This window comes from Paroedura picta, chromosome 2 (assembly GCF_049243985.1).
Source record: "Paroedura picta isolate Pp20150507F chromosome 2, Ppicta_v3.0, whole genome shotgun sequence".
NCBI lineage: Eukaryota > Metazoa > Chordata > Lepidosauria > Squamata > Gekkonidae > Paroedura > Paroedura picta.
The window spans coordinates 186,372,436-186,443,355 of NC_135370.1; the positions used below are offsets into that span (position 1 = coordinate 186,372,436).

Here is a 70,920-nt window from a genome sequence, read left to right on the forward strand (position 1 = left end):
GAACTCAAGCCATAAAATGCCAGCTAGAGAATTCAGTCTTGAGGTGTGAACCGGAGCAGGCAGGACAGGCAGCATCAGACATCAATCACAGAAATCAATTACAGACCATATTGTAGAATACCATGGATTCTGATCGGTTGTACCCTGATGTCAAAGCCTGCCCCACTCCCAATAATTTGAGAAGCTCTCTCCAGAATTTGGCAATGAACTGAGAGCCCCAATCTGAAATGGATAAACCATGTAATTTGTACACATGTTGAACAAACAGAGAAGCCAATTTTGGGGCTATAGGTATCGTGGGGCACAGAACAAAGTGTGCTTGCTTGGAAAATGCATCCACCACCACCCAGGTCACTGTCTTCCCTTGGCTGGGAGGCAGGTCTGTAATAAAGTCCATAGTAATTTCTTTCCAGGGACCCACAGACATTTTCAGAGGTTGCAGGAGGTCTTTCTGCCTGCCTCCTGGATTCTTAGTGGCTAAACAAACAGGACCCCCTTTTTCATAATTTTATACATCAGTTTGAAGGGTGGGCTACTAGTAATTCTTAACCCCTGGAGCAAGATGTGGTAACCCAGAAAGTCTACACACTCCTTATGGAAATTCACATTTGGACAGCTTGGCATACAAATGATTCTCTTTCAGCCACCTCAACACTTTCCACGTGCTGTCATCCAAAAAAATCAAGAACTCCATTATACAATAAATCATGTAACACCACATTAATTAGGTTCATGAACACCCCGGGTGTACTGGTCAACCCGAATGGCATCATAAGGTACTCAAACGATCCCAACAGGGTGTTAAAAGCAGTCAAATGTTCATGCCCTTTCTTGATGCGTAGTATGCTTCTATTAAATCCAACTTTGTGAACACTTTCCCCATTCCCATCTGCCCCAATAAATCCTGGAAGAGGGTACATCCAAATACATCCAAACCTATATAGTCTGTGAACAATCCTATAGAACCATCTGTCTTTTTTACGATACCAGGGCAACCAGGTGGGATGTAACAGGGTGGATGAAACCTCTCACCAAATTCTTATCTAGGAACACTCTCAAAGCAGTCATATCCTGGGGGCTCATGGAATAGATCTTTGCCTTAGGCAGCAGCTCCTCATGTTTCAGTTCAATGGTACAGTCCATTTTCTGGTGTGGGGGCAGCTGTTCACGCTAAATACCTCAGCTTCTGTACCCTACTGTTGTCCTTCCAGAGGAACTGGTTGGCCACTTTGTGAAATGGGATGCTAGACTATATGGATGCTAGATGGACTAGATATGAACCTTTCTTGTATACCCAGGGAAATGCTGATTGCCACTTTGGGTTCAGAAGGTGAATTTTTTCCAATGTTACCAGAAATGCACTCATAGGTTCATGTGTCCTGTGACATGTATGTTCAACAGTGGGGAATTTGTTTAGTGAGAGGTGGGAACATAGGGAAATGGATCATTTATCAATGTTTATGAGGTGATAACACCCTTAAGAACTCAAGTTATAGTAAAAATAGTAACAATCTTTATTAGTAAGAAAATTAAAAAATAGGCAAGAATATATCTAACACACCAGCCATCAGGTGGATAGAGAGTAACAGAGTGGGAAAAGATGTTTCAGTATAATTATAAGCATCGAGGAGTAAGGAGGCAAAGAAAGCAGCAACCAGACCATAGAATCATAGAATCATAGAATCATAGAGTTGGAAGGGGCCATACAGGCCATCTAGTCCAACCCCCTGCTCAACGCAGGATCAGCCCTAAGCATCCTAAAGCATCCAAGAAAAGTGTGTATCCAACCTTTGCTTGAACACTGCCAGTGAGGGGGAGCTCACCACCTCCTTAGGCAGCCTATTCCACTGCTGAACTACTCTGACTGTGAAAATTGTTTTCCTGATATCTAGCTGTCAGGGTCCGGGGTTTCTTGTTCCTTCTCCGCCACGATGTCGGGAGCTGAAGACCAGGCCAGGAAAGATAGTTCTCAGGATAGGCAGCGTCTCAGAACGGAGTCCTGTTGAATGACTTGCATTCACGACTCCCGGGTTCAGCATAGTTTCCTCACTATGCTGAACCCCGCCTCCTCACAGACGCCGACTGCCCCATTTAAATATCCTTCCTCTCCTCGTCCCCACCTCCCGAGCCCTCAATAACCTTCCACCAGTTCTTCCGGGTACACCTGTTCTGCATTATCTGTTCTGCCCTCACTTTGAGCCGGGCGCGACCAGTCTGTCGGCGTTCTTCGTTTCCTTTCTGTTCACTTTCCTCCTTCGTCTCTCCCCCGTATGGGTCTGTGGCCGCTGCCCCCTGTTCCCGAGAGACTGCTACTCTGCCTGTGGGGAGAGGATCTTTGGCTGCAAGTCGGGCCATTCCCGACACTAGCCTATATCGTTGTACTTGTAGTTTAAACCCATTACTGTGTGTCCTTTCCTCTGCAGCCAGCAGAAACAGCATCCTGCCCTCCTCCAAGTGACAACCTTTCAAATACTTAAAGAGGGTTATCATGTCCCCTCTCAACCTCCTTTTCTCCAGGTTGAACATTCCCAAGTCCCTCAACCTATCTTCATAGGGCTTGGTCCCTTGTCCCCAGATCATCTTCGTCGCTCTCCTCTGTACCTTTTCAATTTTATCTATGTCCTTCTTGAAGTGAGGCATCCCGAACTGCACACAGTACTCCAGGTGTTGTCTAAGCAGTGCCGTATACAATAGGACTATGACATCTTGTGATTTTGATGTGATGCCCCTCTTGATACAGCCCAAAATGACATTTCCCTTTTTACCTCTGCATCACACTGCCTGCTCATGTTTAGTTTACAATCCACAAGTACCCCAAGGTCTCATTCATACACAGTGTTACCTAGAAGCGTATCCCACATCCAGTAGGCATGCTTTTCATTTTTCTGACCAGATGCAGAACTTTACACTTATCTTTATTAAATTGCATCTTGTTCTCATTTGCCCATTTTTCCATTGTGTTCAGATCTCGTTGAACTCTGTCTCTATCTTCCGGAGTATTTGCCAATCCTCCCAATTTAGTGTCATCTGCAAACTTGATGAGTAGTCCCTCCACCCCCTCATCCAGATCATTAATAAATATGTTAAAAAGTACCGGACCGAGCACCGAGCCCTGAGGTACCCCGCTACTCACCTCTCTTCAGTCTGATGAAACACCATTGACAACAACTCTTTGAGTGCGGTTCTCTAACCAATTCCCTATCCACCTGACTATCTGAAAATCCAGATTGCACTCCTTCAATTTATCCATCAGAACATCATGGGGAACCTTATCAAAAACTTTATTAAAATCCAAGTAAACGACATAAACTGATTTTCCACGATTCAGCAAACCTGTTACTTGGTCAAAAAAGGAAACCAGGTTGGTCTGACAGGACCTGTTGGAGACAAATCCATGCTGACTTCCTTGGATAACCAAATTATCTTCCACATGTTTGCAGATCGCTCCCTTTAATATCTTTTCCATTATCTTACCCACAACAGAGGTCAGACTCACTGGTCTGTAGTATCATGTCTCAATAGTTCTAAATGCTGAGGTTGGTGAAGAGATGACCCCCCCCCCCGTTTTTAGCCCTCCAGAAGACTGGTTGGCCCCTGTGTGAGATTGGAGGATGGACTGGATGGACCCCTGGTCTGATCCAGCCGGTCTTTTATGGAGTTCTTAGGAAGGCCTTGGCCTCTCTGCCCTGTTGCTGGCACTCCAGAGGAACTGGCTGGCCCCTGTGTGAGACAGGAGGCTGGACTGGATGGACCCCTGGTCTGACCCAGCAGGGCTCTCCTGATGTCCTTAGGAAGGCCTTGGCCTCTCTGCCCTGTTGCTGGCCCTCCAGAGGAACTGGCTGGCCCCAGAGTGAGACAGGAGGCTGGACTGGAGGGATCCCTGGTCTGACCCAGCAGGGCTCTTCTGATGTCCTTAGGAAGGCCTCGGCCTCTCTGCCCTGTTGCTGGCCCTCCAGAGGAACTGGCTGGCCCCTGTGTGAGACAGGAGGCTGGACTGGATGGACCCCTGGTCTGACCCAGCAGGGGTCTCCTGATGTCCTTAGGAAGACCTCAGCCTCTCTGCCCTGTTGCTGGCCCTCCAGAGGAACTGGCTGGCCCCTGTGTGAGACAGGAGGCTGGACTGGATGGACCCCTGGTCTGACCCAGCAGGGCTCTCCTGATGTCCTTAGGAAGGCCTCGGCCTCTCTGCCCTGTGGCTGGCCCTCCAGAGGAACTGGCTGGCCCCAGAGTGAGACAGGAGGCTGGACTGAAGGGACCCCTGGTCTGACCCAGCAGGGCTCTTCTGATGTCCTTAGGAAGGCCTCGGCCTCTCTGCCCTGTTGCTGGCCCTCCAGAGGAACTGGCTGGCCCCTGTGTGAGACAGGAGGCTGGACTGGATGGACCCCTGGTCTGACCCAGCAGGGCTCTCCTGATGTCATTAGGAAGGCCTTGGCCTCTCTGCCCTGTTGCTTGCCCTCCAGAGGAACTGGCTGGCCCCTGTGTGAGACAGGAGGCTGGACTGGATGGACCCCTGGTCTGACCCAGCAGGGCTCTCCTGATGTCCTTAGGAAGGCCTCGGCCTCTCTGCCCTGTTGCTTGCCCTCCAGAGGAAGTGGCTGGCCCCTGTGTGAGACAGGAGGCTGGACTGGATGGACCCCTGGTCTGACCCAGCAGGGCTCTCCTGATGTCCTTAGGAAGGCCTCGGCCTCTCTGCCCTGTTGCTTGCCCTCCAGAGGAACTGGCTGGCCCCTGTGTGAGGCAGGAGGCTGGACTGGAGGGACCCCTGGTCTGACCCAGCAGGGCTCTCCTGATGTCCTTAGGAAGGCCTCGGCCTCTCTGCCCTGTTGCTTGCCCTCCAGAGGAACTGGCTGGCCCCTGTGTGAGGCAGGAGGCTGGACTGGAGGGACCCCTGGTCTGACCCAGCAGGGCTCTCCTGATGTCCTTAGGAAGGCCTCGGCCTCTCTGCCCTGTTGCTGGCCCTGCAGAGGAAATGGATGGCCCCTGTGTGAGACAGGAGGCTGGACTGGATGGACCCTGGTCTGACCCAGCAGGGCTCTCCTGGTGTCCTTAGGAAGGCCTCGGCCTCTCTGCCCTGTTGCTGGCTCTCCAGAGGAACTGGCTGGCCCCTGTGTGAGACAGGAGGCTGGACTGGATGGACCCCTGGTCTGACCCAGCAGGGCTCTCCTGATGTCCTTAGGAAGGCCTCGGCCTCTCTGCCCTGTTGCTGGCCCTCCAGAGGAACTGGCTGGCCCCTGTGTGAGACAGGAGGCTGGACTGGAGGGACCCCTGGTCTGACCCAGCAGGGCTCTCCTGATGCTCTTAATATGGTGAATGAGTAAATGCAGAGGGTTGGGGGGGGGGATGACTTGCTGAATGGCCTTGCTCAGGTTCTGATGCTGGCAGATCAACTGCTAAGAGAAGCAGGAATCAATGATGCCCGAGGAAAACGCCAACCTTGGCTGCCTCCAGAGGAGTTGCTTTCCTGCCAAGAGACCCTGGCCCAGGCAGGGTTAGCTACCACAACATCTGCACAAGTCTGAGCTCCATGGCGAGAGGAGGAGTGTGGGGAGAGAGAAAGAGACACTCACACTGAAACAGGATTCCGTGTTCGAATGCCGCTCTCTCGCTCCCTCAGAACGGGGGAAGCCGCAATTTGCTGCTCAGCGTAAAGGTTAAGGATTATTTATGAGTTCTCCTGGGGCTGTGGAGCTGCCTCTTTGATTGGTTCTAATCATCTCTCTGTTCCTTTCCTGATGCAATTAGACTTGTTATTTGCTTTATTATGTTTACTTTAGGATAGCACAACAAAACATTAATAGTGATTTGCCAGGGATGCTGAGGAAAGGGAGAAATAAACAGCCAGAGGATGTGGTGCTGCTGACTGCGGAGCTCCTGCTTGCTGCTGGGGCGGGCGGCTCATGAAGGGCCCGCTGACTCTTTCCCTTTGCCTCCCTGTGAAGTAGGTGGGGTTGAGAGAGCCCCAAGAGAACTGCTCTGCTAGAAGAGCTCTAGGAGAACTGTGATTAGCCCAAGGTCACCCAGCTGGCTGCATGTGTAGGGGGAGGAGTGGGGAATCTTGCCTAGGAATGACTATGCCACACTGGTGACCCCAGGCATTCGTGTCAGCTTCCACAGCAGCCTGAATTTCCCGGCGGAAGTCCTGCAGTTTCCCCCCCCCTTGGGGCAGAAGTGCTGCCCTCTTCCAGACTGGCAGGCCCAGCTCAGGGATGCCGGAACGCTCTGCAGGCGGCTTGAGGCTGACCAGGGCAGTGGGCTTTGAGAGCCCTTCCTTTCCAGTCAGAGACCGCCATGTCCTGATGTGCCCCCAGCCCAACGGGAGGACGGCGGATGGCTGCAGATGCTTCTGCTGCTGCTGATTTATTCAGGACATCTAGAGGCTGCCTTTCCAGAGACCAATTCCAAGTGCCACAAAACATAAAATCAATGCAAGGAAATCAGACGCAGGGTAGTGCTGAGAAATTATGAATAAAACAAGACTTATGAACCAGGCATCAGCCCCGAGGAGCAGCCAGCAGGCCCCGAATGCGAGTCACAGCACAGTCCTTGGGCGCGAGGCAGACCTCCAAGCCGCCAGCAAAGATGGGGTCTCCCACCTGAGGCCCTCAGGGGAGGCCGGTTCGCACCTGGCGCTGATCCAACCCAAGGCGGAGAGAGAGCCAGGAGGTTTCCCGGCACCTGGACCTCCAACGGTGAAGACGGAGGCCGTCTCAAGCTGGGGGGGGGGGGGAAGTGGGGGCGGCACGCTACTTTCTCACCTGCCTGTAACCAGGGCAGAGAACATGAAAGTTGGACCATGAAGAAAGGGGACAGGAGGAGAGCTGATTGTTTTGTCCTCTGGTGTTCCAGGGACAGCTGACATTACAAACGAGGGAATACTAGATCAGGCATAAAGCCTGATCCATCACTGGGAGGCAAAATCACAAAACTCCGGCTCACTTACTTTGGCCGCATCATGCGATCCAAGTGAATGGAGAGAGCCAACAGGCTAGGATTGGTCGGGCTAGGAGAAAGGAAACCAGGCTGACAGAGGGCATGGTGGTTTGGACGCGATCAGGGTGGACACCGGCCACAATGCTGCACAACTAAAAGGTTTGGTGCAAGATCGGGAAACGGGGCAACCGTTGAGCTATAGGATGGCCAAGAGTCAGATATGGCTGAATGGCTAACATCACCTGTCCCCAAAGAGCCAAACTGGACCACCCAGGGATATGGCTGAGGGTGAGATAAAGCAGCCACCCCCTGGATATGGTCTGGGAGGGGACAGAAGAGCTGGGTTCAAGGCCAGCAGCTTCGTAGGGACAGACCTGTTTCTCTCTCTGGGCATGAGGTGGAGTCTGGCAAAGGGAACACTGACACACAAGAGCATCTGACCAGGGATTCTGGGTTTTTTTTGGGTGGGGGCATCATCTGGGCATGGGATTGGGGTGACTGTGGGTGGGCAGGTAGTTGTGAGTGTCCTGCATAGTGCAGGGGGTTGGACTAGATGACCCTGGAGGTCCCTTCCGACTCTAGGATTCTGTGATTCAAATGCTTGTCCTCCAGCCATCTGTAGAGCTGGCCTCCCCCACCCCACCACGCCCTGCCCTCTGTTGGGAGGGCCCAGCCTCCGGCCATCCACTGAAGGTGGCAAAATGTTTCTCTTTGCCTAAACAAACCCTTTGAATCCCAGACATAACGCAGAGCTCGGAAGACGTGAGTCCCAGCGCACTTTTGCTCTCTGCTGGAAGTTTTTGCTTCCTGCTGCCCAGCTGGGCTGTCAACGGCAGCCCCTGGGCCTCTCGAGGTGCACAGCCAGCCTGAGGGGCTGGACCCCTTTCCTCGTGGGCAGAGGCAGCGGCTTGGATCTCCTGGCTGAGCTCAGCAAAAACACAAACGCTGCCATTCGACTGCACAAGCCCTTCCAAACGGCGTACAATTTTATCTCGTACACTTCAGGGAGTCTTTTAAATGTCTTTCAGGACTTAAGGGGAACGGGAAAAATCATATCGTGCCTTTTGAAGAGTTGTGGCAGAAATGCTTGACAGGCAGCACAGAAGTGAACCGCTTAACCGTGGGAAAGACACCGGAGGCAGCATCTTCGCACAGAGGGATATTTTGACTCTGGCTTAAAGGTGTCCCGAGGACCGACTACCCAGAAGGTACAACTGGATGGGCTCTCCTGGGTCCCAGCCAGGCCCCCGGCAGTGGGGCCCTGGACTACGCTGGGGTGCAGCTTAACATCTCGGCCTCTGCCAGGGATCTGGGAGTGATCCTTGACGCCTCCCTTACTAGGTAGGCCACAAGAGCAGCATTTCCCCATCTTTGCCAGGTGAAGCTACTGGTACCCTATCTGTCCCCAGAGCACTTGGCCACAGTGGCCCGTGCAACTCTGTAACTCACTCTACGTGGACCTACCGGTGTCCTTGACCTGGAAACTGCAGCTGGTGCAAAATGAGGCTTCTTGCGTCCTCACAGGAACACCCTGGAGGCCCGTAGGATGCTTTAGGATGCTTTGGGCTGATCCTGCGTTGAGCAGGGGGTTGGACTAGATGGCCTGTATGGCCCCTTCCAACTCTATGATTCTATGATTCTATGATCCTGGATGCTGGAGGCTGATCTTGCACTGAGCAGGGGGTGGGACTACAAGGCCTGTATGGCCCCCTCCAACTCTATGATTCTATGATTCATATCTAGCTGGTGCTGAGTTGGCTGTGTTGGTGGCCAGTTGTGGTCCGGATTTCGGTCATGGCCTTTAAAACCCTTCACGGTCTGGGACCCACATACCTGAGGGTCTGCCTATCACCTTATGCTCTCTGCTGGGCTTTACTAATTTGTTGGTGGGTCTCAACCAGGGCCAAGGCCTTTTCGGTCCTGGCCCCAACCTGCTGGAATGGACTCCCAGAAGATCTGAGCGCCCTGACAGAGCTTTCACGGTTCTGCAGGGCCTGTAAAATGGAGCTCTTCCGCCAGGCCTTTGGTTGAGGCTGGAGCCCAGAAGATCCCCTGGGACCCTTCCTCGGATTAGAACGATCCGGCACCCCTAGAAATCTGTTTCCCGAGGCGTTGGGAGAGTAGAGGCTTGCATGATCTGCTCATGAAGACTGGTGGATCCTGATTCCAGAATGTCCTCAGGACCCAAAATATGAATCTTTTAAAGGATGTGCAATGAAACCCTTTGCAAAGAAATAATTAGGAATGGACCAAAGACTGCCCACCCCTCAGCAGTTATGCTTCTCCAAGGAAATGCAGGTCAGAATAATTTTTGAGGCATTCACTTCACCAAAATAACCACAGGTAAATATGAGTCAAAAGACTTTAAATAAAATCCCCATTAAAATCAAAGTTGAATTACATTAAAAATGATTACAAAGCTGCTGACGTGTCTGAGCTTAAAAGTCAGTCCAATTGTTATGGGTAATTTGGGGGGGGCGGGAGTGAATCTTATTTTTCATTTCACTGACATGCTAAAAAAGTATGGTTTGGGGCACAAACATTTGGTTTTTCTTTGCAGGGTTCGGCGTCAATATCGCTTCCACTTCCATCATTCAAGCAGTGACGTTAATTTAAATTTTAATAGAAATTTAGATTGTTAAATTTATTGTTACAGGCTCCAGGCTCTGGCGGTGGAAACAGCCCTGTCTGTGGAAGCCATGAATATTCAGAGATGCCAGTCAGGTGTTGGGCCAGGAGCTGCTTCCGGGCTTGGTGCTCAGCCCGGCCCGCCCATCTCTGAGCTGCGAAGGAACCGCAGGCCCTGCAAAGAGGGATGGGGCGGCTGCGTCAGACCTCATGGCTCTGCAAGCCAGGCAGGCAGGATCTGGCAGGGATCCCTCAGGCTCTCGTTCCACCACACCTGTTCCCGGCCCCTGGGTCTGGGGCAGACATTATGCCTGGTTCCCTCCCTTGGTATCTCTCCTGCATCTCCAGACCTCCTGCCTCAAGAATCTTTGGGCTTTGGAGAGCCCCCTCATCCAGGTTCTAAGCCACCATCAAGCCTCTGTGTGGTTTTCCACCTGCTTTTCATTCTGTATAGCTGAATGTTGCTGGTTTAGGGTAGGAATTTGGGCTGAGATGCTTTGAGGTATGAGAAGATGTTACCTCTCCCCCCAACCGTGGGGCAGGAGGTGCTGGATGTGTCTGTCTGGCCTGGCATCTGGAGAGCTTCATACCAAAGTGGGCAGGCAGAGAGAATCAGGGGGTTGGAGGGAACTACAGAGCAATGGCCCCTTGGCGTTTAATCTTAGCAAGGATTGAGAGATGTTAGCATTGTTTCATCTCCAATAAATGGATTTTCTTTTTTTTTAATCTGCTTATTGGGAGCAACTGGCTGGACTCCACAGCCACAGAGGACACCCCTGGCGAGGACCCACACGGTCATGTAGGTCTTCTGCACAGCTTATCCTGGCTACCAGAAAGGGAACTGGGGCCAAACCAGGGGCTGCAGATATTTTGGTCCAGCAAGTGTACAGTTTGCATTCTTCAATGATACCCCTTCTCCACACAGGTGCAGAAGTAAAGGCCTTCTTTCAGTTTTAGCTCCCAGCTACAAGGCTGGACCAGTTCTCTCCCCCCCCCCCTGCTTAAAGAAATGGTTCTGTAATTGCTGAGCATTGCCCAGGCCCTCAGGGGCTCCCAGTACACCGAGGAAGGAGGGAGGGCAGCCCACCTGCAGCACTGAGCAGGAATGCCTTGCCCGGCAAAACTGGGGCACTTCACTGCCACTCAAAGTGGACGATGCAGTATAACTCAGTAACAATAATCATAAAGATAGATTCAAGTGGGTCTCCGTGTTGGTCTCAAGGAGCACAATAAAATCAGAGTCCAGGAGCACCTTTAAGACCAACAAAGATTTATTCAGGGTGGGAGCTTCTGAGTGCAAGGACTCTTCCTCAGATTATGAACTTGACAGTGGGAATAGAATCATAGAATCCTAGAGTTGGAAGGGGCCATACAGGCCATCTAGTCCCACCCCCTGCTCAGTGCAGGATCAGCCTCAAGCATAGAATCATAGAATCCTAGAGTTGGAAGGGGTCATACAGGCCATCTAGTCCAACCCCCTGCTCAACGCAGGATCAGCCCTAAGCATCCTAAAGCATCCAAGAAAAGTGTGTATCCAACCTTTGCTTGAAGACTGCCAGTGAGGGGGAGCTCACCACCCCCTTAGGCAGCCTTAGGAATCATGGCAGTGGGGATATTTGAAAGCTCATGCCTTGATTGAATCTTTGTTGGTCTTAAAGGTGCTCCTGGACTCTGATTTTGTAGTAATTATCAATCGATAGTTGTCTGTACAAAGATCTAATAAGCACAGTGTAGGTGAATAAAGACAGCCCACACAAGGAGGGCAAGTAATCTTGCCGCCTACCCCTAACTGCACTTCCCTGAGAGACTGGGCAGTTTCTTTTAGGCTACTTGGGCCTGTTGCATCCCTTGGGCTCACGGGGCAATGGTTGCCCACTGGTAAGGGGACAATTGGGATTGGGGTGGGGGGAGGGGGGAGGGAGGGTTTTCTAGAAGCTATTCTGTTTATTGCGTTTTCTATTTGTTGTGAGCTGCTGCAGGCCAGCTGGCCCTGGGAGCAGGAGCATAAAAGTTGAACAAATTATATTCTTTTTATATGGGGCTTTTAAATCTTATATAAACCTTCATGAGCCAGCTGGGTCCGAGAGAGGCAGTTAACAAATACAGTTAACAAATACAGTTAACAAATACAATTATAAATAAATAAATCATAAATAAAGCTAAAATAATCTGGATGATTTGGCATAAAGTATGGGCATAAGGACAAAAAATTAGTCCAACAGTAGAAAACAATGAAATGACAACACGGTCAGATAGCAGCACACTGATAATATATCCTATAGCCAAGCGAGGAGAAGAAGAGCTGTTTCTTTCTACTCTGCTGTTACTACCAGACAGAGCCCCAAAGCGGCTTATAATCACCTTCCCTTCCGCTCCCCAGAACAGACACCCTGGGAGGCAGGTGGTGCTGAGAGAGCTGGGAGAGCACTGGGACTAGCCCAAGGCCCCCCAGTTGGCTGCGTGTGGAGGAGGAGCGGAGAACCAAGCCCAGTTCTCCAGATTAGTGGCCACCCCAAGCCGGCTCTGCACATGTGTCCAGCACATGACCTTTATAGATTCAAGTGGGTGGCCGTGTTGGTCTGAAGCAGCACAACAAAACAAAATCAGAGTCCAGTGGCACCTTTAAGCCCAACCAACCAACCAACCAACAAATAAATCATTGTTGGTCTGGACTCTGCCAAATGTATAGAAAAGCTGTCCTGACCCAGCCCACTTTACATAGAGGACGGAAGGAGAGCTGCATGTGGCCCCTCCTGAGCTGCTCAGACCAGCCGCTCCACGAGGGAGGGGGGCCCTTGCTGGTCTTGCCTCCTTGCTGAGCGGCCCCTGCAGAAGTCTCCGATCACACGAGCAGAGAGGCCGTCCTGCCCACCCTCCAGAGACACGCAAGGCCCTGGGCATCCCGTAATCGGCCGGAAGGAGCCCTCGTGATCCTGCAGGCCCTCTCAACAGAAGAGGGGGTGGGAATCCACTCTTCCTGTTTGCGGATCTCTCTTTCAAAGCTTGAGTTTTGTGAGACGGCTCCCGAAGGCAACCGCCTCAGTCCAGGAGCCCCTCCAAGGCCCACGAGGCAGCAGGGCAGGCGCTTTGGAGAGTCGCAGTCCCCTTCCTCAAACAGCTGAAGAAGGGAATTTGTCTCTCCCACGCTTACACCCCTCAAGACCTTGTTGGGCTGTTCAGGTGCTGCAGGAATCAGAAGTTTTTGCTTTTCATTCAGCATGGCTCTTTAGTGGTCAGGCAAGGGATTTGTGTTTTCTCTGAACAGACTGAAGCAGACTGCAAAAACATACCTTTTATTTTGTCTTTTGCATTTTACAAGCTGCCTCTGTGCACTGTCTTCGACCCCCCAGTCTTGGAACTGGCTCGGCCAGAAGGGGAAGTCAGATCCCCCATCCGCAGAAGAAGGTGCCTTCTCCCAAATCTGAGGCTGACCCTCCTAGCTGGAGGTGCTGGGATGTGCACCCGGGACCTTCTGCAGGCAAAACAGCGTCTGGGCCACTGAGCCACGCCCCCTCCCACACAGCAGCACCCTGTTCACAATATAATACGTCTAATGTATTTATGAGCGCGGCAACTCCAAGGGTGACAAAACATGGCTTAGGAAACATAGGGCAAAAAGAGATGGTCCTATCTGGATTTTCAGATAGTCAGGTGGATAGGGAATTGGTTAGAGAACCGCACTCAAAGAGTTGTTGTCAATGGTGTTTCATCAGACTGGAGAGAGGTGAGTAGCGGGGTACCTCAGGGTTCGGTGCTCGGCCCGGTACTTTTTAACATATTTATTAATGATCTAGATGAGGGGGTGGAGGGACTACTCATCAAGTTTGCAGATGACACCAAATTGGGAGGATTGGCTATTACTCCGGAAGATAGAGACAGAGTTCAACGAGATCTGAACACAATGGAAAAATGGGCAAATGAGAACAAGATGCAATTTAGTAAAGATAAGTGTAAAGTTCTGCATCTGGGTCAGAAAAATGAAAAGCATGCCTACTGGATGGGGGATACGCTTCTAGGTAGCACTGTGTGTGAACGAGACCTTGGGGTACTTGTGGATTGTAAACTAAACATGAGCAGGCAGTGTGATGCAGCGGTAAAAAAGGCAAATGCCATTTTGGGCTGTATCAACAGGGGCATCACATCAAAATCACAAGATGTCATAGTCCCATTGTATACGGCACTGGTCAGACCACACCTGGAGTACTGTGTGCAGTTCTGGAGGCCTCACTTCAAAAAGGACGTAGATAAAATTGAAAGGGTACAGAGGAGAGCGACGAAGATGATCTGGGGCCAAGGGACCAAGCCCTATGAAGATAGGTTGAGGGACTTGGGAATGTTCAGCCTGGAGAAAAGGAGGCGACCGTGTGGCACAGACAGCTGGGCGGGATGGGCCATTGGCCTGATCCAACATGGCTTCTCTTAGGTTCTCATGCCTCGTGCAATGATATTCTGTATCCTCGGTGCTTGGGGGACAACCGTGTGGTGGCTTTGGGAGTTCTGGCCTCACTGGGGGACCTCCTGGAGGTCACTGGCTTGATCCATCATGGCTCCTCTTATGTTTACTCCCGAAGGAATCTGCCACCCACATGCCCCAGACAGCCAACTATGCAGAGGGGCTGCTTCTGCCTAGATCACTTGCCGGCCACGTCTGATCTGGGGCGGGGCCCTGTGGGCACGCTTTACACTGGAGATGAAACTGCCTTGGGCTAAATGGCCCTGTGGGTGTCCCCATTACTGGATTATCCCATGAGCCAAGGATACCCAATCAAGATATTATTGAACCAGGCAGGAAGAGAGCTTTGTGCCACAGCAGGGATAATCCCTGCAAAATAAGCAGAAGATTATTCTGAGTGGCCTGGCCTGTGCTTGGCTTGCTCCATATGAGTCCATCCTTAGAAGGCAGCAGATACAGAAAAGAGACAAGGATGGAGAGAGCACTCCCAGGCTGCTTCAAAAGAGGCCAAGGGCATCTTCCTTCCTTCCTTCCTTCCTTCCTTCCTTCCTTCCTTCCTTCCTTCCTTCCTTCCTTCCTTCCTTCCTTCCTTCCTTCCTTCCTTCCTCCCTCCCTCCCTCTCCCTTCCTTCCTCCCTCGCTCCCCTCCCCTCCGCTCCCCTCCCCTCTCCTCCTTCCCTTCTTCCTCCCTCCCTCCCTCCTCCTCCTTCCTTCCTTCCTTCCTTCCTTCCTTCCCTCCTTCCTTCCTTTCTCCCTCCCCCTCCCTCCCTCTCCCTTCCTTCCTCCCTCCCCTCCGCTCCCCTCCCCTCTCCTCCTTCCTTCCTTCCTTCCTCTCTCCCTCCCCTCCTCCCTCCCTTCCCTTCTTCCTTCCTTCCTCCCTCCCTCTTTCTCTGTCTCCTTCCTTCCTTCCTTCCTTCCTTCCTTCCTTCCTTCCTTCCTTCCTTCCTTCCTTCCTTCCTTCCTTCCTTCCCAGGTGCCTCCATGTGCAGCAGACTCAGAAGGCCCCTTTTCTCCTGCAGCCCTTTGCATGGTCCTTTCACACGTTGCTCCTTTCAGAGCGGCCTCTGGATCCCTGCAATCCGAGCTCAAGCCCGCCTCCCTGCCTCTGGATCCAGAAGTGGGATTCTGGGCTGTATCAAATGGAGTATCACGGAACATGATGGTACCTCTGTACTGGTTAGCTGTTGGACTAGATGACCCAGGAGGTCCCTTCCAACTCTATTATTCTGTGATTCTATGAAGTGCTTTGGTCCCAGGGAGAGAGTGTGGACAGCTCCTGCAGTCCCAAGCCATTCGGTAGACCCTTCCAGGGCCCTCAGGAAACGCTGGTTGAGAAAGCCTGGTCCTGTTATCCCCCCCCCCTGCAAACAATGGAGGATGGGAGCACTTTCTTTGGGTGGCCATTAAATTGGACCTCTTGGTCCAGCACTTTTTGAAACTTTGAGTTCCTTTGAGGACAGGCTCTAGCAGCTACATGGCAAATTTGGTGCCTATATCTCAAACCTTCCCCCACTAGACCGCTGAACACATTTAGGTTACTTGTTAGGTGTGAAGTCGTGTCTGACCCATCGCGACCCCATGGACAATGATCCTCCTTCCTGTCCTCTACCGTTCCCTGGAGTCCATTTAAGTTTGCACCTACTGCTTCAGTGACTCCATCCAGCCACCTCATTCTCTGTCGTCCCCTTCTTCTTTTGCCCTCGATCGCTCCCAGCATTAGGCTCTTCTCCAGGGAGCCCTTCCTTCTCATGAGGTGGCCAAAGTATTTCAGTTTCATCTTCAGGATCTGGCCTTCTAAGGAGCAGGCAGGGCTGATCTCCTCTAGGACTGACCGGTTTGTTCACCTTGCAGTCCAAGGGACTCGCAAGAGTCTTCTCCAGCACCAGAGTTCAAAAGCCTCAATTCTTTGTCGCTCGGCCTTCCTTATGGTCCAACTTTCGCAGCCATACATTGCAACTTGACTAGACGCACTTTTGTTGGCAGGGTGATGTCTCTGCTTTTTAGGATGCTGTCTAGATTTGCCATAGCTTTCCTCCCCAGGAGCAAGCGTCTTTTAATTTCTTTGCTGCAGTCCCCATCTGCAGTGATCTTGGAGCCCAGGAAAATAAAATCTGTCACTACCTCCATTTCTTTCCCATCTATTTGCCAGGAGAGGATGCCATGATGCCATGATCTTCGTTTTCTTGATGTTGAGTTTCAAGCCAACTTTTGCACTCTCCTCCTTCACCCGCATCAACAGGCTCTTTAGTTCCTCTTCACTTTCTGCCATTAGAGTGGTATCATCTGCATATCTGAGGTTGTTGATATTTCTCCCTGCAATCTTGATCCCAATTTGGGACTCCTCTAATCCCGCCTTTCTCATGATGTGCTCCGCATACAAGTTAAATAGGCAAGGCGACAGTATACAGCCTTGCCGAACTCCTTTCTCAATTTTGAACCAATCAGTGATTCCATGCCCGGTTCTCACTGTTGCTTCGTGACCTGCATATAAGTTTCTCAAGAGACAAGATACAAAGATACAAAGTAGCCAGTTAGGCTACGTGACCACTGACTTTAACGGCCCTATGGAATATAATGGAGACAAAAATATTCAATAGTTCTGAGTACTGCCTAATCAAAATGCCAAAATTAGGACTGGCATTTAGGAATATTGGCAGATGCTGATATTTATTAGGTCCAATGCCCCCTTCCCCGCCCCGTACATGCCTGGCTGCAGCCTATTTCCCACCCACTGCAGGACCGAGAGAGATCCAGCACTTGGCCTGAGAGGACGGAGTCCTTAGCTAGGAGCATTTAGGAGGGGTGATGGGCTCTGCACAGCCATTGTCTCTACTTGGCCACATATTTCGTATTATTACACGCTTCAGTTTTTTTCAGTTATGTGAGGAGAAAATGTAAAGTAAAGGAGGCAATAGGCCCACTGTTGGGTGCGGATGGACAAACTCTAATGGAAGATGCAGAGAAAGCAGAAGGGCTTAGTGCCTATTTTACATCTGTTTTTTCCCCACAGAAAGTGTTTAGGCACATCTAGAGATGGTCATAGCCAAAGGACAGTGTCTGGGTGGCAGGTTAACATGGATAGAGAGGTTGTCGAGAGGCATTTAGCTGCACTGGATGAGTTCAAATCCCCTGGTCCGGATGAAATGCACCCGAGAGTACTCAAAGAACTTTCCAGAGAACTTGCACAGCCCTTGTCCATCATCTTCGGAACCTCTTTAAGGACTGGAGATGTCCCGGAGGACTGGAAGAGAGCAAATGTTATTCCGATCTTCAAAAAAGGGAGGATGGATGACCCGGGAAACTACAGACCAGTGAGTCTGACCTCTGTTGTGGGGAAGATAATGGAGCAGATATTAAAGGGAGCGATCTGCAAACATCTGGAGGACAATTTGGTGATCCAAGGAAGTCAGCATGGATTTGTCTCCAACAGGTCCTGCCAGACCAACCTGGTTTCCTTTTTTGACCAAGTAACAGGTTTGCTGGATCATAGAAATTCAGATGATGTCGTTCACTTGGATTTTAGTAAAGCTTTTGACAAGGTTCCCCATGATGTTCTGATGGATAAATTGAAGGACTGCAATCTGGATTTTCAGATAGTCAGGTGGATAGGGCATTGGTTAGAGAACCGCACTCAAAGAGTTGTTGTCAATGGTGTTTCATCAGACTGGAGAGAGGTGAGTAGCGGGGTACCTCAGGGCTCGGTGCTCGGCCCGGTACTTTTTAACATATTTATTAATGATCTAGATGAGGGGGCAGAGGGACTACTCATCAAGTTTGCAGATGACACCAAATTGGGAGGACTGGCAAATACTCCGGAAGATAGAGACAGAGTTCAACGAGATCTGAACACAATGGAAAAATGGGCAAATGAGAACAAGATGCAATTTAATAAAGATAAGTGTAAAGTTCTGCATCTGGGTCAGAAAAATGAAAAGCATGCCTACTGGATGGGGGATACGCTTCTAGGTAGCACTGTGTGTGAACGAGACCTTGGGGTACTTGTGGATTGTAAACTAAACATGAGCAGGCAGTGTGATGCAGCGGTAAAAAAGGCAAATGCCATTTTGGGCTGTATCAACAGAGGCATCACATCAAAATCACAAGATGTCATAGTCCCATTGTATACGGCACTGGTCAGACCACACCTGGAGTACTGTGTGCAGTTCTGGAGGCCTCACTTCAAGAAGGACGTAGATAAAATTGAAAGGGTACAGAGGAGAGCGACAAAGATGATCTGGGGCCAAGGGACGAAGATAGGTTGAGGGACTTGGGACTGTTCAGCCTGGAGAAAAGGAGGTTGAGAGGGGACATGATAGCCCTCTTTAAGTATTTGAAAGGTTGTCACTTGGAGGAGGGCAGGATGCTGTTTCTGCTGGCTGCAGAGGAGAGGACACGCAGTAATGGGTTTAAACTTCAAGTACAACGATATAGGCTAGATATCAGGAAAAAGTTTTTCACAGTCAGAGTAGTTCAGCAGTGGAATAGGCTGCCTAAGGAGGTGGTGAGCTCCCCCTCACTGGAAGTCTTCAAGCAAAGGTTGGATACACACTTTTCTTGGATGCTTTAGGATGCTTAGGGCTAATCCTGCGTTGAGCAGGGGGTTGGACTAGATGGCCTGTATGGCCCCTTCTAGCTCTATGATTCTATGATTCTATGAAACTTCAAGTACAACGATATAGGCTAGATATCAGGAAAGAAATTTTCAGCAGTGGAATAGGCTGCCTAAGGAGGTGGTGAGCTCCCCCTAACTGGCAGTCTTCAAGCAAAGGTTGGATACACACTTTTCTTGGATGCTTTAGGATGCTTTGGGCTGATCCTGCGTTGAGCAGGGGGTTGGACTAGATGGCCTGTATGGCCCCTTCCAACTCTAGGATTCTATGATTCTATGATTCCTGTGTGTCACTCTGCCATACAATAAACATATTCGCTCACCAGCCCTGCTCCCCCCCCCATGGTGTCACAAGGGTGGTGATGGAGTGTGTGCGTGGGGGGGAGGGGGGTCATCTCTGGCATGCCACAAGGCCCCTCCACACCCCATTAATTCCCTCGCCCTGGCCTCCTTGTGCCGCTCTCTTTCATGGCTGCTGCATAATCATCTCCCGAGGAAAACATCTGTGCTTTTTACTGGTCTTATTCTGTTTCCTCGAGGGACATTTTTGCTCTGTGCTGCCGTATAATTTCCCCCTTTGATCCCCAGGTGCTGTTTCTGAGTCTTTGTTGTTGGGAAGGGGGCAGGGGGGTGGCAGCAAGGAAGAGAAAACTCTTGGCCCCACCAGCTCCCCTTCTCTGCAAGGGGCAGAATCCTGGGGCTGCTGACCCCCCTTCAGCCCACAAAGGCCCCGGCCAGAGTGAAAAGGGTCCTCTTTCCCCTCTCCAAGGCAAGAGTGACCCCCCCCCCAGTGATTAGATGCTCCTCCCCTCCCTGCTAAATGGGTCTCCCTGGGAATTCCCGGCTTTCTTATGGAAATTCTCTGGCTCTCATTGTTTGCAAAAAATGCATACGCAGCCAATGTGGCTAGATTCTCCTCAGATGACCCCACAAGGAGCTGACAAGCTCTGTACCCCCCAGCAGAAACATGATGGTGGGGGGAGAGAAGGACAATTTCAGACACCAGATTGTGCCCCTCCCCTGAGCACAGGAGACACATTTTGCCCCTTCTGGGTGCCTCCTTGTGTGTGTGGGGGGGGGGGGCACACACCTACTTGAGCCAGCGATGAGCTGAAGGCTTCTAATCATTCATCCTCCACATGCAGGCTGCTGGGTGACCTTGGGCCGGCCAGTTTTCCTAGAGCTGTCCTCATAGAGCAGTTCTCTCAGGACTCACTCAGTCCCACCTACTGCACTGGGTGTCTGTTGTGGGGAGAGGAAGGGAAGGCGACTGTAAGCCGCTTTGAGACTCCTTCGGGTAGGGAAAAGCGGCATATAAGAACCAACTCTTCTTCTTCAGAAATCTCAGGGCTCTCTCAGCCTCACCCACTTCACAGGGTATCTGTTGTGGGGAGAGGAAAGGGAAGGTGATTGGATAGGGCCCCCTCAGCCCCTGCCTCTTCCTATAGCTTCCTGCTTCATGTAGTTTTAAGCCAAGGGGCAGCCATCTTAGGTGATCACAGGGAAACAAGGGAAAAGTTTGGGGTGGGGGGGGGGTGCCTGGAAAGGGAACATTGTTTTTTCCCCAAGATGAGCTTTCTTGGGGAGCTGCTGAAGCTCTTTTGGAAAGAAGCACTTTCTGCCTTCCGGGTGCCCCTGGACTCCTGTTCTAAGCAGCCTCTAAAGATTTTTCTTTGGGTTGGTTTAGTTTGTCACGTTAAATAAAAAGGCTTGTTTTGTTCTCTGGCTCCAGGGCTTAATTTCTTCCTTGAGAGGGGCTGGATTGCAGTTCAGGAGCCCTTTCGGGAACTGCTGGATATTCTGGGGCTAAGCCGAGGATCAAAGTTCCTGCCTCCGAAAAAACCTGGCCAAGATTTCCAGCACTTGGGCTTCCTGAGTCTTCCTCCTCCAGGCAAGGAAGGTGCAACGGGGCTAGAATCCGATGGTCTCCTGAAGACCAGACCGGCCCCCTCCTGAAACAGCAGTCGGGGTGAGGATGGAGTTCATGGGCTGTTATATTGGGGGGGCGGGACATGCAGCTGCGTTTGATGGCTGCCCTTTCAGTGAGGTCTTGATCCAGCATGGCTTTCTCCCTGGCTGTTTGCATTGGCAGCTACCTGGGGAGCCATCTGCTGCCTGGCTGATGGAAGCAGATATCAAAATATTGCCCAGGAGTCCAGGAGCAGATGCCAGCTCCCCCCTCCCCCCTTTCCCTGCAGGGCTTTCGGTATCCCACGCATGGGGAGGAAGCAACAGGGGGCTGATGAAGAAGAAGAAGAAGAAGAAGAAGAAGAAGAAGAAGAAGAAGAAGAAGAAGAAGAAGAAGAAGAAGAAGAAGAAGAGTTGGTTCTTATATGCCCGCTTTTCTCTACCCAAAGGGAGGGAGGCTTCAAGTTTCCAAGCAGGTCACATGCATGAGATGGTTTTAACCCTGCAACAACCCTGTAGAGTAGTCTAGTGTTGTTGTTCCATATGGCCAGCAGGGGGTGTGGCAGCGGAAGCGGACCTGGAGGGTTTGGTTGCAGATAACATTGGCCCTGGACCTGCCAATCCCGATCTGTAAAAGCCCCCCCCCCAGAGACTCCCAGGGTGGGGGTCTGAGCTGCTAGCATGTGTTCTCTCACTCAGCAGGGCTTCGACAGCCAGGCAAGATGCAAATTATAACTTGAGCTGCGCCTTTTCTGCAGCACTCACTGGGGATTTTTACTTTATTTATTTATTTGAATTTACAGCCAACCCTCTCCGCCATTGGCAGACTCAGGATGGTGGACAACATAGATGCTGAGAAAGAGTTAATTGCTATCAAACCATGATAAAATGTATTTTTAAAAAACCCACAGTCTAAAGACAGCAGCTGCAAGTAAGAGGTGGGCAATCTGACCAGGTTCCCCCGTGGCCGCCCCTGCCCTAAAAGAGGTCTTTGGTTCCTTTCTCGGTGACAGCTGCGGCTGCTCTCTTCCAGCATGGCCGGCAGGCTGGTGTGTCTCTCATTTTCCAGGCCCACAGAGGGGGCTGAATTCCCCACCCCTGCCCCCCAGCATGGCACCGAGGAGGGGAAGGGGATCCTCCCGGGCAGCCAGCCTCTTCCAGGCCCTCCTGCTCTGCCAGTTTTATCACCCTGACGCACTGATGCGCTTGCACTCTTAAATGTACCAGCTGTCTCCCAAGGGGCAGTGCGGCTCAATAACGTTTTAAAAAGCCACAGAACAAGAACAAACAGGAAAACATTAAGCCCTGGCAAGAAAGCGGGGGGGGGGGGGCGGACTGAGCAGGGAGGAAATGCAGGGGGGGGGTGGATGGTCCACGGGGAGATACCTAGGAAATATTTGCAAACGTTCAGGGAAGGAAGGAACCCCCCCCCATCAGGCATGCCATGACACCCCACAATAACTTTGGCATGTCCCATATTATGTATGCCAGTGCCCCCACCCATAACTACTTCTTCCCATGCAGACTCCATGTCTCAACCTCCAGGGACCCTCGAAAGATCCTGGAGATTAGGAAGTGCAGCCTCTGGACGGACGGCAGAGCAGAAGGGAGAGAAGGGGAGGGTGGCCACTGGGAGGACGACAGGGAACGCTTCCTTTGGACAGCAGAGGAGGGAACATGCAGCAATGGCTTTAGGTCCCGGCTAAATGTCAAAACATTTGGATGTGCCGTCTCCAAAACAAAAGCTTCACATGGAACCGTCCCACCCGGATCTCCCCAGTGGGACATGTTCATGCACAATGGAAGGAGCCTTCAATGTGCTCAGAGTCCCTGGGCATTGGAGAGGGAGGTCCCAGGGGGCTTGGAAGGGAAGGGTCTGAGGGGCTTGGGGCCTCTCGGGATTGTGGTCTGGATGCCTGAGGAGAGATTGGGGCTCCTGCTGACCCGGCCTCCCTTTGTCACCCGCCTGGCTCTGCCCGTGGAGCCTCATTTGTTTGGAAAGGGAGTTTCCGAGGGACCCTTTCCTGGGAGGAAGCCCCCCTGGTGAAGTGCTTTTGAGCCCCCGCCAATAACCTGGAGCGGAGGCCTGTCAGTGGCTTTGAGCCACAAGGTAGAGACGGGATGAGGTATGCGCAAGGAGAGGGGCCGTTTTCGATTGGGCCTGAGCATCGATGCTCTGCATTCTTGGTGCCTGCAAGGGGGGGGGACAGCAGGAGGGCTTCTAGAGTCCATGGTGGACCTTCTGATGGCCATTGAATTTTGGCCACCGTGTGACACAGTGTTGGCCTGGAGGGGCCACCGGCCTGTTGCAACATGGCTGCCCCCGTGTTCTTATGAGTCCCCTCTGGGGACTGGAGGCCGGTGGTTCAGCAGAGGTGGGCTGCCCCTGCCTTCCTCTGCTGAGTCTTCCTCGGAGGCCTCTGCTTGGGCCTCCCTTCCAAACACGCCTGCTTCACAATCCTCTCCAAAATAGGGAGAACAAGACAAATAAGTTGGCTCTGCCAGCTCAGAAGGACGTTGTGGTTACCGCTGACCCACGAGCTGCATCCGTGGCCTGGGCTTAATGCAGGCGGAACGCAAGGGGCCGAGATCTCTCTTGCCCACGGAGATCCTGCTCCCTCCCGAGACAGCGCAGGCTGGCGGAGAGGAGGCAGAGAGCCCCGTCTCCTTCCGAGGGTGCATCACAGGGACTCTCTCTTCCTAAACCGTCTTTGCCGATATGCTTTCATCAAAATAGGCCCTTTTATTAAACAAAATGGGGCTAAACGCCATTCAAAGCGGCCACCGAAGAGGCAAAATCTCCCAATCACTTCATTAAATCTGAATAAACACTTGAAAATTAATATTCAACTTTCATTCTTATATAGCCCAATTAGAAGGCAGCAAAGAGGAGAAAGAGTGTAATCTAATTAAAGTAATGAGAACGGTGCCACTAAATTGCCCTCCATTAATCCGCTATTGCTGGAGCGGCGAGCTCTCCTGGCCGTCTGCGGCCCTACCTGCCCCTGTCCCCGCGGGCTCTGTTGGGCCGCACCGATTCTCCCCGGGCCCTCGGGCCCTCCTGGTGGGGGAGCCCTGCTGACCGACGCAGAAGCCGATGGCGCTTGGCCGTGGAAAGGGCACAGGCGTCCTGCTTGCGGGCTCCCTTCCCGCCCTGAGAGATGGGGCTTGGCTTCTGAGAGCCACTTCCTGCCTGGGGCTCCGACAGCCCCCACCCTCTGGGCTATGGGGCACCACGAGGCCTCTCCCCAGACTCCGGCAGCCCTAACTGAGCAGGCCTTCCCCTGCACGGGCGGCTCTCAGGCTCTGGCCGCTGCCTTGGGTGGGGAAAGGCAGGAGGCAGCAGTGCCAGGTCCTTCCCAGGTACGCGGCCCTCCTGCCTGTGTTCTGGGCCCCCCAGAGCACCTGGATGGCCCCTGGTGGGATGGGAGGCCTGTGCAGGTGGGCCCCTGGCTCCGTCCACCCAGGCTCTGTGGAGGCTCACCTGGAGGGAGGGAGGGCGGGTCCTGCTCTCTTTCCTGCTCGAGGGAAGTCGCTGGCCGGGCCCCCAACCTTTGGCATCCCCTCCCTTTCGCTCACAAGGCCCCTGCTGTCTTGTCGTGTGAGGGGCCCACGTGAAGGTCTGCTGTCCTAAGGATGACGGCTGTCAGCCACACCAGGCGACTGTCCTGAGGATGCCAACTTTGGGGGCAAAGAGGGTGTCGAAAGGAAGAAGCGCGAAGCTGGAATGCAAGAGGGCCACCATCCCTCCCGCCCCCTCCTTCCCTCAGCACCCCAGAGGGAGGCAAAACCCATCCTGGATCCTATCCCAGCCCCAAAGTGGAGTTCAGCGCTGCCCTAGAAGGGCCCCCCCCCGCTTGCCTTGCTCTGGTTCTGAATTGCCCCCGGTCTTGCTTTCCTGGCACCGTCCCCAGGTGTCCCCATGAGGTGGGAAGCCTCCTTCCCTATCTCTCCCCCACCTGAAGCGTGAAGGCAGGACTGGCCACCCACGGGCCACTGCCCCTCTCCCTGACCCCCCCCCGCCTCTGCTCCTGCCCACCCCTTCATGGACCAGGACTCGGGGCTGCAAGGCCCACCCAGCGTGAACCAGCGGGAGCAGGAGGGAAAGGCTCTCTGGAGCCTGCAAGGAGAGCCCGCTGGATCTGGCCCGAGGCCCCTCAAGTCCAGCCTTCTGCTCACGGGCGGGGGGGGGGGGCAGCTGCCTCCGGGAAGCCCCCGGGGAGGGTGAGCAGAGCAGCCAGCAGCTGACCCCAAGCAGCCAATGGCCCCTGATTACTGAAGGGAGTCACTCATGACCAGTAGCCATTGAGGACCCCACCCTCTCTGAAAGCCTCCGAAGGCTAGGCCCACCTCCCCCCCCCCTTGGGCAGTGAATTCCACAGTTCCGCTGCATGCTGGGTGAAGAAGTGCTTCCTGGAGTCTGTCTGAATCTGCCACCGACCACCTCGGAGACGGCCTCAACTGCCTTGGCCACCCCCCCCCCCTTCTCAAAGAAAAGCCCTCCTCTTCCGGCCGTGGCCATTGGGTGGCTGCATCGGCCCCTCTGTGTCGCCCCAGGGGTCTGCGGGCTCCAAAGGGCTTGGGGGCTTCTGGCATGGAGAGAAACATCCCCCTCCTGCTGTGGGTAAGGCCCGGGGGGAGGGCAGGAGCCGCTCTGTCTTGCACCCAACTGTGATGCTGCTTGGCATGGAACGGGGAAGGGTGCCCTTGTGTCGGGGACTCTCTGGGGTCCTCAAGCACGGAGTGAAGGGCCGGGAGAGGTTTCTGGCCCTCATTGAAGACCCCAGGCCGCCCCCACGGACCTCCTCGGAGCCAGGTCTGCAAGACGGCCCCTTGCTTCTGCCCCTTCCTCAGAGCCTGCTCGGGCTCCTCCTGTTCTCCCCCCCCCCCTCCGCCCAAGCCCTTGTGGTCCGGTCTCACCTTTGTGAGGCTCAACGTGTCACCATGGAAATCTTTCCAGGCTCAGGCGGCAGCCTCAGCCAGCACCCCGAAGAGCCTCTCCCATTTGCTCTTGCAGCTCACTGATAATCAAAGTCCCCTTTGAAAACCGGGGCCCAGGGCTACTCCTGGGGGGCTGGGCAGCACGATGGAAACAGTGCGGCTCTCTGTGTGTGTGTGAGGAGGTGTGTTCACGTCCAAGCCAGGGGGCAGGGAGCGCTGGGCTTTTGCTAGCTTCAAGAGACTGGAAGGAGCCCGTTCATGACAGCAGGGCCCGTTCCAGATTCCGCTCTCTCTCTCTCTCTCGACCTCTCGGCTGAACACCCAGCTCCCTTCCTCACCCTTCACAGCTTGCCAGAAGAGCCATCAGCGGCCGTCATGCAGCCCGGCTGGTGGGATCCAGAAGAGCAGCAGATTGTACAGACCCTTCGGGCATATAACGTACGTGCCCTGGGGCCTACATTAAAGACCCCCTCACTGGCCGTCTTCAAGCCAAGGTTGGAGACACACTTTTCTTGGATGCTTTAGGATGCTTTGGGCTGATCCTGCACTGAGCAGGGGGTTGGACTAGATGGCCTGTTTGGCCCCTGTGATTCTATGAGTCTAGAAAGACAGTCGGCCCTTCCTTCTGCAGCTTGCAGGTGTTGTAAACGTAAGAGAGAAGAGAGGGAGAGAGATGGTTTTGGGAGGGTTTGGGGGGGGTGAGGGAGCTGTTTTTTTAAGCACTCAAAACTATGCTGCAGAGTTGCAAAACCCCCAAGTTGCACAGTTGATCATTCATGGTCTGAATGATCTGATTGGAGATCCAAGGATGGTCCGGCATCGAAGCAAGAGAGATTTGCGGTGGTTTGTCACGGCCTCACTTGCACAAGGGCCATCAGCAGGGTCATTTCAGCCGCAGAGAAGCAGCTCCTGGGCTTCAGGGGTGAGTCAGCTAACCAGGCTGATAAAGGGAACATGCTGAGCAGAGCTCATTGTGGAAGCAACTAGGTGACCCAGGAGGTCCCTTCCAACTCTGTCGTTCTATGATTCCTCTTCTTTCAGCCCACTCTGCTGACCCACTTTGCAAAGGTAAGCTGGGGGGGGGGGAGAGCTGGGCCACTTGCCAGTGCTGCTGCTGCCCCTCAAGCCTCCTGTCCCAGACCCCCCGCAGGGAGCAGTGGAAGGAGGGTCAGGCCCACTTCAGGACATCGCAGGAGATGGCCCTCCTCACTGGCAGGGCTGCCCCATAGCTGCCACCCCTGTCCATTGCATTCCTGCATGCAACGGGCTTTGCCTCTCGTGTACGTGGAGGAGGGCAGGATGCTGTTTCTGCTGGCTGCAGAGGAGAGGACACGCAGTAATGGGTTTAAACTTCAAGTACAACGATACAGGCTAGATATCAGGAAAAAGTTTTTCACAGTCAGAGTAGTTCAGCAGTGGAATAGGCTGCCTAAGGAGGTGGTGAGCTCCCCCTCACTGGCCGTCTTCAAGCAAAGGTTGGATACACACTTTTCTTGGATGCTTTAGGATGTTTTGGGCTGATCCTGCGTTGAGCAGGGGGTTGGACTAGATGGCCTGTATGGCCCCTTCCTGCTCTATGATTCTATGATTCTATGATACATCATAAAATGCAAAGATGGAAAAAATAGAGCCAGGCAGCTATTCAAAAACGAAAAAGGGGGTGAAAACAGAGGCGGAGGAACAGAGCAGCCCGTGTTTTAAAAAAATGCCAGGCTCTGGTCTGATGTCTCCATGCACAGCACATGGGGAGGTCTCATGACGCCTCTTGCCCAGTTCTTGCTCCCTGTAGCCCCCCCCCCCCATGGACCTTGGTTGGAGAGAGCCCTTTCGCAGGGGGGCAGCGTGGAGGGATACACTGTGGCAGACCCCCCAGTGGCAGACCCTGGAGAAAAGGAGGTTGAGAGGGGACATGATAGCCCTCTTTAAGTATTTGAAAGGTTGTCACTTGGAGGAGGGCAGGATGCTGTTTCTGCTGGCTGCAGAGGAGAGGACACGCAGTAATGGGTTTAAACTTCAAGTACAGCGATAGAGGCTAGATCTCAGGAAAAAGTTTTTCACAGTCAGAGTAATTCAGCAGTGGAATAGGCTGCCTAAGGAGGTGGTGAGCTCCCCCTCACTGGCAGTCTTCAAGCAAAGGTTGGATACACACTTTTCTTGGATGCTTTAGGATGCTCTAGGCTGATCCTGCATTGAGCAGGGGGTTGGACTAGATGGCCTGTATGGCCCCTTCCAACTCTAGGATTCTATGATTCTATGATTCTATAAAAACTAACATAAGGAAAGACTGTAGGATTTTTCCACACTGACTAACCTTCACTATTGTTACAACCATCTTATATTGGGGGACTCAACCACTGAAGAAATTGAAAATGGAAATTATCTAGAATACTGTTATGGTTGATTCTTTTTGTATATATAAAAATTGTATTAAAATGGAATATATATTGTTAGTTCAAGAACATTGCCTTGGACGGGTCCTTGTTTTCCTGCTGGGATTCTATGGTGAGCCTTCCTTTTCCTGTGTTATCTGCGTGGAGGGCTGAGGCACATCTGGCAGCTCAGTTGTTTAAGCGGCCAATTTTATTGGGGGCTAGGGGGGTGGGGGGTGGGAGGGGGCTCTCTTTGAAATTCTGATCTGTGTCTCCCGCTCCCCTCCAGCCCGCCCGTAATGGGTGGCTTTGGCATTTGGAGCTCTTTCTGCAGTTGGAATGACCGAAATGTCCAGGGAAAGGCATTTATTCCGATTAGTCTGCCTCATTACCCAAACATAAATGTTATTTAAGCAAATGAAACCAAGCTGCCTCCTCGCTGCTCCAAGGAGGCCGGCCGTGGCCCCGCCGACAGACTCCGCCGGCGGAACTGCGTGCTCAGCCCTTTGTCCCCCTTTGGTTCCCGCCCAGCCTCAGCCGGAGGCAGCATCCATCACGGCTGAGCACAAAGGCCTGCAGACCAGGAAGGAGCCGCCCAGGGTGGAAGGGGGCTCCCTGCTGCCGGAGATAAGGCAGGGGATTAGCTGCCCTCGTCAGGCAGGGGTTGGCCAGGCATTCAGGGAAGGACACGATGCCTCGCCCACCATGTGAGGCAGGCTGGGCTGTTTGCTCGAGGCCCAGAGGGTGCAGGGAGCACATTGCAGGCAGCGCCAAGGTTCCCTTTGGGATGGTGGGACTTGCCTTCTGCATGGCCAAACGGGGTGGGGACGGCTCCTTTCGGGCCTGCTAAAGAGAGGCACCAAGCGCCAGCTTTCAGCCTGACAGCCACAGCAGGAGAGGTGCAAAGGGACCAAGCCCTATGAAGATAGGTTGAGGGACTTGGGAATGTTCAGCCTGGAGAAAAGGAGGTCGAGAGGGGACATGATAGCCCTCTTTAAGTATTTGAAAGGTTGTCACTTGGAGGAGGGCAGGATGCTGTTTCTGCTGGCTGCAGAGGAGAGGACACGCAGTAATGGGTTTAAACTACAAGTACAACAATATAGGCTAGATATCAGGAAAAAGTTTTTACAGTCAGAGTAGTTCAGCAGTGGAATAGGCTGCCTAAGGAGGTGGTGAGCTCCCCCTCACTGGCCGTCTTCGAGCAAAGGTTGGATACACACTTTTCTTGGATGCTTTAGGATGCTTTGGGCTGAGCCTGCGTTGAGCAGGGGGTTGGACTAGATGGCCTTCATGGCCCCTACCAACTCTATGGTTCTATGATTCGATGATTCTATGATTCTATAAAGCACACATCTGTCAAGTGAGTGAGTTGTTGTCAGAGGTCCCTCCTGTGTGCCCAGAACTGCCATCCCAGTGTGGCTGTGGAGTGAAATTTCCAAAAGTCATCAGGGTGCCCTTGTACCACAAGCCCCTCCTCCTCCCTCCCCAAGCAGCAATGGCAGCCTGGATGTACCGGGGGGAGGGGGGAGAATTGACTCGATTGGGTAGCTCTGCTTCCACCCCTGCTGCCTGGGCTGCCTGCCTGCCCCAGGGCTGGCCACCTTGGAGGTGCTTTTTGCATGGAGGCCGGACTCACTCCGGATTCTGCAGATCCTCATCCTTATAAGGAAGAAAGCTGGCTAGGGCTTTGGCCACAGGCTCCCCACCTCCCCGGTCGGGGCAGCCCAGCACCTAAACTCTTGTGCCCCCCCCCCACCCCCAGCCACTTCCCCCAGTCTGCCATTCGCCCTTTGTCCAGCCTTTCCTGCCTGCCGAAACCAACTCATCGGCCGGGATGAACCTTCTGGCTAACAATAACATATTGCTGCTTTTATCGATGCTTTAACTTGCCCATTGGTTTCCATTGTTAATGCACTGTGAACTGCGTGGATCATTATGCAGGTACACAACCCTGGGCCAGTCTCAGAAGGGAATAGAACAAGAACAAGAACAGCAGATGAATAAGCTAAAGAAGGTTCTGCCATGACAAACTACAGACGAGAGCAAAGCAGAAGGAGAAGGAGCACGTAAAGTAAGACCTCCTCGTTCGTCCAGCGAAATCTTCATGTCGGCCTCCGAGCCACCGAGCCTCCGCCCAATGAGCCATTTCACTGGGCATCCCGTTCCAGGTTGCTCGGGACGTCCCCAAGGGGGACTCAGAGGCAAAACCTCCCTCTCCTGAGGTCCCCCGGAAATGGTACTCCATGCACAACTGCTTTTGAACATGGAGGTTCTACTCCATTATCCTAGCCTCTGAGAGATCTCATCCCTATTGTAAAGCCATCTGCACCATGGCAAACTTCAACCTCATATAGTGGCGAATTTGGCAAGTTAATTCTGTCTTGTGTGAAAAGTGCTGACCTTTGCCCTCCTCGAGACAACTGTCTGTCCGTTTTCTTCTCTGCCCCGAAGTCCTGGTGTGATGGGAGAGGCAGGGAAAGTTTCTGCCCCCCCCCCCAGGCACAACTGAAATTCCTTTGTTGTTGTTGTTGTCATTTCTAAGCAGAAATGCCCCAGATTCTGTTGGCTTTCCATTCAGGGGAGGTCTGGCAACCCCCTGCTCATTCTTGTGGCTCTGATCAGGCAGATCTTCCTCGACTACAGTATCCCTTTCAAGACACAGAGATCAAACCCAAACAACAAATACCGTTCCCCATTGATCTCCGAGGGTGTTATAATGCTGGCCATTTTAGCAATTCCTCACATGCAAATCTCCTTTTTCATCCCTCCTGCACAACTGATTCCCTGTTGATTCATGCATTACGGAACACACACCATCAGTTAAGTTTATTTATTTAGGTATTTATGAAATGCCTATTCCCAAGTGGGGACCCAAAGCAGCTTCTATCGTCCCTCTCCCCTGCTTCATGCTAAGCTCACAACGCCAGCCCAGTGAGGAAGGCACTGCTGAGAGCAAGGGTCGCCTTGAAAACTTCCATGGCAGCGAGGAGATTTGAACCTGGGTCTCGGAGGCCAGTCTGACCTTTCAACCATCCCACCACGGTGCTGTCTCTGCCAGGGAGCCTGGGGGTGGGGCAAGGACCCTCCCTGTGGGTGCTGCTCTCACACATGAGCAGCAGGTTCCCCCAGCTCCAGTGTGTGTGGGGCCCGATGTGGACAGCCACAGGGGCACCTGTGGGGAGGGGGCTCCAGATTCCACCCCTCCCCATTTCCCGGAGCTCTTTCCAGGTCCAGCAATTGCTGCAGGAGTCTCTCCCGCCAGCCCTTCAATTGCTACCCGAGCGGTGTGGTGCGCACAGGAGAGGAGCATGATGCTAGGCCAAGCCACCCCGGGTGCTGTTTTTGCAGCCAGCTATGAGATGGGAGAAATCAAGGGCCCAAGCACAACGGGAGGGTGGTGGTGGTGCAGTTTGGGATTGGGACTGGGGGCACGGGAAGAGGACGGGCATCACCCTTTCCCTTTGGCAATGTTTCCCTGGGCCAAATCAGCCTTGGGGAGACCCTCTTTGCCCCACTGTGGGGTTGCCGGTGCTGGACCCAGTGCGTGCAGATCTGGCTGGATGGGACCCCCATATTCAGAAGCAGGGTGTGTCCGAATTCCAGCTCTGGCAGGCAGCACGTGACTTCCAGTTACCTACTGCACATGGGAGATCTCCCATCCTCCACTCCCCTGCCTACCACTCCTCTGAGGGCCAGCAAAACTCCCCCCCCCCAAAAAAATGCACTTGATTCATTGTTGTGATGTCACTTTTGTGGAAAACCAGGAAGTGATTTCACTCCTCCCAAAAAGTCACTGGGAACTCTATGGAAAACCAGCAGTTCCGAGAGAGCAGTGGTGGCACTCCCTGGTTTTCTCTGGAAGTTACGTTGTGCCCTGAGGTGACCACTCGCGAGGGCCTGGTATGAAGACCTCTAGAGGAGCAACCAAACAGTTACCCCCGTGCCCCCTCCCTCCCCTCAGCTGCTACGGAAGGGCGGCTGTCCCTCCAAGCCCTGCCAATGGGGCTTCTGGTCAGCCACAGTAACAACCAGGAGGCTGGACCACATGGATCTTGGTCTGATCCAGTGGGGCTGGGGTTTCTGTGTCCTCTACCTTTTCCCCCCAAGGGGGACACAAAGCAGCTGACCTCATTTTCTCCTCACAGCCACCCTGAGAGGTAGGTTAGGCTAAGAGAGTGGGTCAGCCAGCAAGCATCTGTGGCACAAGGAGGGATTCGAACTCGTGTCTCCTGGATGCGAGTCTGACACTAACCAGATCTCAGACTCTTGGACATCCGTCTTCTGTGCAGCCCCTAATACTGCTTCTCCTTTGGATCCCAGCCACTGCCCATGCATGCGACATCGCTCCAGCTGCACCTTAAGGCCGGGGGAGGGGCCGATGCAGCAGCCCCCTCCCCTCCTTCTGCTCCACAAATAAGTGTTGATGCTTTACTATTTCAATAATGTCAGATAAATAGAAAGATAAAACGAAATTAAGGACTGGCTGTTTAAACAAAGGAGAGCCCCCGCACTAAATATTTATGAAACCTGGCATTATCCAAAAAGGATAAAAAAAGAAAGGTTATTTAAATTTAATTTGCATTTAGGTTTTCGAGTCGTCAGGTTATTATATTGCAGAAACATGCTAAAATTAAACCCGTAATGTGCATTACAGCAGCTCCCGCAAATTGTACCTGGGAGCGATTTCTATTCTGCATGCCGGTTGCCTCCCTCTTTTCTCCCCCATCACGGGTAAGTAAATTTGCAAATCATTTCCTCCGCTCTTTTATGATCCCGATTAGTGAATCAGTGGAGGGCCTGCGACAGGGAAGGTGCAGCGCCTGCCTGGGTGGATCAGGCCCTCTCTGAAGCAGGAGGCTTTGACGAGCCCCACAAAAGGCCTCCTGTCTTCGGGGCTGGGACGGAAGCTCCGCCATGACACCCCCCACCCCCCATCCGAGGGCCTGTTTCCTTTTGAGTCTTCTTGAATGGCTGATTTGTTCCGACGAGGAGCTAAGATGAGGAGGCCTTTATTTTTCTCTCTCTCCGGCCCTTCCGAATCCCTGAAATATTTGGCACAGGCCAGGAATAGCCAGAGCAGCATTTTAAGACGCCTGGGACTCCCCCCCCCTCATGAATTTTGCTGTATCTCAGTTTAGCATCACATTAATTTGTCTTAGATCCTGGGATCTGAACTTCACTCTTGCAGTGGTGTGCTCTTTGTCCAAGTTGGTTCTCTGTTTGGACATTGCCTTAGGTTCCTGGGCTATGCAGTGGCTTGAGTTCTTGGGCTGTTCATGAATTCTGTTAGGCTGGCCATGGTGTTCTTTGCTTCTCTATGATGTAGTGCAGGGGTAGTCAAACCAGATGTCCATGGACTACAATTCCCATGAGCCCCTGTTAGCATTTGCTGGCAGAGGCTCATGGGAATTGTAGTCCATGGACATCTGGAGGGCCGCAGTTTGACTACCCCTGGTGTAGTGGTTAAGAGCGGCAGCTTCCAATCTGGAGAGATGGGTTTCAGTCCCCACTCCTCCACATGCAGCCAGCTGGGTGACCCTGGGCCAGTCCTGTTAGAGCTGTTCTGACCGAGCAGAAATCTCAGGGCTCTCTCAGCCTCCCCCCCCCTCCCAGGGGGCCTGTTGTGGGGAGAGGGAAGGGAAGGCGACTGGAAGCTGCATGGGGACTCCTTTGGGTAACGAAAAGTGGAGTATAAAAAACAGCTCTTCTTCTTCTTCTGTTGGTTTCCCCCTGGTTTTTGGGCTTGTTGGCTTTGTTTGCTTTGCGAGGCTTCTGGTCAGTGATTGTGGGTGGGCACTTGTGTCTTTGGCTACCCTTTTCCTTCACAAACCCAAACACACTCCCTATGAAACAATGGAGGGTGGGTCGGGACACTTTGTTCAGGGGCCCATAGCTTTAGACCTCTAGGCCCAACTCAGTTGAAAGTTGGGGGCCCTTTAGGAGACAGACGCCAGCAGTGGCACAGCCATTTCGGTGCCTTTGGGCGGCTCCTCCATCCCTCTGGAACTCCTCCCCATAGGGAATAATGACTTCAAATAATATCAGAGTCCTGGGTGGGGGGGGGGAGGGGGGAGCAAAAAAACATCTGAATTTGAAACAGCTACTTGCAAAATGGGAAACGAGGAGTGCTGTTGTGCCTGTTCCCTGGTGTCCAATGGAGAGGACAGGCAAGGTCTTGTAACACACGTCCTTATTTGATGAAAGCAGAGAGACGGATGCAGTTGAACTGCAAAATGGTACCATAATCAAGAGACCCCACCTTGGGTCCATTCCACCGCTCCCTGCAGCCACACATTTTCATAATAATACACTAATTTCTTTTGGGACAATCCTCCAGTGACATAGAATCATAGAATAACTAGTAAATAAGCCCGCTGTCACCTAAATACAGCGGGCGCTAGCAAGGCTGGGGAGTCGTGTGGCACAGCTCTCTGGGGGCAGGCCCCGGACCCATGGCCGGGCGCGGGGCAACCTGTGAGGCGGCCTGAGTGGGCGACGGGGGCCTGCGATTTGCGGCCTACCTGGACCTTCCGACATGGATCCTCGTTGTGGCGGCTGCCAGTGCCAGAGCTTCGCACCTGCCAATTGGGCCCTCCAATTGTCAGTACGGGGGAAGGGGCCTATTGGCACCCTTCCTCATCCCAGACAGGGCCCGCCTACGGAGCCCTTATTGCTTTATTTAATCGGCTCCGCTAGGAGCGGTTAAAGATAGCATAATAGAGTTGGAAGGTGGATCAGGGGTCATCTAGTCCAACCCCCTGCACTATATCCAGAGCCTTCTAATTTTTTAAGCACAACACAGAGACCCCCCAGGGGCACAATTGTTAGCATAGCAAAGTTATTTCATTGATATGCAGACGCTGTTTAGCTTAGAAAGGAAAGTTTTATTTAAGGAAGGACATTCCGGATAGGAAAGGTGAGGCGGAGGATAGAGCTCCTACATCTAGCTGGCTCAAGAGAAGAAGGCAGACTGGAAGCATCCGGGAAGAAAGAGGAAATTGCCCTAAGAGTAGCAATCTAGGGACAGACAAAAGGCACACTTAAAAGATAGAAAGGTCCTGAACTCTCTGATCTATCTAACAGCCTTCTTGCTGCCCCCGTCAGGGTCTTCCTCTTCCTGGTTAACTTTGTACACCAGACATTGCTTACTCCAACACCCCTTCTCAAAGTCTAGTGTACAAAGTCCACAAGGTTCATCTTCTTGCGTAGACTTTGAAACTTCTCTCTGGCGAGTGGCTTGGTGAGCACATCTGCAATCATTTCATTCGTAGGACAGTAGTCCAGCTCAACAAGCCCCTCTTCTTTCATGTTTCTCACGAGGTGATGCTTCACATCAATGTGCTTTGTTCTGGAGTTGATTTTCTCTGATAGTGCAAGCTTTATGCAGCTTTGGTTGTCTTCATAAAGTTGCACTGGCTTGGGTTCTTCTACCCCAAAGTCTTGCATCAGTTGCAGTATCCATTTCAGTTGTTTGCACGCTTCCGCTGCAGATACATATTCAGCTTCTGTTGTGGAGACAGCTACACTTTCTTGCTTCCTGCTGCTCCAGCTGATTACACCGCCACCATAGTAGAACAGGTGTCCACTTGTTGACTTTCTGTCAGTAGTGTCTCCTGCCCAATCGGCATCCATGTATCCCACTAGTCTGGGATTGTCACATGTTGGTAGCTTTAGTTTCAGGTGTGCAGTTCCAGTCAGGTACTTTGTAAGTTCTTTGACTGCATTCCAGTCTCTTTTGGTTGGTGATTCCACCTTCCTGCACAGTAAGCCAACAGCTGCTGCAATATCTGGACGTGTCAATGTGCTGATGTACAGGAGCTTCCCAATTGCTTCCCTGTACTGCTTGTTGTCGAGGAAAGGCTCACTGATTCCTCTTTGTTCCAAGAAGTTCGTCTTCATTGGAGTTGGCGCTGGCTTAAGTTCCTTCATATTCATGAAGTTGAGAAATTCTTGAATTTTCTGCTTTTGGTTGAGAAGATAGCTCCCATCTTCTCTGCGTTCTATTTGTATTCCAAGATAGTACTGGATGTCTCCAAGTTGCTTTACTTCCACTTCTCGATTTAAGTTCTGGACTATTTCATCACAGTCTTTCTTGGCCTCATAACATAAAAGCAGATCATCTACATAAATCAGAACATAAGTCCATCTGTTGTCCTTATATCTCGAGTAGAGACAGCGTTCTGCTTTGCCTTGCATAAACCCTTCCTTGGTTAGGAGCTGATGCAGTTTCTCATTCCAGCATCTTGCAGCCTGTTTCAGTCCATAGATGCTCTTTTTTCAGCTTGCACACAAGATTCTTGTCTGTGTGTCTTTCAAATCCTGGTGGCTGTTCCATGTACACTTCTTCCTTTATTTCTCCATGAAGAAATGCAGTCTTTACATCCAGATGCTCCACATGCATTTTTCTTGCTGCAGCTATGCTCAAGAGCATTCTTATTGAAGTGTGTCCCACCACAGGTGCGAAGGTTTCATCATAATCTTCTCCATATTTCTGGGAGTATCCTTTGGCAACCAATCTGGCTTTATGCCTTTGTACTTCCCCTTCTGCTCCGAGTTTGGTTTTGAAGATCCACTTGCATCCAACTGTCCTCTTCCCTGGAGGCAGTTCTGTTAGTGTCCATGTTTGGTTCTTGTTCAGAGATTCAATTTCCTCTTCTGCAGCTTTTCTCCATTTAGCTGCTTCCTTGGCAGGCATCCTTTCAATGTCTTTCCATGTGGAAGGCTCAGGTGCTGCTTCTGCCTTTACCAGATAAGTGAATCTTTCTGGTGGTACTCCTTTGTTTGTTCTTGAAGATTGTCTGACACTTGGCTCTGCAACCCCTTCTGGTTCCTGAGGTTCTGCAGTGGAGTCTTGTTCTGCGTTGTCCTCTATGCTGAGAAACGTTGTTTCTAGTTGCGGGGAAGTTTGCTTCGCGTTGCCCATAGGCCTGAGGAACACTGTTTCTAGTTGCGAGGATTCACCCCCTTCTGCTGGTGCAGGCTCACTGATGTCCACAGCTTTCACGCCTCTAGGATTCTCATCAATGTACACCGCATTGCAGATCTTCACTCTCTCTGTCTGGGGGTTAAGGATCCTGTAACCTTTACATCCCACTGCATAGCCAACAAAAATGCCTTCTTCAGCACGAAGATCCAGCTTGGCTCGCTTCTCTTTGGGAATGTAGGCATAAGCTTTAGATCCAAACACCCTTAAATGATTCACACTGGGCTTGTGCCCATACCAAAGTTCATAGGGTGTTGCAGTAGCACCTTTGGTAGGTAGTCTATTTTGCAGGTAGGTAGCAGTGTTAATTGCCTCTCCCCAGTACTTCTCAGGTAAGCCTGCTTCTAGGAGCATGCATCTACACATCTCTGTGAGAGAGCGGTTCTTTCTTTCTGCCACACCATTTTGCTCTGGGGTATATGGGACAGTGAAATTATGTTCTATGCCATTTTCTGCCAGATAATTTTTCATTTCATGTCCAATATATTCTCCCCCATTATCAGAAAATAATACTAGTGGCTGATCTGTAGTGAACCTGTTCCTGGCCATTGCAAGGTATTCTTTAAATTTCTCCAATACCTGGCCCTTTTCTTTGAGCAGGTAAGTTACAGTATATCTTGAAAAATCATCAATAAAAGTCAGTATATATCGGTTTCCACTGGGGGTCGCTGTCCTCATTGGACCACATATATCACTGTGAATAAGTTCTAGGGGCCTCTTTGCTCTTTGCAAATCACTTTTCCCTTTGAAGCTGGGTCTGGTTGCTTTGGCTTTAAGGCAGCATATGCATCGCTCTGGTTCAATGGGGCACCCCTTCATCTGCAAGCCCTTTGTTAGATCCTGGCTTGCTAATTGTTTTATTGCTTGATTATCTCGGTGGCCATATCTGCGATGCCACAGATTCATACAGTCTCTATGTTTGCATTGCTTCACAAGATTAATTTCTGGTTGCTTACAGGTATCCAGCACATACAAATTTCCATCTCTGCTGCCTGTGGCTACAATGTCATTTCCATCTTTAATTAGGCATTTAGTCTTGCTAAACAAAACATGCATTCCTTTATCAGCCATGGCCCCGGCTGAGAGAAGGTTATTTGCAAGTGTAGGGACATACATGCAATTCTGAATCAGGATTCTTTGGGTCCTCCTGGTGGGTAATGTGCATGATAATTGAACAGTCCCAATCCCTAAGCAAAGCATTGTGGATCCATTGGCTACAATCAATTCCTGCTTCTGACTTTCATCCAATTCTATAAAATTTCTCAGATTATTCGACATATGATTTATGGCTCCAGAATCCACAATCCAAGTATCAGAATTTGTATTATATTTCATATCACTATGACGAGTAGGCTGAGAGACCACTAGGCATTTAAAATCTTTCCCCTCTCTGTCTTGCTTTCTGCTTTGATTACTGCCCAGATCACCTCTTGGGCTCCCCGCAGGGGACCATTTGGCTGCTTTGCCTCTGGGCCTCTGAGCAGCATTCGGCCTTTGTTCTCGAAATCTACATTCTTTAGCTTTATGACCTGGTGATCCACATTGAAAACAAACAAGTTTCCTGTCTTTCACAGAGAGAGCCTTGAGAGAATTAACAGACAGCGAATCTTCTCTCTTAAGCAGCTCATTTTTGTAAGATTCTTCTAAAAGATTAATAATTTCTGCCACAGATTTTTCTTCATTTGCTTCGATCTGAGTTATAATATTAGCATATGAGCTTGGTAAACTTATGATTATTATTGCTTTCAAGTCTTCATCCTCCAAAATTTTTCCTGCACAAGATAACTGTTTCTTAAGAGCAAATATTTCATCAAGATGGGCTCTCAGGTTTGCCCCTTCTGGCATTCGAATGGAATAAAGCTTCCTAATTAAGTACGACCTGCTTTTCACAGAAGCAGTCACATTAAGTCTCTCAATTTCCTGCCATATCTCTTTGGCTGTCTGAAGATCCAAGACACGTAAGAGATCTTGGTCAGAAAGATGTTTAAAAATCAAACTGGCTGCCTTAGCATTCTGCTTATCCCAAAGCTGGCGGGCCTCAGGGTTAGTGTCGGCCGGCCGGTCCTTCTCAATTGCATCATAAATTTCTTTCTCAATTAATAAAGCCTTTATTCTTACTCGCCAAAGCTGGTAATTGCTGTCAGTCAGTTTGTAGATTTGGTGGGTGGGATCTTCTCCGCACGACGTCCCTGTCGCCATCTTGGATCCCCTTTGTTCTCCTCTCGCCTCAGGCTCCGACTGAGCCCCCGCAGGCAATTCTCCTTTGTCTAACTAATTAGCGTCTGCCCTGGGCCCATGACCCTTTTGTTAGCATAGCAAAGTTATTTCATTGATATGCAGACGCTGTTTAGCTTAGAAAGGAAAGTTTTATTTAAGGAAGGACATTCCGGATAGGAAAGGTGAGGCGGAGGATAGAGCTCCTACATCTAGCTGGCTCAAGAGAAGAAGGCAGACTGGAAGCATCCGGGAAGAAAGAGGAAATTGCCCTAAGAGTAGCAATCTAGGGACAGACAAAAGGCACACTTAAAAGATAGAAAGGTCCTGAACTCTCTGATCTATCTAACAGCCTTCTTGCTGCCCCCGTCAGGGTCTTCCTCTTCCTGGTTAACTTTGTACACCAGACATTGCTTACTCCAACAACAATGACCTTGACCCATCCTCATGACTTGGAGGTACTCAGCAGGACTTTCATCCTAGTCTCTCTCCTGACCTTGTGCTGCCTCTCTTAAACTCGTGGCTTCCAAACAACCAGACACCACCTGATCAAAAAGGAGAACAGAACCAGAGACCAGAGTAAGGGGTTCCCCAAGTCGCGACCCAAAGGGGAAGGCAAACCCCTCATGCCAATTATGTATCTCTCACACACCCCATTCAACAGTCATTGACAGACACATCCTACTAGCTCCCTTTTAGGTTGACCGTGGAATGATCACCAGGGACATGGGATTCCCATTCCTCCCTTCCACCAGAGACCTTGAGGGAGATGCTCAGTCCATTCGGGGGCAATGTTGAGATAGAATCATAGAATCATAGAATCATAGAAGAGTTGGAAGGGGCCATACAGGCCATCTAGTCCAACCCCCTGCTCAACGCAGGATTAGCCCTAAGCATCCTAAAGCATCCAAGAAAAGTGTGTATCCAACCTTTGCTTGAAGACTGCCAGTGAGGGGGCGCTCACCACCTCCTTAGGCAGCCTATTCCACTGCTGAACTACTCTGACTGTGAAATTTTTTTTCCTGATATTTAGCCTATATCGTTGTACTTGAAGTTTAAACCCATTACTGCGTGTCCTCTCCTCTGCAGCCAGCAGAAACAGCATCCTGCCCTCCTCCAAGTGACAACCTTTCAAATACTTAAAGAGGGCTATCATGTCCCCTCTCAACCACCTTTTCTCCAGGCTGAACATTCCCACGTCCCTCAACCTATCTTCATAGGGCTTGGTCCCCTGGCCCCAGATCATCCTCATTACTCTCCTCTGTACCCTTTCAATTTTATCTATGTCCTTCTTGAAGTGAGGCCTCCAGAACTGCACACCGTACTCCAGGTGTGGTCTGACCAGTGCTGTATACAATGGGACTATGACATCTTGTGATTTTGATGTGATACCCCTGTTGATACAGCCCAAAATGGCATTTGCCTTTTTTACCGCTGCATCACACTGCCTGCTCATGTTTAGTTTACAATCCACAAGTACCCCAAGGTCTCGTTCACACACAGTGTTACCTAGAGGCGTATCCCCCATCCAGTAGGCATGCTTTTCATTTTTCTGACCCAGATGCAGAACTTTACACTTATCTTTATTAAATTGCATCTTGTTCTCATTTGCCCATTTTTCCATTGTGTTCAGATCTCGTTGAACTCTGTCTCTATCTTCCGGAGTATTTGCCAGTCCTCCCAATTTGGTGTCACCTCTCACCTCTCTCCAGTCTGATGAAACACCATTGACATCAACTCTTTGAGTGCGGTTCTCTAACCAATTCCCTATCCACCTAACTATCTGAAAATCCAGATTGCAGTCCTTCAACTTATCCATCAGAACATCATGGGGAACCTTGTCAACAGCTTTACTAAAATCCAAGTAAATGACATCAACCGAATTTCCACGATCCAGCAAACCTGTTACTTGGTCATAAAAGGAAACCAGGTTCGTCTGACAGGACCTGTTGGAGACCTGTTGTATTTCCTTGTCTCCATTCTCTCCATTCTAAGTGACTCTCACCCCTACTCCTAATGGCATCTTGCTTGCAAGATTTGGGAACTCTCATCTGTGGCATTTTCCTTGTGAGACCCGGCACGCACGAGATGTGCAAGGTTTTCTGTGAACTCTTTTGTCTCCTCCAATACCCATAGTCTTTGGCTCCCTGAGAGCTCGATCTTTAGAATTCGATTTTGAAGGTGGCCATCTCTAGAATGGCTGCTGAGGTCCATGTGTTTGTGAGTCCCCAAGAACTGAGCAGAAGGACCAGTGCTGGTTGGCGCCTGACTCAGCTCCCTACTCTTGTGTCAGGTTGTTCCCCTTCCCCTTCTGAGAGCTGTGAATTGGAGCTCAGGAGAAGCCAGAAGAAGGGTCCGTGCAGAAGGCAGGCGGAGGCCTGGGTGGGTGGGTGGGTGGGTGTGCACACAGGCACATTTGGCAGGCAAAACACTTGCAAATATCTTTAATAGGGATGTGTCTAAAAATGCCAGCAGTTTTGGATCAAGCAGGAGAGTTTGTTTACCAGTTTATACCTTGCATCTTCCAAGTTCTGAAGCCGTCTCCAACATATGTCACATAAGCACGTAAAATCAAAACATATAATAAAATAGTGACAACATGTTCTGCAATCAGACTTAACGGATCAAAATAAATAACATGACTGCACAGAACCAGAAATAATCAATTTCAGTAGGGGGGAAAATTGCTACTCTTTGGCTGATTCTCCAGCATTTCCATGTCATTGAAGCGCCTTCTGACTCCATCCCCATGATCGAGAAGGCAATTTCCGTCATCTCGCGGGCAATTTCAGGACCCAAACATCTTCTGGGCGACGGTAAAAAGGGGTGGGTAAAATCAGGTGAGGGCTCGGTGGGCTTATCATTTATATAAATATTCATAAAGATCGATACTTCCAGAAGCATAACGGATTTTAAAAGCCTAATTTCCCCATCAGTCTGACCCAATAAAACATTTCTGTGTCCCCAAAACTCTGTTAATGGGAGCCTTCTGCCTCTCTTCCCAAAGGTTGACCAGAGAGAGGAGGCCAGGCTCCCGGTGGGGGCCCAGTGCTGGGGAGAAAGGCGTCTAGAATGCAAATGCAAGCAGCGGCTGGACAGATCCTTCTCCTGGATGCTTGAGGCTGATCCTGCACTGAGCAGGGGGTGGACTAGATGACCTGCATGGCCCCTTCCCACTCTAGGATTCTAGGAGTCTAGTTCAGCAGTGGAAGGGGCTGCCTAAGGAGGTGGGGAGCTCCCCCTCACTGGCCGTCTTCAAGCAGCAGCTGGACAGATCATTCTCCTGGATGCTGGAGGCTGATCCTGCACTGAGCAGGGGGTGGGACTAGATGGCCTGCATGGCCCCTTCCCACTCTAGGATTCTAGGAGTCTAGTTCAGCAGTGGAAGGGGCTGCCTAAGGAGGTGGGGAGCTCCCCCTCACTGGCCGTCTTCAAGCAGCGGCTGGACAGATCCTTCTCCTGGATGCTGGAGGCTGATCCTGCACTGAGCAGGGGGTGGGACTAGATGGCCTGCATGACCCCTTCCCACTCTAGGATTCTAGGAGTCTAGTTCAGCAGTGGAAGGGGCTGCCTAAGGAGGTGGGGAGCTCCCCCTCACTGTCCATCTTCAAGACGTGTCCAACTCGTGGCAATCCCATGGCACAGCTGTGACTATGATCCCCAATCCTGCACTGCCTCCCTCTCCCATGCTATGTCCTGGCCAGTGTCCACCTTGATCCAGCCACCGTGCTCTTTGTCAGCCTGGCTTCCTTTTTCCACTGACCAATCCCAGCACAATGGCTCTCTCCATTGAGTCGGATCACATGATACGGCCCTTTTATTTGCCCCCCTTCTTCTCGTCAAGGGGTTCTATTTTTCCAAGCCATGACAACTCACTCCACTTGTGCCTGGATTTATGTCTGTCATTTGCAGGAAGTGGTTCACATGTCACATATTCAGACGGTGACTCAGAGTTATGAAGCATTGTTGAAAGGCAGAATTTAAAATCTTTTTTCCACCGGACTGCATCTCCTCTTGTTATGTTGACAAGAGCATCCCAGGGCAATGCCAGACATGTCCTCTCCTATTAGGCAGCCTGACTCTGGTTCTTCTGTGCCTCCATCCAGGAAGAGCAGGAGATGCTGGGTACTGAAACTCTGCATGCAAGAGGATACGGGAAGGAAACAATTAATGGTTTAGTGATCCTTAACCAGAGAGAGAAAACAATTGAACTCTCACAGATTTTTGGTCCAGCAAATGCCAACACAGTGGCTACATCTAAGGACACCAAAACAAAGGCCCACAAGACCCAAGTGGCCCACCCACTGACAATACCAGTGAGGGGGGGCTCTCCACCTCCTTAGGCAGCCCCTTCCACTGCTGAACTAGACTCCTAGAATCCTAGAGTGGGAAGGGGCCATGCAGGCCATCTAGTCCCACCCCCTGCTCAGTGCAGGATCAGCCTCCAGCATCCAGGAGAAGGATCTGTCCAGCCACTGCTTGAAGACGGCCAGTGAGGGGGAGCTCCCCACCTCCTTAGGCAGCCCCTTCCACTGCTGAACTAGACTCCTAGAATCCTAGAGTGGGAAGGGGCCATGCAGGCCATCTAGTCCCACCCCCTGCTCAGTGCAGGATCAACATCAAGCATCCAGGAGAAGGATCTGTCCAGCCGCTGCTTGAAGACGGCCAGTGAGGGGGAGCTCCCCACCTCCTTAGGCAGCCCCTTCCACTGCTGAACTAGACTCCTAGAATCCCAGAGTGGGAAGGGGCCATGCAGGCCATCTAGTCCCACCCCCTGCTCAGTGCAGGATCAGCCTCTAGCATCCAGGAGAAGGATCTGTCCAGCCACTGCTTGAAGATGGCCAGTGAAGGGGAGCTCCCCACCTCCTTAGGCAGCCCCTTCCACTGCTGAACTAGACTCCTAGAATCCCAGAGTGGGAAGGGGCCATGCAGGCCATCTAGTCCCACCCCCTGCTCAGTGCAGGATCAGCCTCCAGCATCCAGGAGAAGGATCTGTCCAGCCGCTGCTTGAAGACGGCCAGTGAGGGGGAGCTCCCCACCTCCTTAGGCAGCCCCTTCCACTGCTGAACTAGACTCCTAGAATCCTAGAGTGGGAAGGGGCCATGCAGGCCATCTAGTCCCACCCCCTGCTCAGTGCAGGATAAGCCTCCAGCATCCAGGAGAAGGATCTGTCCAGCCGCTGCTTGAAGACGGCCAGTGAGGGGGAGCTCCCCACCTCCTTAGGCAGCCCCTTCCACTGCTGAACTAGACTCACAGAATCCTAGAGTGGGAAGGGGCCATGCAGGCCATCTAGTCCCACCCCCTGCTCAAGGCAAGATCAGCCTTAAGCATCCAGGAGAAGGATCTGTCCAGCCCCTGCTTGAAGACAGCCAGTGAGGGGGAGCTCCCCACCTCCTTAGGCAGCCCCTTCCACTGCTGAACTAGACTCCAAGAATCCTAGAGTGGGAAGGGGCCATGCAGGCCATCTAGTCCCACCCCCTGCTCAGTGCAGGATCAGCCTCCAGCATCCAGGAGAAGGATCTCTCCAGCCGCTGCTTGAATACGGCCAGTGAGGGGGAGCTCCCCACCTCCTTAGGCAGCCCCTTCCACTGCTGAACTAGACTCACAGAATCCTAGAGTGGGAAGGGGCCATGCAGGCCATCTAGTCCCACCCCCTGCTCAGTGCAGGATCAGCCTCCAGCATCCAGGAGAAGGATCTCTCCAGCCGCTGCTTGAATACGGCCAGTGAGGGGGAGCTCCCCACCTCCTTAGGCAGCCCCTTCCACTGCTGAACTAGACTCACAGAATCCTAGAGTGGGAAGGGGCCATGCAGGCCATCTAGTCCCACCCCCTGCTCAAGGCAAGATCAGCCTTAAGCATCCAGGAGAAGGATCTGTCCAGCCGCTGCTTGAAGACGGCCAGTGAGGGGGAGCTCCCCACCTCCTTAGGCAGCCCCTTCCACTGCTGAACTAGACTCACAGAATCCTAGAGTGGGAAGGGGCCATGCAGGCCATCTAGTCCCACCCCCTGCTCAAGGCAAGATCAGCCTTAAGCATCCAGGAGAAGGATCTGTCCAGCCCCTGCTTGAAGACAGCCAGTGAGGGGGAGCTCCCCACCTCCTTAGGCAGCCCCTTCCACTGCTGAACTAGACTCCAAGAATCCTAGAGTGGGAAGGGGCCATGCAGGCCATCTAGTCCCACCCCCTGCTCAGTGCAGGATCAGCCTCCAGCATCCAGGAGAAGGATCTCTCCAGCCGCTGCTTGAATACGGCCAGTGAGGGGGAGCTCCCCACCTCCTTAGGCAGCCCCTTCCACTGCTGAACTAGACTCACAGAATCCTAGAGTGGGAAGGGGCCATGCAGGCCATCTAGTCCCACCCCCTGCTCAGTGCAGGATCAGCCTCCAGCATCCAGGAGAAGGATCTCTCCAGCCGCTGCTTGAATACGGCCAGTGAGGGGGAGCTCCCCACCTCCTTAGGCAGCCCCTTCCACTGCTGAACTAGACTCACAGAATCCTAGAGTGGGAAGGGGCCATGCAGGCCATCTAGTCCCACCCCCTGCTCAAGGCAAGATCAGCCTTAAGCATCCAGGAGAAGGATCTGTCCAGCCCCTGCTTGAAGACGGCCAGTGAGGGGGAGCTCCCCACCTCCTTAGGCAGCCCCTTCCACTGCTGAACTAGACTCCAAGAATCCTAGAGTGGGAAGGGGCCATGCAGGCCATCTAGTCCCACCCCCTGCTCAGTGCAGGATCAGCCTCCAGCATCCAGGAGAAGGATCTGTCCAGCCGCTGCCTGAAGACCGCCAGTGAGGGGGAGCTCCCCACCTCCTTAGGCAGCCCCTTCCACTGCTGAACTAGACTCCTAGAATCCTAGAGTGGGAAGGGGCCATGCAGGCCATCTAGTCCCACCCCCTGCTCAGTGCAGGATCAGCCTCCAGCATCCAGGAGAAGGATCTGTCCAGCCCCTGCTTGAAGACGGCCAGTGAGGGGGAGCTCCCCACCTCCTGAGGCAGCCCCTTCCACTGCTGAACTACTCTATTAAATTTTCCCTCTGGTGTCTAGCCAGTACTTTTCTACATACAGTTTTTTAGCCATTACTGGGTTGTCGTCTCCTCTGCTGCCACCAGGAACTTCCCCCTGCCCTCCTGTATGGAGGTTGGCCAATCTCCTGTGCCAATAGAAAGCAAAGTAGAACAGGTTTGTCTTCCATAGAGACTGAATTTATAGCATGTGCTGAAACATGCCGGTACCTTTTGTGGATAGACCAGTGACTAAAGGACTTTGGAATTGCTGAGCCAAAGCCAACTCAACATTAAGGAGATGAGAGCTACATTAAGACTTCTCAGCCAGGAAACAAATGGCTGCACATGCTAAGCACTTTGTTGTGAAGTTTCACTCAGTGTGTCACCAAGCTGAGAATGGCCTAATACCCCCTTCTCCTTTGTTAGATGTGGAGGGTATTTGGCTGCTGCTTTTACCTTCTGTTTCGTCTTACATGGGATGCCTCCCTCTCCCCTGGGCTAGGAGCTGTAGTAAGTTAATTGCCATGACCCATGAAGTCATGCCCATGAAGACACCAAAGCCAACTCAGGACTCTTTGCAGGGAGAAGTAAAAACTAGCTTTATTTGAAGTCTTGTGGAGCTACTACAAGAAGTTGCCCTTACAGAGAAACATTCCTGAAGACGCCTCCTAGTGATTTTCAGGAACTGATATACCTTCAGCTCCAACCTCCTCTTCCAAGAATTTGCGTGCCAAAATGTATTCCCTTGGAAAGGCATTTTTATCTAAACTACGAAGTGAAACCATTTTGAAGTTAATCTGTTCACAATAGGCTAAATGCAACCAACATGATTATGTCATGTTTTTGTAATTAAAATTCCTTTCTCTTGTTGCCATTGGAGTCTGATCATGTTTGTAATTTGTTTGAACCAGGAAACATGGAGCTCCGGTGCTCCAAAGACTGACGACTGGTGTTATGTTGTTGTTGTTTATTTACATATAACCCAATGCTGATGTTCTTTCCTAACCATCCAAGCCGTTCAGCTGAAGAGATCATGATCTAAGGAGTTCTTGGCTCTGGATTCCTTTTCCTTGGAGGCTCTCAGGAATGGGTCATCTTTGGCATCCACTTTCCACCTGACAGTCTCTTGAAAGCTTCCACCCTGCAAAAGTTGCTGGTTTCTGAAATGCTGCAGGATTCAAATCCAGCTCCTTGACAGACAGCAGAGCAACATGGCTGCCCTCTGGAACTTTCTTCCATTGTTGGGATTCTGTTTCTCCAGAGACATCTCTGAAGTGGCTTCCCATTTCAGGATGGATTTAAAACTGTTGGAATCGGCAAGAACTGCAGAAGGCCTAACTGAGCAGAACGTCACGGGTGTCCTTCAGGGGCCATCGGAGGAGATGTGCACTTAGCATAGATAGGCTTGACCCTTCCTGATTATTATCTCCTCCAGTGCCCTGACTGGCTCAACAGCAGACTTCCTGACTTTTGAGCACACTTCCTCTCTGCTTGCCTCCAGAACAGCAGCTGGACAGACAGAAGAATTACTGCAGACTAACTGTAGGTCTCTCTCTTTCTTTACATAGTCGTTTCTCTTCTGAATAAAAACCGTGTTATTCTTTAAGCTTCCTGGGCTCTCCCAACAGGATTATGAGCTCAGGACACTTCCGCTGCATATCCATGTTCTGCCAACAAAAAGTAACATGATGGATCTGATTGGGTCAGTCCTCATGAGCGATGAAGTGGGCAGCTTTTCCTTAGTTCACCATCAGAGAGAGAGAGAGAGAGAGAGAGACAGAGAGAGACAGAGACAGAGACAGAGAGAGACAGACAGGTCTGCCCAGGGGGGTGGCTGGGGATGGAGAGCTGTGGAAGAAGGGGGAGAGACCCACTTCCTTCACCCCTCTGGAGCCGCAGCAGAAGATTCCAGAAGATTCCTGCTGAGACATGCCGAGTCCAGCCCTGACGGCGCCATGGCCCTGAAAAGGCCGGCTGTGTGGATTGGTGGAGCTTTCAGCGCCTTGCCCAGCTTGTGGCAGCCACATCCCTGATGCCAGGGGGCTGAGCAAAGCCCACCTCTGCTTCTGGGCAGCAGGCAGACGTTTTGTCCGCCAGAGAAGGAGAAGTGGCCAAAGTCAGTTTTCCAAGAGTGGCCCGGGGGCAGCAGGGGGGCAAAGTCAAAGCCGAGACTGGGTCAGACCACGTTCTGCAGTGCCTTCACCACTTTTATCTGCTGCAATGCCTGTGGAAAGAAATCCACACACACACAAACACACACACACAATCAGACACTGCTGGCCAAATGAAAGGCGGGGAAATTCCCAGACAGGGCTGTGGCGAGGCTGACATGTTTGTGGGGTTTCACCTCCAAAGCTGGGGTAAGCTCTCTGGCCCCTGATTGGCCTTCCTCGGGAAGAGCCTCTGAGCTGCCGCGCTCTGCCTGGAATCCCTTTCCAAACGAAACAGGAGCAAACAAACACCAAAGTTAATCCTCGGCTAGCCGGGAGACAGTCAGCCGGGAGACCCACTAAGAGCAAAACATTTTGCAGAGAGAGAGAGAAAGAGAGGGGGGGGGGGGAATCGCCAGACTACTTCAAGAAAAAATTGAAGGTTTTCCATTTCAGACAATTGTTGCTTCACTTGTGAAGTTGGCAAAACTATGGAAACAGAACAAATGGTTGTGAATTCTGCAGCAGGAGAAGAGAAAGGATTTGGAGGACTGTCCTTGGTGCCTAGATAAATACAAAGGGCTGGCGGGCCCCAAACTTAGAATAGCCAACTTTGGGTTGGAAATTCCTAAAGACCTGGTGGACTGGGGAGGGATGCGAAGGGGTGTCAGTGTGGCATAGTGTAGGGTTACCAACCTCCAGGTTGGACCAGGATATTTTCCTGGACTTTCCACTGAACTCCAGACAACAGAGACAAGTTACTCTGGAGAAAATGTCAGCTTTGGAGAGTGGCCTGTATGTGTCAGGATTGTAGAATCTCTGTCATAAATTAGCCTGAGTTCTTCCATGACAGTTATATTGCTTGGTGCCTGGTTGCCACAGGTCCTATATTCCTGCTAACAATTAAAAGTGAAATATATGTTGTTGTAACTCTTATCACTTGTTGAGGCCTCTCAGCTGGGCCCGGTTTCGCTATCACCCAGTCAAGGCCATGAGAATGTATCACTGTTTTAATTGCATGTGCCTCTTTTCTCCCCTCCCTTGGGAACTTTCAAGTTTTGAGCGGGAGAATTGTATTGATAAGAAGAAGCAAATCTGTACTCAGGTCAGATTTGACTTTGCCAGTCTTGATGCGTGTAGTACTTCTCAATAAAGCTTTCTGATCATTAAGTAGTTGTGAGTTCTCTCAGCGCTTGACAGTATGGCATTATACATGCTGAGGCTCTCCCACTACCCTCCCTGGACTCCACACCTAAATCTCCTGGGATTCAGAATCACACAGAGCTGTAAGAGACCACCAGGGAACTGGTCTCTCTAGTCTGGAGAAGAACCCTGTTCTGTCAGACAAATGGTCCAGCACCTTCTCTCACACAGGGGCCAGCCAGTTCCTCTGGAGGGCCAGCAACAGGGCAGAGAGGCCGAGGCCTTCCTAAGGACATCAGGAGAGCCCTGCTGGGTCAGACCAGGGGTCCATCCAGTCCAGCCTCCCATCTCACACAGGGGCCATCCAGTTCCTCTGGAGGGCCAGCAACAGGGCAGAGAGGCCGAGGCCTTCCTAAGGACATCAGGAGAGCCCTGCTGGGTCAGACCAGGGGTCCATCCAGTCCAGCCTCCTGTCTCACACAGGGGCCAGCCAGTTCCTCCGGAGGGCCAGAAACAGGGCAGAGAGGCCAAGGCCTTCCTAAGGACATCAGGAGAGCCCTGCTGGGTCAGACCAGAGGTCCATCCAGTCCAGCCTCCCATCTCACACAGGGGCCATCCAGTTCCTCTGGAGGGCCAGCAACAGGGCAGAGAGGCCGAGGCCTTCCTAAGAGCATCAGGAGAGCCCTGCTAGGTCAGACCAGGGGTCCCTCCAGTCCAGCCTCCTCTCTCACACAGGGGCCAGCCAGTTCCTCTGGAGGGCCAGCAACAGGGCAGAGAGGCCGAGGCCTTCCTAAGGACATCAGAGGAGCCCTGCTGGGTCAGACCAGGGGTCCATCCAGTCCAGCCTCCTGTCTCACACAGGGGCCAGCCAGTTCCTCTGGAGGGCCAGCAACAGGGCAGAGAGGCCGAGGCCTTCCCAAGAGCATCAGAAGAGCCCTGCTGGGTCAGACCAGGGGTCCATCCAGTCCAGCCTCCTGTCTCACACAGGGGCCAGCCAGTCCCTCTGGAGGGCCAGCCACAGGGCAAGGAGGCCGAGGCCTTCCCCTGAGCTTCTAGCTGTTCCAGCTGAGGCTTTACGCATGCCGGTCCAGCCCGGTCTTTTATGTGGGCTTGCAGTGTCCTTGTCGCAGCCTGCAGCTGATGGCTTTCCAGAAGCGGCGCCTGCGATATCGTTGTGCGGAATTGCCGATGCTCTCCTGCCTTCATATTGCCATGTATTAGTTCAGCCTCGGTTGCCTCGGCTGGTATTTGCGTTGATTTCCCATTCCATTGTATTTGTGGGATTGTTAATGCTCGTCAGACAATGTAATATACATACAGTTGTTTACATCATTGTTTTATGCCTCAGTTAAATCACAGTCGAGTGTGTCGGGTGCCTCTCTGGTCCCCCCACCCACCCCCCTTCCTTTCCCCTTGTCTCATCTCCCTTCCCAGCAGAAACTGGTCACTCGATGGAAGATAGAAGCAGAGGCTCTCCAAGAAGTTCCTGCTCGACTTCCAGCCTCACCTTTCTTTGTGGGGCACACGGGGGGGGGGGGAGGCGAGACGGGCTCCCGGGCAGACTGGCTGGGAGTGAGAAGCCACCTCTGTAGGTTGGAGAAGCAGCGGAGCCCATGTTGCAGGGCGTGTGTGTGTGTATGTTAAGTCTTGCCCCTTTTGAGGTGAGGATGGAGTGTAGATTCTGATGTCTACACCAAGTAGCAAGCAGGGTTGGGCGTGTCTCAGTGGCGTCCCAGACGAAAGGCTCACCTGGCCTCTAGCCATGGCCCCCAGGGGGATGCGGGTGCTGCTCTGGAACGCCTGGTGAGTGAGGACGACAGAGCACCCCAGCATCCTTCAGTTGTGCCGTGCAACCTCTGCCTCTGGCTGGGGGACCAACCCACCCACGGAGCCTGGCTTCCCTCCGTCTGGAGAGCAGGACTGAGCTGCCACCCGGGGGTGCTTCCGTGGCATGTGTGTCCCCCTGGGCAGAAACATTGTTCTCCAGAGAGCTATTTCAGGGAGGGGAATTTAGAGGCCCCAGCCTCCATTTGGGACCTGGGGACTCCCCAGAATGACAGCTCCTTTCCCAACTAGTGAGGCCAGTTCCCCTGGAGGAAATGGGCACTTGGGAAGGTGAATTCTATGGCCTTGTACCCCACTGAGGTCCCTGTTCTCTGCAGGCCCCATCCCCAGATCTCTGGCCATGCAGGCTCCCTCCTCTCCAGCCGGCACCCTAGAGGGTGCGTTTCCACGGAGGGCCCTGCACAGACAAGCTCCCACTGTGCACTGCGGCTTCAGCATCATTTCTTCCTCCGATTGTCTTTGTCCTCCCCAGCAGGGTCATCGTGAAGGTGGAGGGGAGTGCTGAGGACACGGAGGCCGAGCGAGGGCTGCTGCTGCCCCCCCCCTTGGAAGGGAGCTTCCTTGGTCCTCAGGGACATCATCAGGCAGCTCCATTTGATTGGCCACTTGCCTACACCCTGCGATGTGTGTTTGTGTTTTGTGCCCTCAGGTGGCTGCTGATCCGTGGGGATCCTGCCCATGGACTTCCTCCCAAGCGTCTCACAGGTCTTGCTCCGGTCTTGGCGTTGGGTCCCCCTCGCTTCCTGCTGCCTTGTGCTTCCCCAGTGCCAGAACAGAATCAAAACACTCCGTCTCAGTAACACTCTTGCCAACCGTGAACTGAATGGAGAGAAGGAAACAATGGCAGGCACAAAATAGGAACGCGCCACACCAGTCACAAGAGACTAAAAAGCAAGGCCAAGCTTGGGGGTCGGGGTCAGGTAGTGTGGAATATGGTGCTTCAGTGTGGACCAGCAGCCCACAAACTGGGCGTCCAGCTCGATACAGTAATGAATCCCAGAATCCTAGAGTGGGGAGGAGTCACTCAGGCCATCTAGACCAGGGGTAGTCAAACTGCGGCCCTCCAGATGTTCATGGACTACAATTCCCATTCGCTGGCAGGGGCTCCTGGGAATTGTAGTCCATGGACATCTGGAGGGCCGCAGTTTGACTACCCCTGGTCTAGACAGACCCTCTGTCCCATGCAGGGTCAGCCTGGGCCATCATCAGATGCATTAAACCCACTCCGACCTCTGGGCTACCCACGTGGTGCCAGATCGCTCCCCCGCATCTTCGAAGGCAAAAGGCTCTTCTTCGTGAGCACCACTGAAAACAGGGAGCTGCCCTTCACAAAGCCATGGCCTAGATGGCCCAAATTCCCGACACCCAGCAGAAGATCTGCACAAATCCTGCAGTCACGAAATGTCAATCTAGGGAACGAAGGGTTGCAAACATGGATGAAATCAACTCCACCCAAGACCCATGACCTGAGGACCACCCACCAGAGGCCTGCAGGGTTTGGCTTGCCATAGAAAATATGGGAGAAGGCTTTCGTAGTTGTGCAGACCTGCTGTTCAAATGAGGCAAAATGCCAGGACCCGAATTCGACTGTGGTGCAGGATGCCAAACTATTTCCCATCTGTCACAGGAACACGAGTGTCGTGCTTTCCAGGGAGATGTGACGGAGCTCTTTGTGCTCTCCCCAGTTGCAGTTGAGGGGACTGAAGATTTAAATATTAGTATTTGGGGGATTGCCCAATCGATCTACAGCTGTTATCAACTTGGTTACACATTTTATGCTTCCTGCCAGATGATAAATAAACATCTTCCCTCTGCCCAGACTCGTCTTTAATAGCGTCCTTCTAGTCTTTTTGCCTGCGAACAGTGTGAGACGCAAGCCTGCTCCCCAGAGCTTTATGCTTGCTGTGTTCCAGCTGGGCTTTAGCCAAGGACTTCTTTGGTGTTTGAGTTTGTGAGCCACCTGGACAGGATCCCGGGAGGGAAGGCCCAGAACATTCTCTGAACAAGCTCATGGGATCCAGGCAGCCCTTGGCAGCCTTAGGGACTCTACTGGCCTTGTTTGTTTGCTTGTTTGGATCTTATCCCGCCCATTCTTTATGGCTCTGTGCACGAGCAGGACTTTGAGGGGCTGAAGTGAGGCAAGTATCCGGCAGTCCAGAGGGGAGGGTCTGTCCTTGGCCGTCACTTGGGGGGAGAAGCTACAGTGGGAGGGGATGAAGCCACCCTGGGAGGATCTCCTGACTTGGCTGGGATGAGGCAGCTTCAAATGGCCAACTCTACCCCGGGGCCACAGGGCCCTCCCCGGGAGGCTTCTGATTGGCTCCTGGAGACGTGACAGGCTGCCCAGCTCTTTTAACGTGTTGCTTGCCTCCGGAGCACAAGGATCCCCACCGTGGGTCTGAGGGGAATCTGCAGCGGCTGTTTTGGGGCTGTGTCCCTCACACCATCTCAGGGCCCTAAGGGTTCCCCAAAAGGGACGGGGGACTTGTGCTCCGTGCCTCTGCTGCCCTTCGAACGAAAAGGATCAGGGCTCAGTGGAAGCGCCCATCTTTGGCCCCTCCGGTTAAGGCAGCATAGCGAGCAGAGGGGGTGGGACACTTGGGGCCGCTGCTGTCCTGGGGGGGTCAAGGAGGGTCTGGTTCAATCTGCCTCCCTGCTCTTCTTCCGTTTCTGCCTGCGCAATGCTCTGAGGCTTCAGCCAAATGGGTGATGTTTGCTCATTTAGTAAAACGAGGCCTCCCTCCCCCCCCCCCCCGGCAGCAGCATCAGCATCAGCAGCGTCATCGTCCCCATTGAAATGCACAGAGTGTTTCGCCGTTTCCTCTCTTTAATGGCCTCTTTGGTGAACTATTATGGGTATATTGCTTAAGAGCCAGGAAATATAATTGGCTAATTCGCACCTGCAGATAATTATTGTGCAGCCCAAGCTCCCTTTGTTGGGGGACTTAATAATGTGACAGAGAAGAAGTAAACAAAATTAAGGATAATAAGCCAATTATTCCTCAACTCTGGGCTATTTATTTATTTATTACGCCAGCCCGGTGGATGCCATTGTCATGCTTGTTCGGGGGAAATTATAACACTGTCATGGATTGATGTGGATTGATGTGACAGCTGGAGCTCAGTTTGGGTCTCTGAATGGCCAGTCTGTGCAGGACGCAGGATCAGGATGAGCGACAGACACCTCCGGAATCTGGAGCTGGAAGTCAGAGAGCACAAGAGGCGGGGAGAGGTCGCCTTTCTGGTTAGTCTTCTTGGTAGGCCCCAAACCCTCTGACCTGGCACAAGAACTCCCCGCTGGGAATGGCTCTTCTCGGGAAGCGGAACGCTTGGGGGCCACTGGTTATCTGGTCCCCATTCAGTCTCCTCTCCAGGCTAAACAGACCGAGCTCCCCCAACCTTTCTTCATACGTCTTGTTCTCCAAAACCCTCACCATCTTCGTTGCCCTCCTCTGGACATGCTCCAGTTTGTCTACATCCCTCTTCAACTGGGGTGCCCAAAACTGAACACAGGACTCCAAGTGAGGCCAAACCAGAGCTGAGTAAAGCGGTACCATCACCTCCCGTGATCTGGACACAATACTCCGTTTGATACAGACCAAAATTACACACTTTTCTTGGATGCTTTAGGATGCTTTGGGCTTATCCTGCATAGAGCAGGGGGTTGGACTAGATGGCCTGTATGGCCCCTTCCAAATCTATGATTCTATGATTCTATGAAAATCCCATTTGCCTTTTTAGCCACTAAGTCACACTGCTGACTCATGTTCAATGTATGGTCTACTAAGACTCCTAGATCCTTTTCGCACATGCTACTACCAAGAAAAGTCTCACCCATCCTATATTGGTGTATTTGTTTTTTTCTTACCTAAATGCAGAACTTTACATTTGTCCCTTTTGAATTTCAAGATCAAAAAGGAAAGCAGAAAGCCTGGCTGAGCTCCTTGTACACTAATGGCGTTTATCCCAGTAGGATCTTTGGAGAGTGACCCTCCCCCCCCTTCTTGAGGTATGTTTTAACGTGTCCTGGTGCTCCCTCTTGGCATCTTGTGGGTTCCGGGAGCAAGAAAGGGCTGGTGAGCCCCGTAGCTCTTCGGTCTGTGCTCATCCTCGCTAGGTGGCTGAGAAGGCAAATATCCCAAGAAGTTAGCAGAAGGGCCAGTGCATAAGTGGCTCACAGCGACTTTCCCCTTGTTCAGCAAAGCTGAAAGTAATTTCTGTGTCTACTCAGCAAATGTGTGGCCAGCCAGGCATGAGAGGGTCCCTGCTTTGTCTTCCAGAATGTGCTGAATCCGCTTAGCCAGAGAGAGAATAATGATGAGTGAATGTTTATTCAGCACAGGAGGTGTCAGAACCAAAGAAGCTTCTTGCCTTGGAAAAATGGGGATCCTCCCCCCCCCCCCGTCAGGCCCACCAGGGAACATGTGGATGCAGCAGGTGACGGGCCGGGGAGAGACACAGTCCCGCCCATCCCTGCCTCTGCTCACACACCTGGAAGCACCGGACAGCATGGAGCTGACACCTGGCCAAGTATCTTCTGGAGAGCTCCAAGTGCCCTGTGGTTGCAAGCAGGTAGGGAAACGGGGCCCTGGCCTGGCTCCGCTCACTTGATCTCATCAGATCCCCAAAGCTGAGCAGGGTCATCACCCCTGCATAGCATTTGGCTGGGAGACCCCAAAGCATCCCAGGCAATGGTCTAGCTTTGTCTATTGCCTTGGAAACCCTTCAGAATCACCAGAAGTCAAGGGGGCCTTGGGAGCACTTTCCACCATGTGAGGTGAGATGTGAAGAGGAAGGAGGGAAAGCCCTCATGGTCTGGCTTCCCCAAAGCCCTCCTGGTCTGGCTTCCCCAAAGCCCTCCTGGTCTGGCTTCTTGTCAACCTGAGGTGCCTCTGACAGTTCGTGTGACCTTGGAGGAGATGTCTTGTGGCCCTTGAGGAACTACCAGGTGGTATGACCTGGCCGCCTCATGCAGCCTTCTGCTCCGTCTTTCCAGTGAGATGCGGAGAAAGAAGCTGTGACTGTAGCATGCATTCCAAGAAGCCCCTCAGCATCTTGGCGGGAGAAAGGACGCTAGAGAGCCCAAGGAGGGCAGGGGAAGCACGAAGCATCATGCGTCTCCAAATCCGGAAGACAGAGAGACAGTGGAAGGCAGAGGCCTCCTCACATCTCGCAACCTCTGCACGGAGACCAGGATCAGGACCGCATGGCTCTGGGGAAGACGCGACTCTCATGCAGCACATGGGAAGGAGACGAGAGGAGCAGATGCGCTAGAGCAGTGGTCCTCAACCTTCCTAATGCCGCAACCCTTTAATACAGCTCCTCATGTTGTGGTGACCCCCAACCGTAAAATCATGCAAGGGTTCTTTCACAAAAATCAAACTGAAACTGACCCATGGCATGAAGATCCATCGTTCAGGATTGTATAGAAATTGCCCCCCCCCTGGGTTTCTCAGTTCATTTCTGCCTCACAGCATGTCTGCTGTGGGGAGAGGAAGGGAAGCTGCTTTGAGCCTCCTTTGGGTAAAGAAAAGTGGGGTATAAAAAAAACCCAGCTAACCAAAGCCAGTCCTTCGTCTTTATTTCTGTCTCCCTGTGACCCAGAGGAGCCTCCCCAACAAGCCTTGGGCATCTGGATCAGGCCAAAGGCTGTCTCCAAGAGAGTTCAGCCTCACCCAAGAGACCTCCTGGCTGCCACAAGAGTGAGCCAATTAATCTGCACAAAGAAAGGGCTGGTCTGTCTGCTCTTTCCCCCCAACCCTGATACAAGCAAGACGAAGGAACTGACAGCACCTGGCCCCACTGGCTAAATCTTCTCCATATCTTCTCCATACCTGAAAGTATTGTTTCCTTTAATGTCTTTTCCTGATGAAATCATCCCTCCAGTTTCCAGTCCTTAATTGGTGGTACATCAAAATTCCATTAAGAATTAGTCTGCCGTGCCTGGGAATCCCCCCTGGCCAAAAATGCAGATGTGGACAACACACAGAACCCACCTGGAGCCTTACGTCAGCTCTGGACCCCCCCCCCCCTAAACCCATTAAGGTTTCCTTATCAAAGCCCTGCTTACTCATTTGCAAAGTCCTCGTTTCTTTAGTATTGCCCAATTAGTCTCACCAAGGCTTCATCACAAGACTGCAATGCCCTGCCCTAGCCCCCAGGGTACAACATTGCCTATAAAAAGAGAACAGGGAGAACGATCCCTGTTCTTGTGTTTGGCCCTCCAGGCACAAAACCCAGCTCATGGGCAGACTGCCATCCCTTCTGGACTACCTTCACATTGGATGGTAAATATGTTTTCCTTTCCTCTTTTACACAACCCTCGATCCTTTTCCAGGCACCCCCAGTCACCTCTTTTGCTTCACCTGTATGTATCCATTAGTTTAAATTGTGTGGTTGTTGTTAAGGACTTTAAAAAAATTGTTTTCAATAAAAAATCTTTTAAATTAATTTCTGAGAACTGCCTTTGCTTGAGATATCTGGCCAGAAACTCGTCCCGTAGACATTGGTGGAGAAATCATGATCCTTGTCGCTCTCATGAGGCTTTGTCTCCTAGAATTGCTAATCCCCCCCATCACCAACACAGAAAACAGGCTTCTTTCAGATGACAGGGGAGCCCCTAGGTCTGGGCTTCCTCCTGGATACGCAGGCAGCAAAGATGGCCGTGGTGAGCTTGCCTGGAAATATCTAGATCAGATTCCTTGAAGACTGTCTGGAAAGGGGACCAGATTGTCCCACTTTTGGAGGGACATCTGGGGGCACCCGGCAAATTCTACTTATGTTAAAATTATATATATATATAATTACAAATACAATACTATTTTTGCATTCTATGCATTCTATGAAACTTTTTGTTGCTCCATATAGACCCAATTTTTAATCAAGAACCCCCCCCCCCCGGTCAATGGTGTCCCGCTTTGCCAATGTTAAGATCTGGTCCCCTTAGTCTGGATGCTACGGTGGGTACAGCATCCCCCCATGCTGACTGGGGTGGGCCATCGGGCACGGTCTCCCACTTTGCATTTGGGCTCAATTCAAGGTGCCTGCGCTGACCAGTACATCCCTAAACGGCTTTGAGCCAGCATGCCTTAAGGACCAACAAAGCACCTTCTTTCGAAAGTCCTCCTCAGGGAGATCCGGCTGCGTGTCCCCTCGAGAGTGCTGTCTTCTGCCTGCAGTGGAAGACTTTGCTTAGTTCACATAGCCGTCATGGCCCCTGCTCCCTAGCATTGGTGTCCTGGGTGGTTACGTGTGTTTTATCTAATAACTTACTATCTTAAATGCTGTTGTGATGGTTTTAGGTTCTCCTCCTGGAGGGCCCTGTTGGGGTGGAAGGGTGGCACAGAATATCCAGCCTGAGCGCTCGCCCTGTCCCCCAACAGAGAAGCTCCCCATTTACAAAGCCTCAGAGATTCCCGCTGGCTCCCGGGGTCTCCCCTGGTCTCTCTGTCCTGCTCTCAGTTCCTCCCTGCAGCAAGCCCTCTTGGAAGGGCTGCCTTAGACCTCCCACCCACCCAGGAGGGGGAGAGCAAATTAGTAGGTCTGCACACCTGATTTTTCTGGAAAGAGACTCCACGCGTTGAAATGGACTCCGAACGTGTAGTCAGATGTTACTGCTGCGATGCAGGCCGGGCCCTTAAACGCACCTGCATATAAACGCTCAGCCCTGGTAAACACTCCGCTCTCCCCATCCATGGGGCCAGGGAATAATTTCTTATGGAGCAGAGACATCAATGCAAAAGCTGTTCTTCATCAGCGCGGGTCACACCGGATGGTGCTCTTCAGAATAATGACCTCTCATTCCCCTCCCTGGTCCAGCACTCTTAGTGCTCCAGGGAAAGGCAGCGGAATCAGCACTGAAACGGCAGCCGAATACCAAATGCTCCACCGGATGGATGAGCCGCCGTAGAGCATTTAGTGGGGAATGTATCCCTCCCTCCTCTGGGGGCTTTGGCTTCCTCTTCTCCGGGCTCCCCTCCCCTCCGGAAATGGGAAAGGATTCAGCAAGCTCTGTTGTGTCCTCACCCATTGCACATCATCTGCCCACCATGTCGAAATGATCTGCCCCTGCCGTCCTCCCTGAGCCTGCTGTCCCTCACCCCTTGTCGGGGCTCCTGTGACTACGGGCAGGCTCTTGGTCAGTCCTTCTGCAGGTGAGAGAAGAAAGGGGTGGGTGGGCTGGGGTCTGTGCCGACCGACCGGGAGGCCCTCTCTGGTTTTGGTTGGGGGGCTCCAGGCTGACGGATTGATTGTCTGCTGTGTGAGACAGAAAGCTGGTCTAGATGGGCCTGCTGCAGTGGTCTGGTCCAGCAGGGCTCTCCTGGGGTTCCTATGTCCTTCCGAGCTCCAGGATGCCTCCCCTGAGAAACCTGTGCAGCTCCTCCTGCCGCTGGGAGAGGGAAGGAAACCATCCTGCGCCTGCTGGGCTTCTTCGTGACGGGATTTATCATTGAGAGACCGATGGGCCCTAAGAGCCCAGGACTTGGGGCCACTCTAGATTCATCAGCTCAGAGGCAGGAACACAAGGGGCTGGAAAGTCTCTTCTGGGTTCTTAAGTGGTTCCTCATCCCATCACTCTTCACAGGGAACCAGAAATATGACAGCCTTCAATAGCTAAATTTGGTTTTCCCCATTATATTCCTGCCCTATCTGCTGTCGACTTATTTGCTTCTATTGTGGCTTAACTGTTTTAATAGTTTATTGTTCCCTGGCTGCTTTGGGGCTGGTGTCAAGTCGCTTGTACAGTCCAGAAATAAGCCACCCCATTGACTAGAAGTAGCAGCCGGCAGTGGGACCCGGAGGAGGAGGGGGATGGGAGGTCCCAATCCACCGGAGCTCAGGGGAAGGGCTCTTGACCCGCCTCAGGCATGGTGTGACCTGTCTGGATGCCCAGCCTCAGGCATGCACAGTTGCCATGCGCGCACATGCCGTCCTCTGGACTGTGGCCATTGCTGTCCCATTTTGACTTCTTTAGCACTCCCTTTGTGGAAAGGGAATCAATAAGCTGAGAAGGAGGAGAGGGAGAGCATGAAATGCCACCCGGCTTACTTTGTCAGGCAGGGGAGAGCTGGACGTAAACCACAGACCGCCTGGCCTCCCAAACCAACAGGGTGACTTCTCCATTCATCAATTATCAGAATCCTGAAAAACGAAAGTCCCAGGGAAGCCAACAAGCCCCCACTGGCAGCAAGAGATTCAAAATGTGCCTGCTTCATGGCTGGAGCTTTGGCATTTTGTGATTTCTTTTTTGTTTAGTTACCAGTTTATAACAGCAAATGAAAATGTGTTGGCTTTTAATATGGCTCTTAATGGCGTTTCTGAAGAGGCAAATGTAACATCCATAAAATGGCATTCATAAAATCATGACATGAAAGATGAATCAGAAGAAATGGGCTGCGCAAATCAGCAGAGAGACAGACGGGCGGGGAGGCCGGGGCGGGGGGGGGGGGTCCAGCAGCCAGAGCGAGAGGCGTGAAGTGGGGGAGAACTGAGGCAAGCTGGCACTCGGAAAACCTTTCGTTTTAGCCTCAGTTTGCCCGCCTGTTAATCCAAAGAAAGAGCAGCGGAGGCTGCACACAAGTCCTTCAGCTCAACTTCTCCAAGCCACAGGAGGGGGGCATAGAACGGAAAGGGCCCCACATGCACAATTGACACTGAGGAGAGCCATGGCCCGTACCTCCTCCACAGTGACGTCAAACGTCCTATCCTGAAGGGTCATATGATTCCCTTACCTGAAATAGCATTTGGCAGGCTAAAATTTGCCCCCACCCTCGTTGCTGTTTGTGTGAATCTTGTCTGCAGAAACTAAACGGTCCAATATTGTGTCCTTTTGTGTAACTGGGTGAAAATTCATGTCTTGCCCTCCTATGTCATTTGCACCCAGATTTTTGCAAAGGCAATTGTGCCTGGAGGGAGGGAGGGAGGGAAGGCAGAACTTTCACCATGGGGATGCAGGCAGAAAAAGGTGTGTGCCAACTGCTTTCAAGTAATAGCCAAGTTACAGTGACCCCAGGTGCTGGTCTCAGGTTTCAGCTCTCTGTGGAAGGAAGCACAGACAAGCTGACAGCAGGGCAGGGAGAATTAGTATCCAAAAACAGGGGGCCAAGGGGACAGACAGTTGAATTAGTCAAGAATCCATTCAGGCAGTCAAAGGGCATCAGCAGAAGGAGCAGGTCACAAGTAACTGCAAAGTTGCATCCACAACCCAGGCCTCCTAGCCCCAAATTAATATAGGTTGTCTGCAGCCTCTCCTTGCTCACTCTGTGAAGACTCACAGGCTTCTGCACTCAGCAACTGCCTTACTAACCTGGCATGGTGCCTTTTAGAATGGAGGTCTCTTTGAGTAGGTAGCCAGTTGCTTAACTGGCTGAGCCAGGTGGGCTGATAAGGTAGGGAACTGCAACTGGAGGCTGGGCAGAGGAATGAGGAGATTCTGCAACAACTCTGGAGTCTCAGCACTGGTTTGTTTGCAACACCCCAGAAAGAGGCTTTCAAGGCAAGTGATAAGCAGAGGTGGTTGGTCCTTGCCTTCTTCTACTGAGCCTTCCTTGGTGGCCTCCCTTCCATATATCAACCCTGTTTATCTTCTAGCCTATGGTGACTTCCAGCAAGGGGCTTTCAAGGCAAGTGATACGCAGAGGTGGTTGGCCCCCTGCTCTTTTGGGAGCTCATTCCACCAGGTAGGGGCTAGGGTTGAAAAGCTCCTGGCTCTGGTTGAGGCCAGATATCACTAGCCTGTTAGAATTAGCCGAGTGCAATGCCCTTCAAGTGGTCCCTCAGACACTTAGCCAGGTCCATTGGCGTACTCGGGGGCAACAAGAAATTAAAACTGGCTCAACTCTGAACTGACACTGAGAGCGCCAAACCCAGCAGCCCAATGCCCTGTGCCCAAGTGACAGTTCCATTCACATAAACACCCTGGAAAGCCAGCATTGTGCAGTGTTAAGAGCAGTGGCCTCTGATCTGGAGAACCAGGTTTGAATCCCCACTTATAGAATCCTAGAGCTGGAAAGGGGCATCCAGGCCATCTAGCACAACCCTCTGCTCAATGCAGGGTCAGTCTAAGTTATCGATATAGGCTAGATATCAGGAAAATAAATTGCATGGTCAGAGTAGTTCAGCAGTGGAATAGGCTGCCTATGGAGGTGGTGAGCTCCCCCTCACTGGCCGTCTTCAAGCAAAGGTTGGATACACACTTTTCTTGGATGCTTTAGGATGCTTAGGGCTAATCCTGCGTTGAGCAGGGGGTTGGACTAGATGGCCTGTATGGCCCCTTCCAACTCTGTGATTCTGTGATTCTGCGTTGAGCAGGGGGTTGGACTAGATGGCCTGTATGGCCCCTTCCAACTCTATGATTCTATGATTCTATCCAGGATAAGGGTCTGTTCAGCCGCTGCTTGAAGATCACCAATGAGGTGGAGCTCACAATCTCTTTAGGCAGCCCCTTCCACTGTTGCACTACTCAGACTGCAGATTTTTTCATCCTAAGGGTTGGTACTGTTCTCCATGTAGTTTAAGCCCATTACTGTGGGTCCTCTCCTCTGCTGCCAACAGAAACCTTTCCCTGAGAACCTTTCAGATACTTAAAGAAAGCCATCCTGTCCCCTCTCTTAATCTCCTCTTCTCCAGGCTGAACATTCCCAAGTCCCTCGGCCTTTCCTCACAGGGATTGATTCCCAGCCCCCCCCCCAGATCCTCCTCATTGCTCTCCTCTGCCCCCTCTCCATTTTGTCCATGAACGTTTTGAAGTGCGGCCTCCAGAACGGCACCCAGGACTTCGGGGCGGGGGCAGAGCAACACAGTATACACTGGGACTAGCACAACTTGTAACATCCCACTCCCCATAAACCCTGCTGGGTAACCTTGGGCCAGTCCCAGCTCTCTCAGAGCTCTCTCAGGCTCACCTACCTCACAGGGGTCTGTTGTAAAAAGGACAGGCAATGGGAAGCCACTTTGAGTAAGTCACTGTACTTTGCGGCATGTGTGCAAATACCCAGCTCCTCCTCCTCCTCCTCCATGTGACTAGGGATGGATTTATGTAGAGCTGGCCTGAAGAAGCTCACAAAATAAGCCCCCACTTTCAGCCAGGAGCCCTGTGCCCACTCTGGGGAGGAAGATCCAGCATGCCTTGGCCCTGTGTCCTCATGGCCACTTCCACCAGGACAGGTGCAGAACGGTGAAGCATGCCTGAACTTTGGCAAGCACCAGTGGCAGGGAGTGCTGGTTGAAGCTCAGGATGGGTCGGCCAAGGCCAGTCCCTGCCAAAGGCACATCGTGGTCCCACAGAAATTGTTGTGGACCCAGAGCCAGACTCCAGGAGGGCCGGCCTGGTAGAGCAGGTCTCCCAGGAACCTTTGGCCTCCTCCTACTCTATACGCAAGTCAAGGCACAAAAATGGTTATGAAGAATTCAAGAGAGTTAAGCCAAAAGCAGATTGTGAGTTGCTCCAGATGGGTCTCATAACACCGGGAAAGGGAGCCGTAAAAGAGCAAATGAATCTGGATGTGGATAACTGCAAAATGATGAGCCCCAGAAAATATTATCCAAACTGCTGCAATATGAAGCTGGATTTGAAAAAGTGACCTTGAAGTCCTCAGGAAGCCTGCCAGAACCCAGGACCACCTTTCTGCGCCTCGCACTAAAGTCCGTACAGGAGGCCCAAGTGGGGAAATGAGGAACCTCGTGTGGAATAGAAGAAGGAGAAGAGTTGGTTCTTAGATGCCGCTTTTCTCTACCCGAAGGAGTCTCAAAGCGGCTTACAGTCGCCTTCCCTTCCTCTCCCCACAACAGACACCCTGTGGGGTGGGTGAGGCTGAGAGAGCCCTGATATCACTGCCCGGTTAGAACAGTTTTATCAGTGCCGTGGCGAGCCCAAGGTCACCCAGCTGGCTGCATGTGGGGGAGCGCAGAATCAAACCTGGATTGCCAGATTAAAAGTCCATGCTCCTAACCACTACGCCAAGCTGGGTACCATTCTGGTCATTGCACTACAAATGAAGATATTGCGCAGGAAGGGGCAACCAAAATGATGAAGGGGGTGGAACATCTTGCCTATGAGGAAATGTTAATGAGGTTTGGGCTGTTGTCCTGGAGAAATGACACGTGAGGGGTGGCAAGATAGAGGCATACAACATTATGCCTGGGATAGAGAAGACAGAGAAAGGTGTCCTTCTCTCCCTTTCGCACAATACAAGAACTTGTGGGCTTTCAAGGAAATTGAGAAGCAGTACATTCAGAACGGCTACAAGGGCGGTGGGCGTATTTTTGCCCACCCCCGGAGACTGATGGCTCTTAGAGGATTCCGGAATGCTCCACGGGACCCAGTGCCTCCTGCTGACCCATGGGTGGTGCTGGTGGGGGACGGGCAGCCCAGCCAGTCTGCTGCCATTGCCAGGATCCCTCCCCAACAACCCCTCCACCCTTGCCTCAAGCTGGCCCTGTGGTCTTCCACCCAGGTGGGAGAGAGGGAGAGGGCTGTGAGACGGCTGGAGCGAGGGTGGAGGAAGACTCGCGATGAAGCAGCAAGAGCATTTCTGTGCTTGATTCTGCATCAGGTCCCTTGAAATCCAGGAACGAAATGGAGCCCTTGGGCCTTTCACCAGACCAGAGTCTAAGGGCAGGTGAGACGCTCAGCACAGGGCCCTCGGAAGGCCAGTCAGCCAATCCACAAGCTCAGCCTCTTTGGAGGCTCTTTTCCTCCCACTGACCACCCTCCTCCAACGGGCAAAATTCAAATGGTTCCAAAATGAGCCGAGGCAGGCAGCCACACGGGCCCACCGCCAGGCCCATCCCTGCCAAAGTCTTTCTGTAACATCTTCCCCCACGGATCTGCCCTCGGAAAATCCCATTGGGCCAGAACTCTCCGGCTCCATGGAGTGTGCATTTGGCACACACCCCTTCAGCAGCTGCTGCCTTGACTCAGGGTTGCCAACATCCAGGTGGAGCCTGGACATCTCCTGGAAGGACATCTGCCCTCCAAGGATTTTCTGCTGGAGAAGAAGAAGGATCAGTTCGATGGCAGCACGACTCTGCCAAGCCGTCTCCCCTCTAAGGATGCCAACCTCCAGGGAAACCCGGGGATTGCAGCACATCTACAGTCCACTGGAAAGGGGGTGCTTTGGAGGGGGCCATGGCATTCTTCCCCACTGAGGCTCCAACCCGAAACCCCCAGGAATTCCCCAGCCTGGATCTGGCAACCCCACTGCTCCACTGCCTGCTGGTGGCCAAGGGGAACCAGCGAGCCTCCCCTCCCCCTCTTCACAGTCCACCCCCCAGGCACCTCTCCTCAAGTCTCCTCAAATTTTACAAGCCAGAGAGGGAAACTCCTGTTATAGTTGTTGTGATCTAAATATGAGCAGACAGTGTGATGCGGCGGTAAAGAGGGCGAAGGCAGTCTTGGGCTGCATCAATGGAGGCCTCACATCACATCGCGCCATGTCCTAGTCCTACTGTATGCCCCACTGCTCACACCCCACCTGGAGTCCTGGGGGCAGTTCTGGGGGGCTCACTTCAAAAGGGATGTGGACAAAATGGAGAGGGGGCAGAGGAGAGTGAGGAGGAGGATTCAGGGGGGGCAAGGGACCAAGCCCTATGAAGATAGGTTGAGGGACTTGGGAATGTTCAGCCTGGAGAAAAGGAGGTTGAGAGCGGACATGATTGTCACTTGGAGGAGGGCAGGGAGAGGTTCCTGTGGGCAGTAGAGGACAGGACCTGCCACAATGACTTTTGAGGGTGGTTTACCATTGCCTGGCTCCACCGAGGCTTAGAATCATACAATCATAGAATCGTAGAATCATGGAAGGGGCCATAGAGGCCATCTAGTCCAACCCCCTGCTCAACGCAGGATCAGCACAAAGCATCCTAAAGCATCCAAGAAAAGTGTGTCTCCAACCTTTGCTTGAAGACTGCCAGTGAGGGGGAGCTCACCACCTCCTTAGGCAGCCTATTCCACTGCTGAACTACTCTGACTGTGAAAAACTTTTTCCTGATATCTAGCCTATATCGTTGTACTTGAAGTTTAAACCCATTACTGCGTGTCCTCTCCTCTGCAGCCAGCAGAAACAGCATCCTGCCCTCCTCCAAGTGACAACCTTTCAAATACTTAAAGAAAACACTGGTCCCCCATCCAAAAAGCAAAGAGGGGTAAGCAGGAGATTTGGGGCTACGGTGCAGGGAGCTTAATCGCCCGGTGTGTGGCTTGCCCAAACTCAGAGCCATTTCCCCCTGCAGACACCGCAGCCTGTTGCTCTGCAGGAAATGGGAATTCGTTGTGGCCTTTCGCCTCTCTTTCCGAGGACCCCACCTTCTCTTCCGTCCAGCTGCAGGAGCACAAAGGCTTCTTTGTCCGGGAGGTCACCCTGCCCGGGCTCCGTCTGCACTAAAGAGCACAATCGGCAGACAGCCCCCCCCTCAGCATTTGCAATCTGGGTCTCAAAGGTTGTGCCTTCTGCACGAAGCACTCAGGGCAGGGTTTTCATCCGATCCTCCTACGGGGACAAAGGGCCTTGCCTCTCCCCCCGTTTCCTCTCCCAAAGCAGCACCTGCAGGCCTAATTGCAATCCACCCGCTGAATAAACCGGCCCCTTCTCCACAACAGACTTGCCCAGGATCGCTCTGCAGTCGGCTGAAAGGTCACCACATTTCGACTGCAAGCGACGGCAGGAGGTAACAAAGAGCTGAACTCTCAGTCTGCCAGATGGAGCCAGACGAGGGGGAGATGTGGCAGCGCTGAACAACCAGTAGCAGCCTTCAGGTGACATCCTGGCATCCAGAAACTGCTTTCGACTGAATCTGACGACACCCCCCCCCCCGGTCCAGCAGCCCTCCAGGGTCTCAGGCAAGGGTCTTACACGTTACCTACCAGCTGTGCGTTAAGCTGTGCTGTGGGGCAGCTGCCGGCGTGTGGGGCTCCTGTGCATTGAGGGCCTTCCTAAGGCCTTCCTCAGGCCTTGCAGATGGAGGGCCGCAATGGCTCCCTCAATAAAGCCACCCATCTCCAGTTGGCCCTTCCTGCCACCTTCCGCTTTTCCTGCCCAGCAGTCTCTGAATCTGGCTCCCGCTAGCCCTTGGACCATGAGGCCAGCCACAGAGTGGCTTCCCTCCATGGCTTCTGAAAGTCTCCAGAAGAGCAGAGACACAAGAGAGGTGCATCTGCAAATACTCAAGGGGCTGTCATACAGAAGACATTGGGGTGTTGGGAGGCAAATTTCCTCCAGGCCAGGCTGACCAGGGATTCTGGGTTGTTGGGGGTTTTTTGGGGGGGGAATCATCTGGGCATGGAGTTGGGCTCACTGTGGGTAGGCAGGCATGAGTTTCCGTTGTGCGCAGGAGGCTGGACTAGATGACCCTGGGGGTCCTTTCCAATTCCATGATTCTGATTCATTAAGACTGTCTCTTTAAAGACAAAGTTGTTTCTCGCCTTAATAAACTATTTGATTTTTTAAGCAGCCGGGTGCTTGTACATCTCTTTGCATATCTAAACGCTGCCAATGAGGAGGAAAGACTGAAGTGCTGCTACTTTTGCAGAGAGGGTAGAAATGTGTGAGGCTTGTGCCTCTTCGAGAAGCAGGTTCATCTTCCCCTCCGAAAAAGGGCCTCTTATCTGCTACATCTGGATCATCAGCTTTCCCTTTTGCAGGATTCATCAGTCTTAGTCTGGCTTCACTCCCTTAGAGCCCTGATCAATCTCTGTTCTGTCTAATTATAAATTCCAGCAGGGTGTGATCTTTAAAACCCAAATTTATCTGCCTGAGTTTTCCACATCAGATCAACGATGTTTGAAGAAAAAGAATGTGCTCTCCCGTTCCCCCCAGCCGAATTTGGTCTTCTTATTCCACTTTAAGGGCAGGAAATTCCTCAAAATCGGATTTTAACTCCCACAGATCCAGTCTTACTTATGATGGAACTCTTGAGGCCCGACACAGACAGAAAAGCCGCACATAAATGGTCTTCAACATGACGGACATATTAAGGGAGCCAAATGATTCACTTATTGAACATTCTTATTTGACCTTCAAGCAGAGCAGTGCTTGGTCATAGAACCCTAGAATCCTAGAGCAGGAAGGGGCTATAGAGGCCATCTAGTCCCATCAGTGCAGGATCAGCATCCAGGAGAAGGATCTGTCCAGCCACTGCTTGAAGACCGCCAGTGAGGGGGAGCTCCCCACCTCCTTATCAGCCCCTTCCACTGCTGAACTAGACTCCTAGAATCCTAGAGTGGGAAGGGGCCATGTAGACCATCTAGTCCCACCCCCTGCTCAGTGCAGGATCAGCCTCAAGCATCCAGGAGAAGGATCTGTCCAGCCGCTGCTTAAAGACTGCCAGTGAGGGGGAGCTCCCCACCTCCTTATCAGCCCCTTCCACTGCTGAACTAGACTCCTAGAATCCTAGAGTGGGAAGGGGCCATGTAGACCATCTAGTCCCACCCCCTGCTCAGTGCAGGATCAGCCTCAAGCATCCAGGAGAAGGATCTGTCCAGCCGCTGCTTAAAGACTGCCAGTGAGGGGGAGCTCCCCACCTCCTTATCAGCCCATTCCACGGCTGAACTAGACTCCTAGAATCCTAGAGTGGGAAGGGGTCACGCAGGCCATCTAGTCCCACCTCCTGCTCAACGCAGGATCAGCCTCCAGCATCCAGGAGAAGGATCTGTCCAGCCGCTGCTTGAAGACCGCCAGTGAGGGGGAGCTCCCCACCTCCTTAGGCAGCCCCTTCCACTGCTGAACTAGACTCCTAGAATCCTAGAGTGGGAAGGGGCCATGCAGGCCATCTAGTCCCACCCCCTGCTCAGTGCAGGATCAGCCTCCAGCATCCAGGAGAAGGATCTGTCCAGCTGCTGCTTGAAGACGGCCAGTGAGGGGGAGCTCCCCACCTCCTCAGGCAGCCCCTTCAACTGCTGAACTAGACTCCTAGAATCCTAGAGTGGGAAGGGGCCATGCAGGCCATCTAGTCCCACCCCCTGCTCAGTGCAGGATCAGCCTCCAGCATCCAGGAGAAGGATCTGTCCAGCCACTGCTTGAAGACGGCCAGTGAGGGGGAGCTCCCCACCTCCTTAGGCAGCCCATTCCACGGCTGAACTAGACTCCTGGAATCCTAGAGTGGGAAGGGGCCATGCAGGCCATCTAGTCCCACCCCCTGCTCAGTGCAGGATCAGCCTCCAGCATCCAGGAGAAGGATCTGTCCAGCTGCTGCTTGAAGACGGCCAGTGAAGGGGAGCTCCCCACCTCCTTAGGCAGCCCCTACCACTGCTGAACTAGACCCACAGAATCCTAGACTGGGAAGGGGCCATGCAGGCCATCTAGTCCCATCTCCTGCTCAATGCAGGATCAGCCTCCAGCATCCAGGAGAAGGATCTGTCCAGCTGCTGCTTGAAGACGGCCAGTGAAGGGGAGCTCCCCACCTCCTTAGGCAGCCCCTACCACTGCTGAACTAGACCCACAGAATCCTAGACTGGGAAGGGGCCATGCAGGCCATCTAGTCCCATCTCCTGCTCAGTTCCTCTGGAGGCACAACAACCGGGCAGGGAGGCCAAGGACCAAAAGGCCAAGAACCTGCCTCCTGGCTCAACACCAGTCACCTGCTGAGAGCGACGAAGGGTCATTGCAGGACTGTGCCTGAAAGACTGGGGTGAAAGTCTCCTGAGAGACTCTGAGGGGCATGAACCCAACTGTGACAGCAGATGCTGAAGAGCTCATACCCTCTTGATGGAATCCCAGAAGTTTGACCTTTGGTGGAGTCGACTTCCCTGCTTTGACTGACTTCGGGAACCCTGACTTTGGACTGAAACCGCTCTGCAGCTGGTCTCTTTTAATTGTTTCTTTTCACAACTAGGAAAGTGTCTGCTATTAATTGCTTCTGCAGTGTTTTTGTGAACTACAACTGAACTCTCAACAGGACTGATTAGCTGTGTTAGCAAAGAATTATCATACGGTAGCATATGGCTTAATCTGGATATTATAACACCGCTTACTAATTTGCCACAATTTATTTTGTCTAATATATCTATACTTATGATGGTTGTTCATTTAGTCTGAGGAAGAGGTCTGCACTCGAAGGGTCAGGCCTTGAATCAATCAAGCCTCTGCTTGGTCTTCACGGTGCTACTGAAGCCAATTTTTGTTGAACTCAATGTTTGGACTCTCTGAAGAACTGAGGAAAGATGCTGTAAGCAGACACCAGGAGCCAACAAGATATTACAAAGCTGCAGAGAGGGAAGCCTAGGCCTGGGGAAGGGACAGAGCCACCAAGGGCTCAGGGCAGATGCCACGGGGTGATCTGAAACTGCTGCAGGGTTCGCTATGCAATTTGAAGGCTTCAGAAGGGAAATGAATGATGGGTGAAGAAACAGTACAGGTGCATTTGCGAGCATCCCAGATAACGGCTGCAGTGCTGCGGGTATTTTCAGGGCTTGCAGAGACTAACTCTACAGGGGCTCTTCCTGGGTCCCTCACGATCCGCAGTGGGGCTGCAGCCCCAGCCGCCTTCAGACTCAAGCATCATGCGGAGGCTGGGCCACGGAAGGTGTTGGGCAGCCGCTGCGCCCCGTCCCAGAGCAGCAGACCCTCGTCCTGGAGTTCCTGCTTTCTGTCTGCCTGCTGCGTCTTCTTCCTCCGCCATCCCTCCGTCTCTTCAGGCCTCAGCCTTCCAGGGGAATGGAAGCTGGCTCTGGATGTCCCGAGCGGCCTGATGAGTAATAGCGGCAGATAAATATCCTTTTGTTATCTTGCGCCAAAGGTGTTTCCGCGGAGGTCTAACATG

At 52.2% G+C, this 70,920-nt stretch overlaps 1 long non-coding RNA gene across 1 annotated transcript; it reads left to right on the top strand.

Moving 5' to 3' along the window:
• The first annotated feature begins 25,511 nt into the window (after positions 1 to 25,511).
• LOC143828872 (uncharacterized) lies at positions 25,512 to 47,619 on the top strand. The gene is made up of 4 exons (XR_013227951.1): positions 25,512 to 25,650; positions 29,779 to 29,908; positions 32,492 to 32,568; positions 47,045 to 47,619. It is a non-coding gene; the product is annotated as an uncharacterized LOC143828872 (long non-coding RNA).
• The last annotated feature ends 23,301 nt before the right edge of the window (positions 47,620 to 70,920 follow it).